The following is a 65,219-nucleotide window of genomic DNA, read 5'->3' as shown; positions in this document are numbered from 1 at the left end:
TAAATATCATACGTGTAACTTAAATGTCTGCACGTCCTCTCTCCCCCTGATCCTCTTCTTATTTCTCTCTCAGGACCTCCATCAGCAGGAAAACCAGTGCATGTGTGGGTGTGTGTGGGTGTGTGTGTGAGTGTGTGCATGCGTGTGTGTGCGTGCGTGCGTGCGTGCGTTTGTGTGTGTGTGTGTGTGTGTGTGGGTGTCCTTGCCTGGACTAATTATTTATATGGAGGACACAGAGGGAGAGCACGTTTTTCAGCCTCTAATGATTCATAAACAATTTTAACAAGATGAACTCCATCAGGACCTTAATTAGTCTGTGACACACACACACACACGCACACACACACACATTTCATAAAAAAAATGTTATATAGCCATATATGTAAATTATATTTCAGTGAGACCGGAGAAACATCAAAGAGGGAGTTCACATCCGACACCAGAGACCACCTTTGAGACGGTGACAGGAAGACTGAGGAAGACTGTGATTGTCTTCCTGTGTTTGTAAATGAGAAGTTGTTCTCAAACAGTTTACCTGGATAAATAAAGGTTTAAAAAATAAAATAAAATAAAACTGTGAGATGTGGTTGAAAGCTGTGTAAGTGTATATTTAGTTACATTTGATAAAAGTCATCAGTTACAGTAACTTGAAACCAGTGCACAATCTGTCAATTTTAAATTCACACAAGAGTTACAACACAAACAACGTTATTATCCATTTAACATCTGTATGGATGTTTGACAACAGCTGAGCAGAATAAAACTTTATTAAGGCAAAATCGGAGCTGACGAGACGCCACTGATGTGTGTGTTAACCCCGAGCTGCTCTCCATAAAGGGAGAGGAAATAAACTCAGCTTTAGTTTTCAGATGACAGCTGTTTTCCCCTTCCTGTCCAGTGAAAACCACGTATCTCCAGATGTGTTGATGTTGAATTTTTGTGATGAACTGAAGGATGAAGTGTTCCTTTATGCGTTGTGAAAATTCTCCTCCTTCTTAAGCTAAATAAAGTATTCAAAAAGCCTCTTGGATCAGCTGGAAAATGCATCATCACAAAGCTGGAAACTGGGCGGTTTTTCTGACACCATTCTGACAGCGACACTACCCACATATAATGATCTTATAGAATATGACAGTGTTTCTCAAATGGGGGTACATGTACCCCCTAGGGGGTACTTTGGAGGACTGCAGGGGGTATATGACATTTTTTGCAAAATGTTTTTCAGTTAAAAGGCTGTAGTTACTTTTACTGTCGTTTTTTTCTCCAAATTTGTCGTTTATTTCTCCAAATTTGTCGTTTTTTTCAAAATTTTTGTCGCTGTTTTTTAAGTTTGTCACCTTTTTTTGTTGCTCATTTTGACCTATTCTTGCCTTTCTTCTTTACTTTTTCTTCAAAGTCACTTTTTTGAAGTTTGTCGCTTATTAAGCAACAACCCAATGGTTAAAAGCTCTTTGTATGCAAACATTTGAATTTGTAAAGTAATTTCTGCTCTCAGTAAAAAGGACAACATTCCCTCTGAAATACAGAAAGTGGCACTTTCCAGTGCCACTTTCCCGTTGTGCATGACATGAATGTTTGACACTGAAATGTTTCTCAAAGACAGTGTGAGTGTTGAAGTGCTAGGCTTAAACAAATCCCCAGGGTGCACTGCTGCTCTCCTTTTTTAGTTACAGGCAGAAAAATCTCTCTGTTGAAATGTCTTCTAATGGCAGAGGCAGTGTTAACAGTATTATGCCATAACTAAATATTGCAACTATTTACTGATCGCAAACTGTTAATATAAAGCATGTAATGTTTAATTGTGTCATTGAAATGTTCAGTACATGATGATGATGATAAAGTATAAATTGCATCTTTGTGCAACAGTTAAACTAAACTGGAAAATAAGTATCTGTAGTATTTGTATTTATTTTTCTTCCTACACTTTGGGAGGCTTTTCCTAACTTTTTGAAATTTAAAGAAAGAAAGGCGACTTGCATGAATGAATCATCGTTGGCTCATCGCTGTGGCCGGAGAACAAAAACCCCCACTTTAAATGTTTTGAGAACTGCAGTTGTAGTGGGTGGGACAAGCCACACAAAAGTAGATTCTGCTTTTCGGAGGTGTTTTAAACAATATATTTTAGTTTTACAAGAGAGAAACATCAGACTGACTGGATGTTGTCCTGGTAATGATTAAAGCTGAATCAACTGACAAACCATTACCAATGCCGAGAATCAACTTTTTAGTGTTCTTTGCATCATAACAAATCAAACTGATGGATAATCTATGCCCTTGAGTTGAAGGCTCTGTTGGCGGCCAATGGCGTCAGCACCATCTGCGGGGAAAACTCTGTCCGGGTGGAGGCCAAGAAAGACCTGCTGGGGATTGGTACACCGGTCCGGTCTGCAGATGTCACGCTGGGAGCATGTCCTGCCACAGGGGAAGACTATCAGGTCCGCTGATTGGCAGAGAAGCTTTCACTCAAAGCTTTCCTGGGTCAAAATGGGCGGGCCCGGACCTAAAATGCCCAATGGCAGCGCCGCGGGTGGTGGCAGGGCGTTCTGAACTCTGTGGGGGACTCACTTGATTCCTCTGCCTGTTCCACCATTAAAAAAAGCGGCGCAGCTTATCCTGGTAATTTCTCTGCGTGAGAAATACAGGGTGTGGCGTGTGAGAGTGTGAACAGGTTGAAATGCGTGTGTCTCACGCCCAATGCGTGAGACTTGTGAGCCTTGCTGAAACAATTGTTAATACCTTGCCAACACAGCTTCAACTAGTGGTAATCCCCCACCCTGAGATATAATTTGAAGACGAAAGAAAGTTTAATAGGCAAAGCCACTTTTCTTCATGCAGGTTTTATATTATTATGTTAGAGGTTCAAAAACCCCAATGAAGAAGCAAGGTAGAGATGGAGTGACCCTGCCCGGAGGAAGCCCGGGGCCCCCGTCTGGAGCCAGGCCCAGACGGCGGGCTCGTCGGCGAGCGCCTGGTGGCCGGGTTTGCCACGGAGCCCGGCCGGGCACAGCCCGAACAAGCTACGTGGCTCCCATCTCTCCAGCCCATGGGCCCACCACCTGTGGGAGGAACCGTTGGGGTCGGGTGCGATGCCACATGGGTGGCAGTGAAGGTCAGGGGCCTCGACGGACCAGACCCGGGCGGCAGACGCTGGCTCTGGGGACGTGGAACGTCACCTCTGTGGGGGAAGGAGCCGGAACTGGTGCGGGAGGTGGAGCGCTACGGTTAGATCTGGTGGGGCTTACCTCACGCACAGTCTCGGTTCTGGAACCATACTCCTGGATAGGGGTTGGACTCTTTTCTTCTCCGGAGTTGCCCAGGGTGTGAGGCGCCGGGCGGGTGTGGGGATACTCACAAGCCCCGGCTGGCGCCCGCTGTGTTGGAGTTTACCCGGTGGACGAGAGGGTCGCCTCCCACGCCTGCGGGTTGTGGGGGAAAACTCTGACTGTTGTTTGTGCATATGCACCAAACAGGAGTTCGGAGTATTCGGCCTTCTTGGAGACCTTGACTGGAGTCCTGCATGGGGCTCCAGTGGGGGACTCCATTGTTATGCTGGGGGACTTCAACGCACACGTGGGCAATGATGGAGACACCTGAGAGGCGTGATTGGGAGGAACGGCCTCCCTGATCTAAACCAGAGTGGTTGTTTGTTGTTGGACTTCTGTGCTAGTCATGGATTGTCTATGAACACCATGTTCGAACATAGGGATGCTCATAAGTGTACCTGGTACCAGAGCACCCTAGGCCGAAGGTCAATGATCGATTTCATAATTGTTTCATCTGATCTGAGGCCGTATGTTTTGGACACTCGGGTGAAGAGAGGGGCAGAGCTGTCAACCGATCACCATCTGGTGGTGAGTTGGGTCAGGGGGGTGGGGAAGACTCTGGACAGACCTGGTAAGCCCAAGCGTGTAGTGCGGGTAAATTGGGAACGTCTGGAGGAGGCCCTGTCCGACAGACTTTCAACTCACACCTCCGGCGGAGAGCTTTTCGTGCATCCCTGTGGAGGCTGGGGGCATTGAACCCGAGTGGACAATGTTCAAAGTTTCCATTGCTGAAGCCGGCGAGGAGCTGTGGTCTTAGGATCTTAGGTGCCTCAAGGGGCGGTAACCCACGAACACCGTGGTGGACACCAGTGGTCAGGAAGCCGTCCGACTGAAGAAGGAGTCCTTCCGGGATATGTTATCTCGGAGGACTCCGGAGGCAGTTGCAGGGTACCGAAAGGGCCGAAGGGCTGCAGCCTCTGCCGTGAAAGAGGCAAAGCAGCGGGTGTGGGAGAAGTTTGGAGAAGACATGGAGAAGGACTTTCGGTCGGCACCAAAGTGTTTCTGGAAAACTGTTCGCCACCTCAGGAGGGGGGGGAACCATCCAAGCTGTGTACAGTAAGGATGGGACACTGTTGACCTCCACTGAGGAGGTAATAGGGCGGTGGAGGGAGCACTTTGAGGAACTCCTGAATCCGACTAATACGCCCTCTATGTTAGAGGCAGAGCTGGAGGATAACGGGGGATTGTCGTCGATTTCCCAGGCGGAAGTCACTGATGTAGTCAAACAACTACACAGTGGCAAAGCCCCGGGGATTGATGAGATCCGTCCAGAAATGCTCAAGGCTCTGGGTGTGGAGGGGTTGTCCTGGTTGACACGCCTCTTCAACATTGCGTGGAAGTCTGGGGACGGTGCCAAAGGAGTGGCAGACTGGGGTGGTGGTTCCTCTTTTAAAAAGGGGGACCAGAGGGTGTGTGCCAATTATAGGGGTATCACACTTCTCAGCCTCCCTGGTAAAGTCTACTCCAAGGTGCTGGAAAGGAGGGTTCGGCCGATAGTCGAACCTCGGGTTGAGGAGGAACAATGCGGATTCCGTCCTGGTCGTGGAACAACGGACCAGCTCTTCACTCGCAAGGATCCTGGAGGGAGCCTGGGAGTATGCCCAACCGGTCTACATGTGTTTTGTGGATTTGGAGAAGGCGTATGACCGGGTCCCCGGGAGATACTGTGGGAGGTGCTGCGGGAGTATGGGGTGAGGGGTCTCTACTCAGGGCCATCCAATCTCTGTATGACCAAAGTGAGAGCTGTGTCCGGGTTCTCGGTAGTAAGTCGGACTCGTTTCAGGTGAGGGTTGGCCTCCGCCAGGGCTGCGCTTTGTCACCAATCCTGTTTGTAATATTTATGGACAGGATATCGAGGCGTGGTCGGGGGGGGGGGGGGGGTTGCAGTTTGGTGGGCTGGGGATCTCATCGCTGCTCTTTGCAGATGATGTGGTCCTGATGGCATCATCGGCCTGGACCTTCAGCACTCACTGGATCGGTTCGCAACCGAGTGTCAAGCGGTTGGGATGAGGATCAGCACCTCTAAATCGGAGGCCATGGTTCTCAGCAGGAAACCGATGGAATGCCTTCTCCAGGTAGGGAATGAGTCCTTACCCCAAGTGAAGGAGTTCAAGTACCTTGGGGTTTTGTTCGCGAGTGAGGGGACAATGGGGCGGGAGATTGGTCGGAGAATCGCGCAGCGGGTGCGGTATTGCATTCAATCTATCGCACCGTTGTGTGAAAAGAGAGCTGAGCCAGAAGGCAAAGCTCTCGATCTACCGGTCAGTTTTCGTTCCTACCCTCACCTATGGTCATGAAGGCTGGGTCATGACCGAAAAGAACGAGATCCAGGGTACAAGCGGCGAAATGGGTTTCCTCAGGAGGGTGGCTGGCGTCTCCCTTAGAGATAGGGTGAGAAGCTCAGTCATCCGTGAGGAGCTCGGAGAGCCGCTGCTCCTTTGCGTCGAAAGGAGCCAGTTGAGGTGGTTCGGGCATCTGGTAAGGATGCCCCTGGGCGCCTCCCTAGGGAGGTGTTCAGGCACGTCCAGCTGGGAGGAGGCCTCGGGAAGACCCAGGACTAGGTGGAGGGATTATATCTCCAACCTGGCCTGGGAACCTCGGGATCCCCAGTCGGAGCTGGTTAATGTTGCTCGGGAAAGGGAAGTTTGGGGTCCCCTGCTGGAGCTGCTCCCCCCGCGACCCGACACCGGATAAGCGGACGAAGATGGATGGATGGATGGTTTTATATTACAAGTAACCGTTATTCCCATTTACTTTCTGCAGTCTGACTTCAGTTCACCACCTCACCATCTGCGTCGCAAATTCCTATTTTGTCTCCAAAATGTGCGTACGCGTGGGTCAGAGTTTGTGTGGAGGACCGCACATTTTCCCGTTTTTTGTTTTTTATAAATCACAACCTTTTGCGTGGGAAGTGGCGTACGCACGTTTTCAGCCCCGTTTTGTGCGTACGCCACGTTTATTAATGAGACCCCTCGTCACTTTTGACATTGGCTGATGGGAAGACAACACAAGGGTTAACTCTAGCATATTCTGCTAAGCAAAGGAGGAATAAGTACTTGGATATTCTACTGATTGAAAGTAGCAACACCATAGTGTAGACATGCTGTTGAGTAAAAGTCCTGCATTCAAAATTAGTGATGTGCGATACCACTTAATTCCTATTCGATCCGATACCAAGTAATACCCGGGCTGGTATTGCCCAAACCGATACCAATACCAATACTTTTTACAATTTTTATTTGTTTGATGTGACAACTAGTTTAAAGTAAAGTAAAAACGTAGGCTGTAGGCTTACCAATTCCAAATTATAGCTGCATAATGACAAGACAATAAACTACTCTCATATTATTTATTTATAAAGAAAATCTCAGAACAAACTGCTTTCTGTTAGCTTGTTGTAAGAATGCTGGGATTCTGGGGAACTCTTGAACATTGAAAAACTAAAGCCTTAACAACGTGAATAACTTTCCCAGTCAGTGATAACGCGACTATCACGCTATCTCCCTGTACCTGGATAACTTCTGCCGCTGCTGCCAAATGACTCACTGATTGAAGTGTCTTGCCCTAGCACCTTGCGTCTTCTCGCCCTGGACTTCCTCCTCAGACTGATACTATATTTATATCATCGTATTCACTCTTATGACTCACCTGTTTAGCGAGGTTTGTAGTGTTACCGCTGTATTTCACTGTCTTTCCACACACTCCTGTGCATTCTGCAGCCTTCTTCGTAGCCGGAAACTAAAGAAGGGCTGCTGCAGCGGCCGGCTCCGTCACAAAGCCGCAGTGCACACTCAACTGACCGGCGGAAGGAGAAGTAGTTCCTTCCCCTAACCGGATATAATTAGACTTTTCTGGTGACAACAAGTTACTTATGATAACATAAAAACTCACTCCAAATTACTGAGTTTAAATATCGATCTTTTTATATGAGAATCGATACTAGAGCAGGAGACGTCGGGATCGTAAATATCGCTACTTTAGTATTGATCCGCACATCACTATTCAAAATGTTACTTGAGTAAAAGTACACGTGTTCATATCAAATTCGACTTAAAGAACCAACAAATTAAAGTAGTACTAATGCAGAGAGTAACACTTCATAATATTTATCATGATGTATTAGTTGATATTTTGTAAGTAACTGCAAGTAACAGATGTTGTCAAATGTATAGTGGAGTAAAACTATTTGCCTCTGAAATACCCAACTATTTGACTTGAGTATTTCCAAATTATACTGCTTTTGTACTTTTTTTGTTTGTAATTGTACATTACTTGAACACATGTACTTTAGTTATATAGCACCTCTGTTTTATTGTTTTAACGCTCATGGCTTTTAGAAAACAGATGTGTTTTTAGATTTTCTTTTTCATAATTTTTATGAAGTCCCGTGAGATTCCCCCCAGACTCGGAGGAAAGTCTCGACTTCTCCATCCCGCTCATGACTGGTGGGTGCTTTGTTCAGTCTTCATAAATGACTTCCTTACAGTGTGTCCTGGTGATTTATATCCACGTCACAGATCTTTCAATCAAACTTTTGTGATCCTGAAGTGCATCGGCATTAGTTTCAAAATCAGCAGTAGATGTATGAAGTATTCAAATGATTTACTTGAGTAAAAGCAATACCACAGTATAAAATATAAGTGTGTAATGGTGTTGGGTCACAGAGTGCGAATTTTGACTGCTTGGAATAGTTTTGGTGATTTTAATTTATAAAATATAATCCATTGTCATAGATTATCACATTTTGTTTGTAAAATCCTAATTTGAAAAGTGTATGTATGTCTTCTAAATTTTAGTGAAGTGTAAAGTACAAAATAAAGTGGAAAGAAATTGTACTTTGGTAGTTTAACTATCAAAGTACAATTTTGAGGTCCATCTCCTTAGCCCTGAACACTGTTTTTTTTTTTTTTTTTTTTTTGCCTCTCAGATGATTGGCAGTCACCTCGTCCATCTGCTCAGTTCCTGCTGGGAGACATGATGAAGTTTGAAGTTTCAGTCAAACAGTTTCATCACATCCCTCTCAGAGTGGCGGTGGACCGCTGCGTGGCCACCGTGTTTCCATCCGTCGACACCGTCCCTCGATACTCCTTCCTGGGAAACAGCGGGTCGGTTTACTGTACTGGTATTTTATTTTTTTTATAATGCGCCTTCACTCAAAAAAACTTACTTTAAATCTATCATCTCTGTCTCTATGTTGCATTAGTCGTCTTGTCTGCCTATCCTCTGTGTTGCATTCAGGTGCCTGTTTGACAGTCAGCTGACGGGCTCCAGCTCTCGGTTCCTGTCTCGGTCTCAGGATGTCAAACTGCAGTTTGAAGTGGAGGCATTCAGGTTCCACCAGGAAGAAAGCGGCATTATCTCACACACACACACACACACACACACACACACACACACACACACACACACACACACACACCTCTTCCGATCTTCTTCTGCTTGATTGGAAGTATTGTTAACTGGTTTCCAGACATCTGTTGGGTTTCTAGGATGACAAACTCGAATTAACTCTTTCTTTGTGTCTCTTCAGATCTATATCCCCTGCACTGTGAAAGCCACAGAGGTGTCAAAAGTATTCACATTCATTACTCAAGTAGAAGTATAGATACTAGGGTTTGAAAAGACTTTTGTAGAAGTTGAAGTATCAACTCAAGCTTTTTACTTAAGTAAAAGTGTAAAAGTACTGGTTTCAAAACTACTTAAAGTATAAAAATAAAAGTAATGTAAGGAAGAGATCTTCAACAGGGGGTCCTCAGAGTCATTGCAGGGGGGCCTCCAAATTATTGTACATTTTTGGGTCTTTAAAAAAAACAAAAATAAAATGCCTTAACATAATTCCAACATATTATTAGCAAATATAAACTCCCACTGATGATAGGCTTACTGGCCTATAGGTAAGGTAGTCACTAAGATATCAGCCCACAGATACAGTTAATCCTAGATTTACTGTGCCACATATGTAACATTAAAATATGATTTATAAAATCATGCTAACAATTAATATTTGAATAGCTTATGAAAAAAGGTATGTAAGAAGGCTTTAGGTTACCCTAACAGTTATTGTAGGCCCAGTTTAATATGCAACTTAATTTCATACAATATGTAGTAGGGGGTCCCTGCTACATCTCACTTTAAGTTAAAGGGTCCTTGGCTTAAAAAACGTTCAAGACCCCTGATGTAAGGGGGGGAAATGCCATTAAGGACAACAGCTTAACTCTAAAACGCGGGGACAAAATCATATGACTATAATAATGTTATATTAAAATCATACCTGCAAACTCAGAAGGGCTGAAAAAGGTGACACGTAGGCTACATCTCTTCTGTGTTTTTCAGACAACGGCAGCTACAGTCTGGTGTCAGACTCCTCTCCAGTGAAATATAGACACACTTTTACACCGTTTAGCTCTCAGCATTTTATCATGTTTACTCCATCTTCTAGCTAACGCTAGGCTAACCTGCTTCCAACTGTAGTGTTGACTAGCGTCCCGTGCGGCGATGTTCAGTTCCCTCTATCGTCCGTTTTCGGAGCATCGCGCAGGCACCTAAGGCACCGAAATCCGTGTTGCTATTCGGTCCGGTAGATAACAGTCGTTAAGGCACCGGTGGCGTATTAGCACCGGGTCTGTGGTGTTATGGATCGCGTACAAACCAATAGGGTGTCGGAATAACTATGTTTATACTTATCATCCAACCACAATCAAATTCACTCTCTCCGGATGGAGCGATTTGGATAGGTTTTTTTGTGTGTGTGTTTTTTTGAACGATGACTGACAAGCTGGAATGAAAACAAGCCGAACTGAAATATGAGTAACGAGGCTATTTTTAAAATGTAGGGAGTAGAAAGTACAGATAATTGCGTGAAAATGTAAGGAGTAGAAGTAAAAAGTATGCTGTAAAATAATTACTCCAGTAAAGTATAGATACCCAAAATTTCTACTTAAGTAAGGTAACGAAGTATTTGTACTTCGTTACTTGACACCTCTGGAAAGCCACAGTGGCTACTGCAGCTGTTGATGCAACCAACAAGGCCTGTTCATTCTCCAAGGGGTAAGACACTGCAACCCCCATCGTCATTTCTGCTGCATACACTACAAATGCCAACAATGTCGGCGTGTTGTGTTTTTAATTCTGAAATACCAATTGCAAAGTGAAAGCAACATTTTTACCTTGATTTTGGGACAGTTTTATATTCCAAGTTAATTTTAGATCATTCATGGTGAATGCAGAACCATTTATTGATATGAAATCTGTGATGGATAGAAATCAGCAAGTTTAGGGAATATCAATCAGTTACACTAACTGAGGGATAAACATTTCCTGATAAAGATTAGATCAATTGCTAGAGGCAGAGCTTTTGATTGACAGTTGGACGGAGGCCAGTGGCAGCGATCAAACCTGTTCCTGCGGTGATACAGACTGTGGGGCAGGAAGCCAGAGTCCCCTGACTGGAACAGGTGAGGGTGTCGGAGACCAAAACCAGCTGGATGAGTTGTTCCACTCCAACTGTGTTTAGCACAAAGACAACACATGCTACACAGCCATCCTGAATCTACTGTTCTTTTTTACAAAATGCTGAATCTACTGTTCTTTTTTACAAAATGCCACAATACTTTAAGAAAAGTTAAAGTCTTTACTAGTGTCTGTGTATAGTTTAGTTATTATATTTTTAATATATTGTGTTGCCTGTTGTACTTGAATAGATATAGAATTTGCACTGACCCTATCTTGCACTATGATACCATTGCACCAATGCTCTTTTAAACATGTTACAACCAAACTTTACTGTAAGGGCACACTATTAATATCTTTTTGTGTTTTTGTAGTAGGTGTGCATGGATGTCATATATCTGTGTGACTATGTGTATGTATGTTGCGTATAAGCTATTGGACACCTTCATTTCCTTTGGGATAAATAAAGTATCTCTATGTATGTACCAAAAGCATTAAATAATAGCCTGAACTCTAACGGCAAATATTAAAGGTTTCATTTAGGTTTACATGTGAGTATACCTGGCACAATTACTTTTTAGTATTTTACGCTCATTCAATTTATCCTTTTAACAACTTAATCAAGTTAATTTTAATGGTGTTTTGAATGAATACTATATCTGACTGTTCACAAGTTAGCCATTAAATTATTATCAATGGCTTCTCTGCCAATTTTGAAAGGAAACTTCAACCGACTTTGTAGCTTTGCGGTATGGGTAAAATGTGCAGATGGAATGATGTTTGGCTGCTGTCCATGTTGCGTGTCATCTGGACTTTTGCCAGCAAATGAGCGGCGAGTGAAAGCGTATAAGTAATATGTAAAGGATGGCTGTATATATTTAGGGAGTTTACCTCTTTAAAACAAACTTTAACCAAATACAAATAATCCATTCAAAATCCCGTAATTTATCATAATCTCTCAGAATGTTTGGCTAAACCCTTAAAACAGTCCTTTTGTTAGGATACAAATGTAAATAGGTGAAGCTGTTGCATATATAAATAAGAGTGATGTGTTTTCTTGTTGCAGCTGCTCAGTGGCATCATTAAACAGCGGTTGGACCAATCGCAGTGAGGGAGAAAACTCTACAGTGAAAAAATTACTTAAATACAATTACTGAGATTAAAATCGTATACTTTCAGACATAGTTTGTGTGGTTTGTTTTTGCGGTTATCAGAAGAAAACAAGTTGAAAGTACAACTTGAGTTTCCAAATTGCTGATGATGGAGGGAGTCCAATGATTTTTATGAAAGCTCTGATGTTTGACTGGCGTTAAAAAATACAGAAATCTCTGAAACTCATGATAACTCTGCAGCGATACAACTGTCTTTTCGCTTTATTTCTATTCCGTATGACCTAAATGTGGCATAACCTGTTAGCAGGCTCAAAAGAGCTCAGGGGCTCCCAGCTTCATGACTTGATTTCACAACATGTCAAATGATCAAGAATGAGAAACGTTCTGATTGGTTTATAGATTTGTATTTTGTAATCAACAGTTCAATCATGAACCTTAACAACATTAAACAAAATATAAAGAACAATCCAAGAAATCCAGTGGAAAGCATTTGCTTTCCACTCTCACTTGATTCATATAATTTCCGTTTATATCGAAATATGAATTCAAATTAAATACTTTAGCCCTCCTTTATTTGTCCTTTTTGATTTAAAATCTTAAGCTAAAACCGTAAAACACCTTATTTTGAATAGCGCTTAAATAAGTGCTGCATAACTTTACCCAGTAATTTGTGCCAGTATGAAACACTACTTGTATACAATGATCTAGACAATTTTAAGTTTTGAATTTGGCACCCAGACATCAAGGAATGTGAAAATACTTATTTCTAAATACATAGTTTTTTGATGATTCAACAGTCTGGAAGGCAGGTAATGGTTGTTCTACTCAGTGTGATTGACAGGAGAGATGATCAGAGGGGCAGAGTTTTTACCACCATAGTTAACACCGGGACCGAAGAATGGGTAGAGTTTCTCAGTAAACAAGCAGCCAGTAAAGGAGTAGATGAGAGATGCAGCATCAACGTCATAAAAGGAGACCAGACCTTCCTCATAATCCACAAACACCCCCACCTTCTCAGGACGAGACTTCAGAGAGAGACAGACTCTAGGGTCGGCAAGGGCTTTGTACTCCTTTCCATTCCTCAACCATATTGTCCAGAGACCATTCAGAGGAGTCGCAGTTATTTGTCCCTTCCGGTTGATCGACTCTCTGACCACTCCTAAATCCCAGGCAGTCTTCCCTTTAACCTGAACCTCGTAATAAAATCTTCCTGAAGAGAAACTCTGCTTTGCTAAGACACTAGCACAACAATCAAATATATCTGGATTGTTTGAAGGACTCTTCCTTACATCACCACGTTTGACTTGCTTTCCAGCATCAGACAGGATGAGTTCAGGATTTGCTGTATTGGGATCGAGTGTCACATCCACTGCAAACTGCTGGACCCTCTTCAGCCCGACCTCAGCGAGCAGCTTCTTCATCTGTTCACTGAGCGTCTGGTCCAGCTGATTGACAGCTCTGACCACAGTCCCCTCATATGAAGGTGGACCGACGCTGACTTGTGTCCAGTCCTTAGTGGGTGGAGCAGCGTTCAGGGACGTGAAGCTCTGGAGGACGTGGAAGTGGTCTTCAGACTGTGAGAGCTGCTCCACCTCAGTGCTTCTCTTCTTCAGCTCAGAGATTTCCTGTTCCAGCTCCTTGATGAAGCCTTCAGCCTGTTTCTCCATCTTTCTCTGCTTCTCTTTGATCGTGTCGATGAGCTCGGCCTGGCTTCTCTCAACAGACTCCTTCAGAGCGGTGAAGACCTGAACACCATCTGCTATCTCTCTGTCTGCATCTTCCTCACTGAGCTCCACTGAGTGTTTGATCTCCTGAATCTTCAGTTGTCTCTTCTGGATCATCTGCTGGATTTCAGCCCTCAGCTCGGCCTTCTTTCGTTCATATCCTTCTTTCAGAACAACATCATGCGTCTTGTTGTCTAAAACAGTGCAGAGCATGCAGACACACGTCTGGTCGGTCTTACAGAACAGCTCCAGCAGTTTATCGTGCTTCGTACACATCCTGCCTTCCAGGTTCTCCACAGGGTCGATCAGCTGATGTCTTTTCAGGCCTGATCTTGTCAGATGAGGCTCCAGGTGAGTCTCACAGTAGGAGTCCAGACACACCAGGCAGGACTTCAGGGCCATCAGTTTGGTTCCAGTGCAGACGTCACAGGGAACTTCTCCTGGTTTGGACACTTGTTGCTCTGAGCTGCTGCTGCTGCTGCTGGCTTTCTGCTGAGCTGACTGTCTGAACTGAGCAGCCATCTCAGAGATGAAAGTATTGACCTGCAGCTCAGGTCTGGTTCTGAAAACCTTATTACAGTTGGGACACTGAAACGGGACATTAATATTCCAGTGTTGAGTGATGCAGGTTTTACAGAAGTTGTGTCCACATGGTATGGTGACTGGATCAGTGAACACATCCAGACAGATGGAGCACAGAAACTGATCTTCAGTCAGCAGACAGCTGGCAGCAGACATATCTAGACACTGAGGACAGAAAATGTGAAAAAAACAAAAGTGTAACTACACATCTTTTGATTATTGGTTTCATAAAATCAAACTTTGATTAGCGAAATATAATTAGAGTCATCCTGATTTTTGTTATATTATATGAATTTGCTGGTAAAGGAGAGCTCAGATGTGCAGTTCAGTTGTCACATTTCTATGATGATTCCCAAGCTTCGCAAAAGGTGATTACATGGAGATCTTCATTACGAAACAATGACTTTGGCTGCGTGCAGAACACGTATGCAAAGAAAGAGGAGATGTAATAAGACAAAACAAAGATTAAAAACATGAGAGAGAAAGGCATAGCTTTTAAAAAAATGTCCTTAAGTACTATGTAGAGGTACTTAATCGAGTATTTCCATTGTCTGCTACTTTATATTTCTACTTAACTAAACATTCAAAGTGACATACTGTACTTTATACTCCACTACATTAATACTGTTAGATAGTAGTTACTTTTCAGATTAATAATACAATATAGAATCAAAAAATTGTGATGTAGGTTATTGGTAAAGATATCAATAATCTTTTTTTTGGGGGGGGGGAGCAGTATATTAAATAATTAAAGGGGGGGTCTGTTATCCCTGGCAGATTCCCTACTGAAGCTTCCTCACAACACAGTCAGCAAACGGAATCACGGATCATACACGTATCAATGAATTGTTCAAACGTAGCTTGTTGATCGTCTGGTCCTTGCTAGTTCAATTTTGACTTTTACTTGTAACCTACAACTTGTAAAGTATTTCTACACTGAGGTATTGCTACTTTTACTACTTGTAAGTTAATGCAACCAAACTCACACTTCAGAATCACAATCCGAAAAAGTTTTATTGCCAAGTACGTTTTTTACACATACAAGGAATTTGTCTTGGTGTTGTTGGTGCATGTCACACGTTCTCTAAATATAAGAAGGATCAGAAGAGTACAAACAATATAAGTATACATATATACACACACAGTATGCAATAACTAAAAAATTTAAATAATAATATAAATAAAACAAGTTAAAAGGAACGGTAGAGCAGAGTAAGTACAGTAGCATGTAGAGCCAGAGGGTTGTTGCAGCCTGAAGTGATTTTAATTGGTAGTCAAGTTCAAGATGAAAACAAAAACAAACTCATCATCCACTAGATACCAAACATTGTGTTCAATTAAAACTTAATTGCTCCGTTTTCCTTTGTGACATTAACATATCAGATTCTGGTTTGAAATAAACTTTGACCAAATATTTAGTGAGTGCATTGTGTCTCTGTGGGGCAGTTGTAATGGGAAAAATTACATTAAAGCATAATTCCTTATATTTTTACGTTTTATTTCTACTTTAATTCCTTCACAAATGCTGAAAGAGTCTATCTCATTTTCCACATGTAGATTTTGATTCTATCTTTGTGAGACATCAAGTCTGGAACATAATAAAAGGAAACTTCCACGACAGTGTACTCACCAGTGTTTGGCAGAGATCCAGCTGTTGATAAAAAGCGGCTGATCAGTTGAATATTTCTTTAGAGAGAAACAGAGAGACTTGTCTCAACTGCAACTATGCTGTATGTACATTCAGTTCAGGAAATGTGACATTGCAGCTCTCATCTTTCAGTGTTGCTCCACCTCTCAGTAGCCCGTCGCCAAGGGGAACAGGTGGAGGAATTATTCAAATAATTAACTGAAGTAGAGATACTAATATCACACTGTGAAAAGACTCTACTACAAGTACAAGTACTGCATTCAAAACCTTACTAAAGCAAAAGTATTTAAGTATTATCAGCAAAACGTATTTAAAGTAAAAGTATTCATTGTGCAGTAAAATGTTCCCTATTAGTGTTTTCCTTTTCTATCGGATGTTTGAGTAAATATTCATGCTGCATTATTGTTCATGCAGATTTTTACTGCTGTTAAAGATTGTGTTCATTTTAGTCTATAGAAATGGTGTTCCACTTCCGGGATTGCTCCAGTGCAGCAGGAAATTCCGCCGGATGCACGTATTTTCCGTTTCCTTCCCCTTTCTTTGTGTTGGAATTTTAAATTCGGTGGATTTGTGACGACTATGGTCGTCACAGCTCCTCAGATCTCTGCAGGGTAAATTGAGACAGCTAGCTAGACTATCTGTCCAATCTGAGTTTTCTCTCGCATGACTATTTTACAGTGGCTCTGTGCGGATCGACGATGGCGGTGACGATTGTGATTGGTTTAAAGAAATACCAATAAACCAGAGCACGTTTTCCTCCCATCCCCGAATGCTGTGTGGACTAGCCAGACCCTCCTCCAGAGCGCTTAGGGGAGGGTCTGGCATGTTCATTTTAACTCCATTATCTATTATCTACAGCAAAGCATCATATTTTATGAGATCATCATATGTTAGCGTCGCTGTCCTGTGGGAACCACATATCTCTAAAAAGTTATAAAAGTTTTCATGGTGTCAGAAAAACAGCCCTGTTTTCAGCTTTATGACGATGCTTTTACCAGCTGATCCAAGAGGCTTTTTGAAGACTTTATTTGGCTTAAGAAGGAAGATAATTTTCTCAACACGTAAAGGAACACTTCATCCTTCAGTTTATCATAAAGATTCAACATCAACACATCTGGAGATACGTGGTTTTCACTGGACAGGAAGGGGGAAAACAGCTGTCATCTGAAAAGTAACTAAAGCGGTCAGACAAATGTAGTGGAATACTTAGCTCTGAGATGTAGGGAAGTTAATGTATAATAGAATGGAGAAACCCATGTAAAGTACAAGTACTTACTTCCACTTCCTTCTCTCACTATGTTGCACCCGCAGCGTAAAGCCCGACGCAAGTGTCTTTTCTAGTTTAAGACCGACGCAATTGTCAGTTTCCCGTCCAGCACCCACGCCGTTTAAATAGCAAATGCACCTGCGCCCATCTTTGCGCCCATGGGGCGTGCTGGTCTTACAGGGAGGTGTGTTCAGGTGCATTCTGGGCGTGCTGGTCTGACAGGGAGGTGTGTTCAGGTGCATTCTGGGTGTGCTGGTCTGACAGGGAGGTGTGTTCAGGTCCATTCTGGGTGTGCTGGTCTGACAGGGAGGTGTGTTCAGGTGCATTCTGGGTGTGCTGGTCTGACAGGGAGGTGTGTTCAGGTTCATTCTGGGCGTATTGCTATCTTGAGGCAGTGGGAAGTGATCGCACCATTGACCAACAAAAACCTGGTCTAAAGTCAATAACGCAGCATTTCATTGTTATTTTAACAGCGCAACAGAAAAATGCGCCTAGGCTCGTGCACAGCGCGAGCACACTATGCTTGTTACACACACAGGGACGCACAGCAGCACACACACATGCAGAAGATTACAAATAAAAATATTACGGTGAAAATCCGCCATCATAACAGCAATGCCACAAACGCGCCTGGCTTTTAAAGGGAATGGGAGATGATCTCTGATTGGTTGATTGCAATGTTACGCCTAAAACACACCTCTGATTAATGAAGACAATAAGTACAACCCTTTTGAACCATGCGCCCGGCGCACGGACCCCTTTTCCCAACTTCAAACTATCAAAAGTGGATTTGGACACGCCCTAGATGCACCTGTGCAGAAAAAAATATTTTCGGACACGTATGCAAAGAAAGAGGAGATGTAATAAGACAAATCAAAGATTAAAAACATGAGAGAGAAAGGCATAGCTTTTAAAAAAATGTCCTTAAGTACTATGTATCCATCCATCTTCGTCCGCTTATCCGGTGTCGGGTCGCGGGGGGAGCAGCTCCAGCAGGGGACCCCAAACTTCCCTTTCCCGAGCAACATTAACCAGCTCCGACTGGGGATCCCGAGGTTCCCAGGCCAGGTTGGAGATATAATCCCTCCACCTAGTCCTGGGTCTTCCCCGAGGCCTCCTCCCAGCTGGACGTGCCTGGAACACCTCCCTAGGGAGGCGCCCAGGGGGCATCCTTACCAGTTGCCCGAACCACCTCAACTGGCTCCTTTCGACGCGAAGGAGCAGCGGCTCTACTCCAAGCTCCTCACGGATGACTGAGCTTCTCACCCTATCTCTGAGGGAGACGCCAGCCACCCTCCTGAGGAAACCCATTTCGGCCGCTTGTACCCTGGATCTCGTTCTTTCGGTCATGACCCAGCCTTCATGACCATAGGTGAGGGTAGGAACGAAAACTGACCGGTAGATCGAGAGCTTCGCCTTCTGGCTCAGCTCTCTTTTCGTCACCATAGATTAGATAGATTGAATGTAATACCGCACCCGCTGCGCCGATTCTCCGACCAATCTCCCGCTCCATTGTCCCCTCACTCGCGAACAAAACCCCAAGGTACTTGAACTCCTTCACTTGGGGTAAGGACTCATTCCCTACCTGCTACTAGGATGTTTCGTGAATTACTCTATATATTCATTTTTTTTAGCTTTGGGATGTTCAGTGAATATGGCCCCTGTACTTCATTAATGTACTGTGACCTTTGACCATCTGTTTGAATGTCTGGTAGGGCTGGGTACTGAACGGCGATACTTTTATGGTATCGGAAAAAAGGCAGACAGCGTTTGCTGCGATATGATATTAATGGCGAGCCGAAAGCGGTCGCGGTGCTGTTGAGGTTACACTTCCTCTTACAAGCAGCCACAACGGTGGTTTCTCTGCCCTGATGACTGACTGACAGGCTGAGCTTGCAAGGCAAGGCACTTTTATTAATGTTACTCTGAGTGAGCAGTTTTACCAGAATTTTTAAATTTTGATAACTGTTTTGATTCACAATTAAGGTGGAAAATAAAAGCTTTGTGTTTAATGTATTTTTGTTGATGCTGAAATGCATTTTAAAACATACGGTATCGAAAAAAGTATCATTAGGTAACCGGCATCGAAACTGAGGTATCGAAATTGGCACCGGATCGAAAGATTCTGAACGATACCCAGCCCTACTGTCTGGTCCTCTCTTCATGCTGGGCTGAGTTTACGTTGCTGGGTCGGTCGGTGCTGTGCTGGGACAGCTGCTCTGCCACTTGGCCCATCGTCCATTTAAGATGACATCACCTGAGTGGACACAGCTGGAGAGGCTGTCATCATGCATCATAGACAGGGCCGAGCAAAGGGCTCATCATTTGTTTTCTATAAATAACCCTGACCTACACCCTCTTCCTCCTTCTCGCCATCGAAACGCCTTGTTCCCTCGCCGCGGCCTGAGCGTCAGAGGCAGCAGCATCCATCACGGGCCGGAGAGGAGCTTCCTGACAAATTCATCCGTCTCTGCTCTCCACCTCTCGAGGGAGGAGAGGACGACTGCTGGCTGTGTGACCTGAAACCGAGAGGTCACAGGGTCAAACTTAAAAAACGGAAAAAAAAAGTCTTGAAAACACAACACAACTCAGGGATGAAACTCTGTGTTTCTGTCACAGGGATGGTTCGACTGTGTCTTTATTCATTCATTTATTACATTAAAACTATTAAATGACATCAGGAACTCATGTCACGAAGGAGCTGAATCCAGAAACAGGTGCAATAGGAAAACTTTTACTGCGCAATGAATGTTTTAACTTACAGTACATTTTGCTGAGAGAACCTACTTTTACTCAAGTGAGATTTTAAATGACTGTCACGTTTTACTAAAACAGACCGGCAAACGGGCTGAATGTCAAGAGTTTTATTTGTCTCATTGAAGAGAGAAAATTACATTTCTAACAATGTAGAGACATACAGAGTCCCCCTGAGAGTCGGATCTTAAATTAATCTCATTCAGAGAAAATCCAGTTTTAATCATCTGCTGCAGACGCCACAACATTATTCATCAACAACAGGTTTAAAATAAAAAAAAAGATCCTCCAGCTGGTTTTGTGCTGCATTTAATGTGTCCCCGGGGCCAGATTTGACAGTAGGCTAAACTGGTTTGCATTACAGAAAAAATTTATTACATGTACAAGTAAGACAAAACTGAAATGAATCCAGCAGACAGAGTGGACTTTGTATAATACCTACAAAGAGGTTTTCAACTGGTGTGCAGGTAAATCTGGAACATGATTCGCTGTTGTTTTTCCAGTTTAAATTCAGCTGAAGGTTAAAACGGTTCAAGTTAAACTCCTATAACAAATGACTGAAATCTGAATCAGAAAACAGCTCTTCGGTGAAACTCTAAACAGAGACCGACAGCGGTGAGTGCAGCAGCAGCGCCCCCTGCTGTCTCTGAATGAAATCCCACCAGAACCCCTGGAACTGTCTTTCCAATAGTGGAAACATCCTGGAAAGTGTAAAAAAATAAAAATAAAACAATAAAAACTAACCTGAAATATCCTTATAACGTTATCACAAAAAAGTTTTAGAAAGGATTGAAATGACAATGATTTTGTTTTAATAAAAAAGGGGAAGGAAAATGAATGGTATTTGTTAGTTAATAGTCCAGAAGTTTTACTAGTTTTTTCATCAGCAAATTGGAACTCTTCACTTGCCATGAACCTACATCATTTATAAATACAAATTAATTTCCATTGCTTCCACCTCCATTACTTGGTGAAAAAAAGTAACTGTGCAGTTTTACTATAAAAAGTATAGGTAGGTATAAGTGTTTTTCACATTTTGACAACTGTGTATGTAACCTCAAACATCTTACCTGGACATATAGTGAATCTGTGAAACTGCCACAGTTTTTGAGTTAAGGGGCCGTGTTCATTTCACAGAACTGTGTGAGACCGGCAGCCTGTAGGCTACTACGAAGCAAGATCAACATGCTGGATTTCTTCAGTTACCCGGCTTCACCTAACCTAACAACCGGGGTCCTGCATAACCTGTGTCACGACGCTGGTTATCAACTAGTGACACAGTGATGGTAACGGTGGATCAGTTGTTACCGGCTACAATCATTGTGGTAACTTATTTAACTCTGAATCTGTGGCAGTTTCACAGATTCGCCGAATATTCTGTGACGGGCCCACGGATGCGATGCATGTAGGTCAATGACATCATCATCAGTGGTCTACGCACAGATTCCCTGATCACAGCACGTTTATTTCTGTACAGAGAAGCTGTATACAGCTTTGCTGTTATTGGTATTTTTAGCCCAATAACCGCTGTTTTAATCAACATTTATTCACCAGATCTTATCATGGTTTAATTGTATTTCTTTTAATGTTATTATATCGGTCTATTCTGGCCATGGAAGCTGCTTTGTTGTTTTGATATTTTTTAAACTATAATACTACAGCATATATGTAGATATTATCATAGTATGCATTTCTTTACTTTAATAATATTATTTTGGTCTTATTACTGGTGAAATATTACAGTAGGCTGTAAGACAGAACACGATATGATCAGAGTTGGGCGCATACAAAGCCGATTTCCCACAATGCAATGCCGGCATTCATTTCAGAGAATCATACAACAATCAGCAGGTCTTTAACGCCAGCATCGCTTCAATATACATATATATAATCAGTGGTTTTGTCATCAGCAACAACACGTTGCTCAGTTTTGTTCCAGTAAGTTATGCACCATAATATTGTTTAAAAAAATCCGCGTGTATATATCTATGGTCCTGGTAGGCTTAAATTGACTTAACAACGCCACCTGCTGTTGTGGAGTGCGAATTACAGGACATTTGTTAGAAAATTTACCTGCATTTGTGTGTGGATCTGAGGGCATTTGTGTGTGGATCAGCAAAGCGGAAAGTTAGTGCCAAAAGTCACGTGAAAGTTTTTTGTACTCGTAGAATTTGTTTTTTACTTGTAGGATTTTTTTTTGTACTTGAAGGATTTTTTTTTTCCCGTACTTGTAGAATTTGTTTTGTACTTGAAGGATTTTTTTTTTTTCTTGAAAGATTTTAGTTTGTACTTGCAGGATATTTTTTGTCATTGAAGAAATACGTTTTTGTATGTGTAAAACATACTGTATTTGTTTGATAGGTAGGTTTCTTATTTGCAGAACAAAATGCATTAGTTTGTGAATGATGTTTTGTATTTGCAAACCACACTGAGTTTGTTTGTGAATCGTTGGGCGTGAGTAAAACACGTTTTGTGTGTGTGTGAGGTTTTGGCATGATTCTAACTCCATAAAAGTAGTGCAACTTAAAACGGTTCAAATTAAACTCCTACAAGAAATGACTGAAATCTGAATCAGAAAACAGCTCTTCAGTGAAACTCTAAACGGAGACAGACAGCGGTGAGTGCAGCAGCAGCGCCCCCTGCTGTCTCTAACTAACCTGAAATATTCCTACAACGTTATCACAAACACGTTTTAGAAAGGATTGAAATGACAAGGATTTTGTTTTATTAAAAAAGTGGAAGGAAAATGAATGGGATTTGTTAAGAAAATGATTTGTTAAGTCAAATTATTAAGCATCATTGAAACCAACCACTTTGCTACGGTTTCCATGGTGAACGAGGTGTTTCCTCAGTCTTCACCAATCGTCCATGAACCTGTCATTCTGGGTCAAAATTGAAACATGCGGTTTTTCAAAACTTTTTCTGACATTTGTGTCGCTTTTTCTATGCCTTTGGCGCTTTTTTTTAAACGTTTTTGTCCCTCTTTTATGCGCTTTTTTTTATTCATGGTAAATAAAACTAATTTAAATGACATTATACCTCATTTTTTAGTTTAAAAAAAAAGCAGATATTATGAATTATTTCGACTAATAGAATAGTTAAGGTCAGAGGATGTTGAGTGAATCGCAGACTGGTGTATGTCAAAGTTTGGTCAGGATGCTGTTTTGAAACAATTTAAACATTGTTTTTCAAAATATATGAAATTAAATAAAATCAACCAAAATTCAGTGGATGTAATCATTAATTTTACCTGCGAAGAACATTATTTTGGGGCAATTAGGTTGTAAGAAACCCATATTTCTGATACAAAACACTTTGAAAACGGGTCAATTTGGACCCAAGGACAACACAAGGGTTAAACGTATGCGTGTGCGTTCAACCTGGGTTCAATGCACACCTGTTCCAGTTTTTTTTTTTTTTTATTTTAAAAAGGGGTTGTTACGTTTTGTCGGGGCGGCCTGAATGTGGCCCTGGTGTCATGTTCCGCTTGCTTCTTAAGTTACCGAACAAACCGACTCTTTTTCACCGTAGTTTTATGTTTTTTTGTATGTAGCCTAAATGCTTTTATTTGGCAGGTTTCCATTTCCTGCGTCTTGGTTATCAGCGTTGGGTAATTATCATGTTTTTTATGGATGACATAATTGCAACAAAGAAAAGCAATAAAGCAAAGAATAGCCTATATAATCATGTTATTTATTAAGGGGACTCAAACAGTTATGAAGCCTCATTTTGGCCTAAGCTTTAGCTGAATGTGACTTTATCCTTTAAAAGTAAAACTAAGTTCTGTAGCCCACTTCTGTACTAGTTTGGTAGATTTTATGGATCTTTACTTGAGCATTACAATGTTTTGCTACTTCATACTTCCCATAGTTTACATTTTAGAGGGTAATATATATAACTTTGTACTGCACCACATTAACCTGACAGCTATTTCTTTTCATGTTAAGATTTTACGGTAACCCTAAACAATTACACGATAAACTTGTCAGAAAGAATCCACTGTTTATTAAATTAAAGCAGTTGTTCTCAAGCTCTTTGGCTTTTAGGTCTTTGTAGCTGTTGCTAGGGGGGAGAGGGGGGGGACGTGGGGACGTTGAGGCATACAGTCAAGGGAGAAGCCCATAGAGTCCATGAAAACATTGGAAAAATATTTATATATATATATATATATATTTCAGCAACGTTTTGATGGATTTGAAATACTTTGGTATGTCTGCAAGATTCGGAATGATTCAGATTTCTCTCGGCACAGCTACCAGACAGGTTGTTCACGTCACATCTACGTCGTCAAGCTCAGTTTGAGGCTGCGCAGTACCAGCCATCATCAGAAAAGTGCTTCTACTTCACTGCATGGATGTATTAAAGGAATACGCCACCGTTTAGTTTTTTTTTTTTTTTTTGGCTCATCTTTTACTCACAACATGCTAATCGGCAACATAGGATTCCATTCACTACGCTAAGCTAACTAGCGGCGGCGCTGCCGGTGTTGCACCCATAGACAGCATATAATGGACCAATGGTCTATTGCTTCCGTTGCTCTGGACGGAGACCAGTGAAGGCTATCAGAAGCACTTTTCCGGTGATCTCTTGCTTTACTGCGCAGCCTCCAACTGAGAGAATGTGACGTGAGCAACGTGTCTGAAAGTTGGAAGTCTTCTGGTAGCTGTGCCAAGAGAAATCTCAATCATTCCCAATCTTACAGAGACGGAGAGTGTAGGTATATGTAAGGAGATAACATAAGCACAGGCTAATTGTTGCTAACTAACATGCTAGTTAACATTAGTAATTAAACCTAAACAGCTAATGTAAGTGGAAACTGCCTGCAAGCTTCTCCTGTTCTATACGGTAATTCCTCTACTATGTGACACAATTGTTAGCCTATTTTTACAAAAACGTCTGCTACGGAGCCATAACGTGAGGTACAAGGTAATGGAGCCTTTTATACATTGTCGTGTTTCTTTAGAAATAAACAATGGACAAATAGAGTCTTTAAACACTTCAGATGTAAAGTCAAAATGAATGGGAGTCAATGGGATGCTAACGGGAGGTGATGGCTTGGTAGCATCAAAATGGCTCCATAGGAGGTTTGAGTTCTGAAGCGAAGCTTACCCCCTTGGTTGCACCGGACTAAAACAATGCATGCACAAAAGAATGCACCATAGAATCCACCTATCTACAGCTAGGGGAGACCGTGATAAGCCCTATTTCAACAGACGATGGCGTATTCCTTTAAGAGAACTTCACTGGTCTCTGTCGAAGTCTTTGGCGTCCATTTCTTCCACTGTCTATGCGCAGAACAGATTTCTGATGCTTTCAAGTCGTATGAAATGTTGGTATTATGACCATTTTACATAGGCTACACACAAACAACCAATCAGCAAGAGGGAAAATAGCAGACCCGTCGCCAGACCTCAGTCTAAGGGGGGCATATGAAATGCATGGGAGGGCACAATTATTATTAGCCTACAGTACATATATTTATAATAATCGTATACTCTATTCGCGCAGCACGTAATCATCACGTTAAACATAACCAACAGCAATACCACCAGGTAGCCTATTAATAGCCTACACCACATTACATAGAAGCAATGTTATGAATATCCATAAAACACTTGACTATACAACATATATTAGATGTAACACCAGAAGCATCTCTCAAATATTGCATTTTAAAGCAGTCAACAGTGGGATATGCGTTGTCATATCACACACACACACACACACGCACACACACACACACACACACACACACGCACACACACACACACACACACGCACACACACACACACACACACACACACACCCGGTACTTTGAGTGGAGGCAGCGCTGTCCAATCTCCAGTCCCTCCTGCCAGTTGAAGCTGCATGCTTATTTAAGCCCTTGCCTGTTTCAATTGCATTGAGGAAAATGATTTTGTTTTTAACCAGACATTTTGACTGGATATTTATATATAAGTTTGTCCGTGCAGAGGTCACTCACACCCACTGATTCAACAGGCAGTTGTGGCCCAAATGCTGCCCCAGTCGCGGTTGCACTTGACCTGCAGGTCCTGCCAGGCCCAGGCTCGGGCTCCACGGAGCTACCACCATCAGGCTCAGACTGTCGTCCGGGGGGCTCCTTCTCCAGCTACAACATCAGGGGGCGTCGGGGTCCTGTCCAGTTTGGCAGAGGAGACGGTTGGTGGGCTTTTCAACCACTTACGGATACACATGACGAACTGAAGCGAGCCGGCGAAAACGAAAACTCATCAAGCTTTCAAAAATGCGCGGTAACTGTTGAGCGGCTACACTGACGTCGGCTACGTCATGTACGTAGCCTAACGTTCTTTTTAGTTAGGCCGTGATAGGCTGTTGCAGTGTACATTCCCATCAATCAAACTAATTCACACCATTGTTTCTTTATATTTTTTATGTTTTAATGATAAATAATGCAACATTAATGCAACACAAAATTAGCAACTATGATAATATAAAGTTAAAATTCAAGTAATTTTTTTTTAAGAGATCTGTGCCTCCAGCATTTTTGGACTTAAGGCCCGCCCATAGCGACGGGTGTGGAAGAGAGTAATGATTCAGATGTTTTTTTACTTTATAGAAGTGTATAAGGTTTCCAACCAGAAAGTTCTGTGCCATTATGACACCCCAAAATGTTATTTCAAACACTCTTGGCATCCTTTGTCTTCAATTCCCAAAAAACAAATTGTTGTATGTAATGTATTGATACTTTTTTTATTTTTATTTATCCTTTATTTTACCAGGTGATGTCCCATTGAGATAGTCAAATCTCTTTTACAAGGGAGCCCTGGAGCAACAGTACACAAGTTACACAGAATCACAAAAACTGACACAGCAAACAAAATCATTTACAGTACATGTAAAACAATTTAAAATAACATAAAAAGGCTTATTGAAAACATGTGCATTGTTCAAATTGTGTTTGTTTAAGTAATTGTTTAAAATGTTTAAGTGGGATGAGAACAGAAATCTTCAAAACATTTTGGAGTAAATTCCAACACCAAGGAGCAGCATAACTAAAAGCAGTCTTGCCAAATTCTGTTGTTACACGTGGGATATTCAGAGCCAAAATGTTAGCGGAGCGGAGATTGTAAAGGTGATGATTCCTGGTCAACAGACTAGTAAGATAACTAGGTAAAGTACCATTAATTGCTTTAAAAATAAAAAAGTGCCTTGATCTTTATTCAGATCAAACCACTTTTTAGGGAAACCAATTTTGTTTTCAATATTATCAATAATCATGTCATGTTTGAGACTTTGAATTTTTGGAAGTTTTATTTACAAAATGAAATTGACAACAGGTTGTACATGTTTGTTAATAACATTTGTTTTGTTTGTTAGTTAGTAATTAATTTAATTGTTTTTTTATTTTTTTAATACCTTAGAAAATATAAACGACCGTTTCCCCGCAAAAATCTCATCAAATAAAATAAAAAATAATATGACAAAAAAATCCCAAATAAGGATTATATGTTCAATTTAAGTTGGTATCAGTTGATAACTTTATTATTGCCACCGGTAATTGTGAAATTTCGAATGTTCTGTTTTCTGGAAGGACCAAAACGCAACATCAAGCCCCTCCTACTTCCGGCAAGAAACCGCTATCTGTCAGAAAAAATTCTCGAGCTGAAATCCGCTACACGGTCACACTTTTACTGCTTCTCTTTTTCTGCCTTTAGAGTAGTTATTTCGGGGTTTAGAGCCTCTGCGGACACACAAAGAGAACATGCCCGGACAGAGATAACCGTCCCCGGGCTGCTGCTGCCCCCTCAGCCGGCTGAAGGACAGGAGCAGGACGGACAGACGCAGATGGAGAGGCCGGGCAGGATGCTGTTGCTGTCCGAGCTTCGCGTCAGAAACGCGGCGTACGACGTGAGCCTGAGTCGGTCCGTGCTCACCTGGAAGAGACGGACCTCCAGCACGGTGTATCACCCGTTCAGGCCCAGTAAGACCCCAACAATATGTCTGCCTTTTGTATCTTTACCTCTCTGTCTGCGTGTCTGTCTGTCGGCCTTTAACATACCGCGACACCCTGTGTGATAAACAAAGGACATAATGGACAAACAAAGGACGTGGTGGACACACTATCTGTGTTTTTGACCTGGCGATTACACGAGTTAACGTAGCTACGGTACACACAAAGTAGTCCTAACTGTACACACTGTACAGTGAGTGAGACTTGATATATCCGGTTACATAACCCACAACATCCAGTGTGACACACAATATGTGGAGGTCAAAGTCAGGCTGCAGGCAGGGGAGATACAATACACACCAAACCTCATACCATTTTTACAGTATTTTATATTTAAGGTAATCTGGAGAAATAAAGGAGATAAAATGTATTCGGAAGACTAAACAACATCATTTCATAGTTCTCGCAGCAGGGTTGAAAGGTATAATAGGTAGATTAGGTTACATTCAACTTGATTATCATGGCACAGAGTGGTACTGAGACAACGAAAATGCAGTTCAGCATCTAACCAAGAGTTCAAAAAGCAGCAAAGGGCAGAGTAGTGTACAGAAAAAAACGTAATAAATCTAGAATAGATATAGAATGTAGAATAAACAGATATGAATTTGCTAGATATATGGCTAGAGTATGAACAGTAGAACATGTGCAGTGGTTACAGGAGGTGTATAAGAAAAAAAATACTTTGTGCAGGAAATGCTGATAAGAAATGATATACAGAATAAACAGCTGGAGGTATGATCTAAATACAGCGTACATTATAGCTTAGATATACAGTATATGTCTGGTTCAGTGTGGCTTTGTTCGTATAACTGCTGTGACATGATGAGAATTTCCTCCTCCGGGGTTCAGTAATAACAATAATCTTTTATAAGTAGAGCACTTTTAAAAACGCACAAAGTTACAAAGGGCTTCATACAAGTGTAAAGGTCTCATCTTCATCAGTAGAGCCTCCATGTTCATCCGGGTACAGTATGTCCTCCTCAGTCAGACAGGTGAGCTGCGTTCAGGAAACTGTTTGAATATTCAAAGCAGCTGATTAGGCTACGCCCGGCTGACTTACTGGCCTCACCTCAACTGACCGATTTTTGAATCAACCATCAATCGGAACGAGCTTTCGATTACTATTCCCATTATATTTTTTTCTCTCTCTCTTGCAACTGTCAGAAAAACATGCCGATCGACATCGATAAAAGGAATTGATAAGCTCAGCTCAGAGGTATGCGATTCTGATCTGACCGGTTCTCGATTCCTATCGCTATTCATTCACACTGCTGAATGTTTCTGCAGGTAAAGATTTGTAGAAATGCATCCTGGGAGATGTAGTCGACTTCTCTCCCTCCGTTTTTATGTCCGCAGGCCTGTAGCTTTTGACTTGTACTTTCACAAGGAACCAGGCATTTTGCTGACTCAGTTGTTTGTGTCGGAGCTCCTTTCTGTCTCCGCTGACTCAGTGTCTCGGATGATCACGGTCCTGCTGTTTCTGTTGCCATGGTGAGAACAGAAACAGCCCCTGGGTGTGTAAACCTGAGAAAGACGGCAGTGTGTGTTGATGTTGCGATTGTGTTTCAGTAGTGAATATTTCATGTCTGACCTGCTTTCTGTCCGCTGCTGTTTTCATAAACCGTTGTTTAAAAGTACATGTTAAGAAGACAAATATTATGTTGTCTATTGCACTGTAAACATGAATATGTATAGCATAATAGCAGTATTTCGAAATGTACTTTCATGTATCTTACACATGAATAGAGTAAATAATTGAGTCTAGACTTCTTCTGAAGTGGTATTTTTTTTTAACTTCTCCTGCAGGGTTTTGTGTTCCATCGTTCCCTCGTCGTCGACCGGACCCAGGTAGGAGATCTTACTCCCACAATGCAGTGGGCCAACTCCACCTGCCGACTGCAGGTTTAGTTCAGGTTGTGGTGCTGCTGTTTAAAACCTCTGTTCTCAAACTGAAGCTGCAGTTATGTTCCAAAGTGACGCAAATTCATTCTTAAAAATCCACTTTTACCTTTCATTAATTCAGGGAAGGTTCACTGAGAGGAAGCAGGAACACTCTGATCACATTCACACAGTTAGGGCACCTGCACACTGGCTGCGTTTCAGTTGCGTGCCGGTTGCGTGGCGTTTTCTACGTCTTTACACACCAGAAACGTGTCTGACACGGAGCTGCTGCTGCTGCTGCTAGCCTTGTCTGTACACCTGTATGGTTCCCATTGATAAAATGAAATTATAGTGTGTTCTTCAACTTTATTTTGTCAATATTTTTGTGTTTGTACATTTGTTTGCACATATTTCGATATCTATATATTTTTATATTACAATTCCCTTTCCTGAGATAATGAAGTCCATGTTATTGTTTTGTCAGAATCCAATTGAAATACAATTGGAAAAGAAATTTATATCTGCATTCATGTCAAAAACCCAGAGACTTTTCCAACATCAAAATGTCATTTATTCTTATGTATTTGTGTCAGAATGACATATAAACATATTTGCGTATTCTATTTTTTCCAACACGCTCGCGTGACAAATAGGAGTCGGTCCTACTTCGAGCATGCACGTTTTCGGGGCGGCTCGAGCCGTGCCTGAGACGTGCGCGTCACGCAGGCAGCGTGCACGCTCTAACCTGTTACCATGGGAGCCGAAATAAAAACGGACACGCCACGCAGCTGACACGCTCACGCAGGCAGCGTGCAGGAGACCTTACACATTCATACCACACACAGTTACACATTCATACCACACACAGTTACACATTCATACCACACACAGTTACACATTCATACCTCACACAGTTACACATTCATACCTCACACAGTTACACATTCATACCTCACACAGTTACATTCATACCTCACACAGTTACACATTCATACCTCACACAGTTACATTCATACCTCACACAGTTACACATTCATACCTCACACAGTTACACATTCATACCTCACACAGTTACATTCATACCTCACACAGTTACATTCATACCTCACACAGTTACATTCATACCTCACACAGTTACACATTCATACCACACACAGTTACACATTCATACCACACACAGTTACACATTCATACCACACACAGTTACACATTCATACCACACACAGTTACACATTCATACCACACACAGTTACACATTCATACCACACACAGTTACATTCATACCACACACAGTTACACATTCATACCACACACAGTTACACATTCATACCACACACAGTTACACATTCATACCACACACAGTTACACATTCATACCACACACAGTTACACATTCATACCTCACACAGTTACATTTATACCTCACACAGTTACACATTCATACCACACACAGTTACACATTCATACTTCACACAGTTACATATTCATACCACACACAGTTACATATTCATACCACACACAGTTACATATTCATACCACACACAGTTACACATTCATACCACACACAGTTACACATTCATACTTCACACAGTTACACGTTACATATTCATACCACACACAGTTACATATTCATACCACACACAGTTACATATTCATACCACACACAGTTACACATTCATACCACACACAGTTACACATTCATACTTCACACAGTTACACATTCATACTTCACACAGTTACACATTCATACCACACACAGTTACACATTCATACCACACACAGTTACACATTCATACTTCACACAGTTACACATTCATACCTCACACAGTTACATTCATACCTCACACAGTTACATTCATACCTCACACAGTTACATTCATACCTCACACAGTTACATTCATACCTCACAGTTACACATTCATACCTCACACAGTTACATTCATACCTCACACAGTTACATTCATACTTCACACAGTTACATTCATACCTCACACAGTTACATTCATACTTCACACAGTTACATTCATACCTCACACAGTTACATTCATACCTCACACAGTTACATTCATACTTCACAGTTACATTCATATCTCACACAGTTACATTCATACCTCATACAGTTACATTCATACTTCACACAGTTACATTCATACCTCACACAGTTACATTCATACCTCACACAGTTACATTCATACTTCACACAGTTACACATTCATACCTCACACAGTTACATTCATACCTCACACAGTTACATTCATACTTCACACAGTTACACATTCATACCTCACACAGTTACATTCATACCTCACACAGTTACATTCATACTTCACACAGTTACATTCATACTTCACACAGTTACATTCATATCTCACACAGTTACATTCATATCTCACACAGTTACATTCATACTTCACACAGTTACATTAATACTTCACACAGTTACATTCATATCTCACAGTTACATTCATACCTCACACAGTTACATTCATACCTCACACAGTTACACATTCTACCTCACACAGTTACACATTCATACCTCACACAGTTACACATTCATACCTCACACAGTTACATTCATACCTCACACAGTTACATTCATACCTCACACAGTTACACATTCATACCTCACACAGTTACATTCATACCTCACACAGTTACATTCATACCTCACACAGTTACACATTCATACCTCACACAGTTACATTCATACCTCACACAGTTACATTCATACCTCACACAGTTACATTCATATCTCACACAGTTACATTCATATCTCACACAGTTACATTCATACCTCACACAGTTACATTCATACTTCACACAGTTACATTCATACCACACACAGTTACACATTCATACCACACACAGTTACACATTCATACCTCACACAGTTACACATTCATACCGTTCACCTCACTTGGGTGAGAGAGGTAAAGATGTGACGGTAGAGAGTGGAAGCCGCTTTTTCCTTAGTGCTCGTTTATACAGCATTTTGGTCAGCTCAAACTGTGTTTAAATGTGCTCTAGAAATAAACTTTACTTACTTACTTTACAAGAGACAGGGTTTAGAGAGTAATTCTCAACATAGTAAAAGGAAGTACATAACCCTTGTGTTGTCCTTCGGGTCACTGGGAACCGAAGGACAACACAAGGGTTAAGGTGTGCGCCCCTACATTTTCAGTTAGGAGCTGCAGTGCTCCTCAGTGTTTCCTCTATGTTGATTTTATAGTGGCGGCCCGCCGTGGCAAAATTTCTGCCACCACGGTATCAGAAATAGAGCTGTACAAAAACTGTATTTACAGTTGCCTTTTTAAATGATCCTGCCGACATAATGCACCCCCCCCGTGTTGGCTGCCGCTCACATTGCAATTTAACAACAAGTAGAACTATTCAGAGGTAATTCGGCCCGTCCAGTTTAACTCCACATACTGTTTGTGTGATGTAGTTTATTGTCAAAATGTTTGCTTTCTTCCAAGTCGACTATTAAATGAACATCTCCACCAAAAACGCCACCGCGGTGGGTCCATTCTAAGTGTAGACCTCTTGTAGCTGTCAAGTGCCCTACAGTTCCTCAAAAAATACAGTTCAATCACAACTGAAAATATGCCTCATTGTGTGTGAATAGAGGTGAATAATAGTTTGTGTTGAAGCGAATTGTTGTTCAGACAGACCTGCCCCCACTGCCAAAAAATAACATCCTAAAGGAAACTCTGGCTCCTAGTAAAACAAGTTAGTCTGGAGCCCTGAAAACCAAAAGCAACCATTACTCAATCCACTCTTTTCTTCTTGTGTTGTCCTTGTTTGGTTCGAGTTCAGGTTTCAGTTCATTTCTTTAAATATCACGTGGAACTTGAAACTGGTGGTGAGTTCAGGTGCTTGCAAAGAGGCTCCGAAAATATACCTGATGTTCAAATCTGTGTAGGTGTGGGTCACACTGTGTCAGTGTCGGAGATCCTCTCTGTCAGAGAGGAAGAGGAGAACAGCAGCAGACGAAGAGACGATGGCAGCTGGAAAAAAATCAAAGAGAGAGAAGGAAAGGACTGTGGGCCGGCCTTCACTGGTAAACACATCTGGAAACCCGTCCATACACGCACCTACAAACACATTTTAAACACAGTAAACACCCCTGAAAATGCTGAGATAACATCTGGAAACACATCTGTACACGCACATGGAAACATGCAGTGAACACACCTGGAGACCTATGTGAAAACACAATAAACAGATGTGGAAACGCAGTTAAAACCCATTAAATACATCTGGAAACGGGAAATACATTAAACGCACTTGGATGTAAAAACACCACGGCATGTAACAAACACACCTGGAAGCACAACAAACAATCCAGGAAACGCATCTGTAAGTAGGGCTAGGTTCAAAATATGGATTCTTCAATTGAAAACGATTCCTTGTTTGAGTGATGCTTAAAAACCAGCAAGCAATCTTTTAATTCATGCCTTTTCACCGTGGATGTATAACACACCACAAACTTTTGCTAACATAATTTTGAACTTATTTTTGGATTTATCATAGACCGTCAGCACAGACATACAGTATATTACATGGTAAGATAATGAAGTATCTGACCGGACCCAGAAACATAAAAACATAACTAAGTAAAATAAATAACAATTAAAAAAAAAAGGAAGGGGAGGGGGAGGCTCTCTTCTTTTAAAACCTGTTTGATAAGACAGGGGTCCATCTTCTCAGAAGTTTATCCCTCTGGAGCCTCAAGTTGTGGGTTATGTCCCCCATTCTATAGAGCTCCCACACCCGCTCCTTCCACCACTGACATGTTGGAACCGTGGGCTTCAGCCAGTTTACAGCGGTACCCTTAATGGATTTGCAGAAGGTATATATCATCCCTTTGTTCAAAACTATCAGGGATGACTCCCAACCGCTAACCTAATTGATATTTGAGGTGGTGGGTTCAATTCCCACTGCGATACATCAACCAATGTGTCCCTGAGCAAGACACTTAACCCCCTAGTTGCTCCGGAGGCGTACCACCTCTGACATACAGTATATAGCAATTGTAAGTTGCTTTGGATAAAAAGCGTCGGCTAAATGAAATGTAATGTCGAATCAGAAATGTAATCGAATCGGGACCTTGTGAATATGAATCAATTTGGGAAACCGTTGGCGATACCCAGCCCTATCTTGTGAGTACAGTGAACACACACATCTGGAAAAACACTGACAAACTCAGGAAACACAGCCGTTCAATTATAATAAAAAAAAAAAGGAAAAGATCACGAAGATTTGACTTTGCGTGTGTCTGTTGTGTGTCAGTGTCGTACGTGGAGAGGAGTCCGCACCACCGCTGGCGGTGTGCTGAGGTCACCTTCGCGTGTCCGGAGGAGGCGCTGTGTCAACACTGGGTCAGCAGCATCAGAGAGCAGCTCGCAACCATCGGTACGACTTTACCCCGACACACGCGCACACACACACTGACTAACACACACGTGATTGTTGACAGAAACTATCAGTCAGTAACATGGTTGTTGTTGTTGTTGTTGTCTGCAGTCAGCAGACCCAAACGCCTGCTGGTCTACATCAACCCATACAGCGGGAAGCGTCAGGGAAAACGCATCTACGAGCGAAAAGTCGCCCCGCTGTTCTCCCAGGCGGGTGTCTCCACGCACGTCATCGGTACGTCCCGCATTACTCACTTCCTGTTCTCGGGCTTCCTGTCTCAGAGGGATTACAATCTTTTTTAATATTAAAGTTTATTTATAGACAGATACAAAAAACAGTGTTTTTAGCTGAAGCTAATTCACAACACTTGTCCCTAGTAGGGCTTTTGGTTAAAAATTTAAATACAGATTAACATTTCTAAAGAGAGAGAGAGGAAATAAAATGAAATGAAAAAGGAAGGAAAGTATACGGAGGGAGCACAGTGTAAAAACTAAATATGAGAGCAATATTGTTTCTGAATTGGCCACAATTTGGTATTTTTAACTTTAGCTTAACACACATAGTGTCTGTGTTTGCTGTCATAGTGACGGAGCGCGCTAATTATGCAAGGGACCACCTGAAGACGGGGGCGGAGCTGCAGAAGTTTGACGGGTGAGAGTTTTTAGTTATTACATCACGGAGATCCTGCGACCCGCCAAAATAAAAGCACCACCGGCTGCTGTGTTTTTTACTGCAGACTTTTTTTTTTACACTTTGAGGGAACATGGTGATCAAGCGGAGTAATTTATGAAAAGCCAGCGCACCCTGTAACGTCTCTCTTTGCCCCCGGCTCAGGGTGGTGTGTGTCGGAGGGGACGGCATGTTCAGTGAGATCATCCACGGGCTGATCTGGAGGACGCAGATCGACGGCGGCGTAGATCCAAACTGTCCGGAAGAAGCACTGATCCCCTGCACGCTTCGCATCGGAATCATTCCTGCAGGTCAGAAACACTGATGGGCCAATCAAAAATACTGCTTTTATGTTTGGATTTTTAGTTAATGTGGTGGTTATGGCTAGAAAGGATCCGTCTTCTGTACAGCTCTCGGTACTATTAATAAAACCTACTCTGTGTGTTTACTGATGAACAGATGGACCCCAGACGCTAGCTTCGATTTAGAACAGACGTTTAACTGTTGATGTGAACTAGAGGTAAACACTGATGTGATTTTTAATAGACGGCTGACAGCCAATCAGATAGCAAGATTCTCTGTTTCCGGGGTATAAATGTAGGTACTGACTGACCGTGGCCGTTTGTTTGTGGTTTCTGTTCTGCTTAAGTGCTCTATAAACACACACACACACACTCGCTCTCTCTCTCTCTCTCTCTCTCTCTCTCTCTCTCTCTCTCTCTCTCTCTCTCTCTCTCTCTCTCTCTCTCTCTCTCTCTCTTTCTCAGGGAGACATTAATTCTCTCTGCTGCAGTGGTGTGCAGTGAAAAAGCGGCTCACCCAGTTAATTAATGGCTGCTGATGCTCAGTGCAGCAGTGTTGTTGTTGTGAAATGTGCAATTTCCAAATTTCAGGCAACTTTGAGTTAAAATAAATAAATAATAATAATCTGAATATTTGAAGTTGTGCGTTTCATCAGTCCCCCTATCTCACCCTCAGTCTGGCTACATCTACACTACTACGTTTACATTGTTAAGCGCAGTTTGGAGAGAAAAGAGAAGAGAGCTTTAGCTCTAGCAGAACTAATCTCAGTTAAGACGTCTGACAACGCATATCACATGACCATTCACACACACTGGGCATGTGCGTGCCAGTGTAAAAGCAGATTGTCTGATGTTACTCTGCAGAAGAAAATCATGAATGAAGTTGAAAATGCAGAAAACACTTCGCAGAAAGAAAAGCAACTGTGAAAAGTAAGAGCAGAGGCCTGTACTACGAAGCAGGATCAACATGCCCTGGATCTCTTTCCGTTACCCGGCTTCACTAACCCTAACAACCGCGGTCCTGGATAACCGGTGTCACAACGCTGGTTATCAACTAGTTCAATCAACTATCAGGGTTTCCCAATCCAGCCACGCGCGCCTTCACATAAAAGAGGCGGTGTTTGCGCACCACGACCAATCGCAAACATCTACCAGAGCCGCATATTTTACATAAGAAGAGCAAACTATAATTCTACATAAATATGAAGAACACAGACTCGGTTTTACAGGCAAAATACAGTCGCGGCTTCCTAAAACCGGAAGGAAAGCTGGCAAAAAAAAATAGCCAATGCTATAGATGTGTAAATTACACGACTTTCACTTCTCCATCAGTCAGGCACAAGATCTGACTATTATTACACTTGTGTTTTCCAAGTCGTTGCTTTAGCCTATATTTTCAGTTACAACCCTGGAGGTGGGTAGTGATTGTTGGAGCAAACGTATGAAAATAGAATTCAAACCGATGTTGGCAACGCACGGCTGAAGAAGCCGACATATAGCCTATAGGCCTAGGTAATTCCCTCTGCTGAAAAATGTTTTAACTTTTATGAGCGCCTCTCTCTCTCTCTGTCTGTCTCTCTCTCTCTGTCTGTCTGTCGTTCTGTCTGTCTCTCTCTCTCTCTCTCTCTCCAAAACACCGAGCTACTGATCTTCTAGAACGCCGTTATCAGTGAAGTATTGATTGGTCAGTAGGTGGGGCTTTAACACCGGTTGATCTCTGATCTCCAACTTAACCTGCTCCCGAGCAGGTTAGGCGTTCAGCATGAGTTACCACGGCGATTGAACCCGGTAACAAGTGATCCACCGTCGTGGTACACAAAACCCCGGGTTGAACCTGAAGTTACCTCGTTAACGCCAAATCTTGCTTCGTAGTACAGGCCTCTGATGTCCTAACAAAATTATGCATATGTACATACACTTGTTTGTTTGTTTGTATGTATGTATGTATGTATGTATGTATGTATTAGAGCCCGACCGATATATACATCAATATACATATGCAGATAATAGATGAAACTAAATCTAAAATGGTCAGTCCATGGGATATCATCAACCACCCCTGCCAGGAACACTCTAATTATTCCTCCACCTTTTTATTTTTTCTTTCCTCTCTCCCTTTCAGTCTTTCTTTCCTTATCTTTTAAGCCTCTTCCACCGTTTGCTTCTCTACACTCGCATGCACACTCACAAAGACACAACTGCTAATACCCACAAACCATAGGATGTATCATTTCCTCCTTTTGTCTTTGTATGTTTTGTGTTGCCCCGTCGTGTTAACCGCGTCATGTCACCCAAAGTATTATGTCCTGTTTGCTTTAGTCTCGCCTTTCATGTCTCGTTTCACTTGATATAAAAGAAACCTCAGTCCTGCTCTTCAGCTCACTGGAACATTTTACAATCTGTGTTTCAGGTTCAACCGACTGTATCTGCTTCGCCACTGTGGGCACCAACGACCCCGTAACGTCTGCACTGCACATCATCGTGGGTCAGTCCCATTGTCTCACTACACCTCAACTATAAGTAGGGCTGGGTACCGAATTCATTGCTTTTTAGACACCTACCGAATTACCTCTAAAGTATCAAGTATCGAAAATGCCTCGTCATTCAATACCCAAGTTCAATACCTAAGGAGTAAATTGCATCAGCGTTAGTGAGCCAATAAGCATGCAGCATGCTTCTACCAAGATCTAACAATGTCTGTAGAGATGCACGGGGAAAAACTCTAAGATTTGTGCCGTAATGTTGTAATTTCTTTTGGTTTTATAAAATTGGTATCCAAAAAAATGACCGGTATCAAAGTCACGGTATTGGTATCAGTTTCAAAAATGTTTGAACAATACCCAACCCTTACTGTAACAGGAATCATTTCAGCACCAGACAGGTTGTTGTTAAAGGTCCCATGACATGCTGCTTTTTGGATGCTTTTATATAGACCTTAGTGGTCCCCTAATACTGTATCTGAAGTCTCTTTTATATAGACCTTAGTGGTCCCCTAATACTGTATCTGAAGTCTCTTTTATATAGGCCTTAGTGGTCCCCTAATACTGTATCTGAAGTCTCTTTTATATAGGCCTTAGTGGTCCCCTAATACTGTATCTGAAGTCTCTTTTATATAGGCCTTAGTGGTCCCCTAATACTGTATCTGAAGTCTCTTTTATATAGGCCTTAGTGGTCCCCTAATACTGTATCTGAAGTCTCTTTTATATAGGCCTTAGTGGTCCCCTAATACTGTATCTGAAGTCTCTTTTATATAGGCCTTAGTGGTCCCCTAATACTGTATCTGAAGTCTCTTTTTATATAGGCCTTAGTGGTCCCCTAATACTGTATCTGAAGTCTCTTTTATATAGACCTTAGTTGTCCCCTAATACTGTATCTGAAGTCTCTTTTATATAGGCCTTAGTGGTCCCCTAATACTGTATCTGAAGTCTCTTTTATATAGACCTTAGTGGTCCCCTAATACTGTATCTGAAGTCTCTTTTATATAGACCTTCGTGGTCCCCTAATACTGTATCTGAAGTCTCTTTTATATAGACCTTAGTGGTCCCCTAATACTGTATCTGAAGTCTCTTTTATATAGACCTTCGTGGTCCCCTAATACTGTATCTGAAGTCTCTTTTATATAGACCTTAGTGGTCCCCTAATACTGTATCTGAAGTCTCTTTTATATAGACCTTAGTGGTCCCCTAATACTGTATCTTAAGTCTCTTTTATATAGACCTTAGTGGTCCCCTAATACTGTATCTGAAGTCTCTTTTATATAGACCTTAGTGGTCCCCTAATACTGTATCTGAAGTCTCTTTTATATAGACCTTAGTGGTCCCCTAATACTGTATCTGAAGTCTCTTTTATATAGACCTTAGTGGTCCCCTAATACTGTATCTGAAGTTTCTTTCCCGAAATTCAGCCTTTGTGCAGAATTACAGCCACTAGAGCCAGTCCCACAATGAGCTTTCCTTAGGATGTGCCATTTCTGTGTCTGTAGCTATTGAAGAGGAGAGTGGGGGGGCAAGGTGGAGGGTGGGGGTGTGGCCATGATCAACTGCCATGCTTCGCTCATTTGCAAGCCATGATGTCTCTCTCTCTCTCATGGGTGGGCCAAATTCTCTGGGCGGGCAAAGCAGAGAAAGGGGAGGTAACCTTGCTCCTTATGACCTCATAAGGAGAAGATTCCAGATCGGCCCATCTGAGCTTTTATTTTCTCAAAGGCAGAGCAGGATACCCAGGGCTCGGTTTACAGCATAACCATTTCTAGCCACTGGGGGACCACAGTGGACAGTCTTAAAATAGCAAAGACACTTGCGTCGGGCTTTGCATCGCGCTGTGCCGGGTGCATCTAGTTTATCCTCTGACATAGTCCCACCACATGTAATGAAAATCCAGTGATAGCACATTACTTTGCTTTCCATGGTCTCATGCTGCCATCTAGTGTTTTTTTTTTTTTTCTTCAGATAAAAATAGGCTCGGAGTCTGAACACGTTATGCCAAATGTCCAAATAAAAGTAGTGTTGTTATAATGAACTTTTTAAAACAAAGTTAAAAGATATTTACATGCTAGAACCAGGATTAAAACATTTTAGGACTGCAATAGGCAAATAAAATCCATTGTGAATTAAAATAATACAGCATAAAATGGAATATAAATACAATAATAATAATTGTATTGTAACAATAATACAATAATATAAAATTTAAAAAAACAACATAAGAATAAAAAGCAGTGTGCAAGAAATAATTCAAAGGTTTTTTTAAAAGATACATTTTAAAGTATGTTATCACAAGTTGGAGTCTTATTCAGCAATGCTCTCTCACTGTCAAAGCTTCCCTGTCATCTGGTTTACCTGGTTGCAGGTCTACTTTTCTATTTTTTTACTTTCTTAAAACAAAGATTTGAGTCTAGCATAAAATTATTCCAGGTTAGTATGTTGATTGTGTGTGTTTACACGTGTGTGTGTGTGTGTGTGTGTGTGTGTGTGTGTGTGTGTGTGTGTGTGTGTGTGTGTGTGTGTGTGTGTGTGTGTGTGTGTGTGTGTGTGTGTGTGTGTGTGTGTGTGTGTGTGTGTGTGTTCAGGAGACTCTCAGCCGATGGACGTGTGCTCGGTACACCACAACAACGCTTTCCTGCAATACTCCGTCTCTCTGCTGGGATACGGTTTCTACGGCGACGTGCTAACTGACAGCGAGAAGAAGCGATGGATGGGACCGGCCAGATACGACCTCTCAGGTACAAATACAACATGTGTTCAGATGTTTGACTTTCATTGACTTTTTCTATTTCATACAACTTTATACTTCACTACATTTCATAGAGAATACTGAACTTAAGTGAACAAGTACTACATGAAAGAGTATTGGAGAAGCTAGAACTGGCATATTGATGAGAACAGACTCCTACTGTACTGATGACGATGACGCTCTGAATCCTGCAGGTGTGAAGATGTTCCTGACTCATCATTACTATGAAGGAACGGTGTCTTACCTGCCGGCCAAAGGCATCATGGGAACGCCGCGGGACGCCGCCAGGTGTCGATCTGGGTGAGATAAATGCAATTATAGTAAAAGAAAAAGTGAAAATGCAGATGTTAGTCTGAAACTGGGACTAAGTTAGGTTCAAGTTACCCAACAATTCAATTTAGTATTCAGCTCTGTTTAGTTCAATTCAGGTAAGTTACAAATTGCGTAAAAGTCAGCTAAACCTGGTTGGTTCAAGTAAGGCAATGTTTTCAGTTTAAAGCTATAGTTGTTAACTTTCACAAAAAAATAATTGCTCAAACTGTCACTATATGCTGACATTACTACATGAAATCAGATGATCTGTGAAAACAGTCGCGTTCCTCAGCCTCCCCCTGGTGCTCTTAATAGCTTAAACCTATAGTGCGTAGTTTTCTGAGTCCACATGATACAAGCCTTCCGTGATCGCGCACGTGCCCCTACCCCTCCCCCACACACTTGCTAGTAGCCAAAGAGGGCACGGAGGATTAAAAAAAAAAACATGATGGACCCTTCAGAAGAGGTTATTATCTTCACTCGAGTTTCTGCGTGGGAAAGTCGCCGGACGCCACAATCTTCTGAACGTAGTCATACTGAGAGATACAGAAAGAGTTGTGTGGAGCTTTGTAGCAACTCATTGGGCAACGGCTTGAATGTAACGGACGTCCATTAATATAAAAAGAGTTACGCACTAAATCAGAGCCGAGGAGTCTCTAAAACCGTGTCGATGACTGCTTGTGAACTGCTGTCAATCTAGGCAGCGCTGCCCAAATATGAATTGTGATTCTGTTAAAGCATTGCCTGTTTCTCATCAAATATTTATAGAAATGTTTAAGTGTACAGTAATGGTTGTCTAAGGATTTTCTTCAGGTGATTAAAAGTGCTCATATTATGCCCATTTTCAGGTTCATAATTGTATTTAGAGGTTATATCAGAGTAGGTTTACATGGTTTAATTTTCAAAAAACACCATATATTGGTCATGCTGCACATTGCTGCAGCTCCTCTTTTCACCCTGTGTGTTGAGCTTTCTGTTTTAGCTACAGAGGGAGGCATCGCACTTCTGTTCCATCTTTGTTGGGAGTCGCACATGTGCAGTAGCTATGTAAGGACTACTAGCCAGTCAGAAGCAGAGTATGAGTGCGTGCCCTGACAGTAGCTAGGTAAGGACTACTAGCCAGTCAGAAGCAGAGTATGAGGGCGTGCCCTGACAGTAGCTAGGTAAGGACTACTAGCCAGTCAGAAGCAGAGTATGAGGGCGTGCCATGCTAGCAGCTAGGTGAGCATTATAACGTGTGTTACAAAGTGACCACGTTTGTCTCTGAAGTAAAGGCTGGACTACAATAGAGCTGTTTGGAGCAGTTGGTGAACAGTGGTTTCTGTTGGAGATGGTAAGTCACTTTGGGGGGGGACTTTGGGCTTTATTACTTTGTAAACCTATAACGTGCAGAAAAAAGATATATAACACAATAAAGGAAAGGGAAAAAGGCAAAAAGCATAATATGAGCAGTTTAACAGTTACTGTAAGTTTCGAAACAGTTCTGTTATGGTCAAATGATCTGATTGTTGATTTAGGGCTTTCTTAAAATAATCGGCGTGTCTTTTGATATTCCTTCCAGCTGTGTGGTTTGTCAGCACAACAGGCAGCTACTTCCAGAGAAAGCTGAGATGTACGAGGTGGATGAAGCATCAGGCAGCGGTGAGTGCAACAAATCCTCATCGGGAGCTTCTAAAACACAATTAATACGATTAGTACTGAACTGTCTTTGGACTCGATATCCTGTCAAACCATCTGATTTTACACAAAAGTCACAAAGACTAAAAGCAGGGGGAAACTGCTAGCTTGGCTTCATCAAATACAATAAAATGCACCTTCCAACACACCCATAGAGAGAGAGAGAGAGAGAGATAGAGAGATGGATGGATGCTACAGCTATTTATGGTTGAACTCCTGAAATGTTTTCTTCAATAAAAGTCAAACTTGCACAAAACCTGGAGTGATGTATGTTTGGCCGCAGCAAGAAAGGTGAAATCTGTCTTTTTTTTGGGGTGTGTTGGTTTTAGAGAGTGACAGCGAGTGGAGGACGCTCCGAGGGAAGTTCCTGGCTATAAACGCTGCCAGTATGAGCTGCGCTTGTCCACGCAGCCCCAAAGGCCTCTCACCTGCCGCTCACCTGGCCGACGGCACCACCGACCTCATCCTGGTCCGAAAATGTTCCCGCTTCGACTTCCTCCGACACCTCCTGCGACACACCAGCAAGGACGACCAGGTAATAAATCAGTATTCTGGTTTATGGTCTCTAGAAATACTTAATCCTGGATCACATGTATCGTGATTTTGTTTGCGCTGATTTTTTTAAATCGATTCTTTTCCCTAGAATCAGTTTTTCTTTTTACCAAATTTTTTTTACCTAAAATATTTTCTGTATATACAGTAGGGGTAGGAATCACCAGAGGCCCCAAGATACCATCACGTTACTTATGTCACGATACGATATTGTTTAGATTTTAAACATATTACGTTATTACCTTTTTTTCCCAACTTCAAATTTTTTACCAAACATCTGTTTTATCTAAAAGGATAAATGTCTGTTTGTTCATTTCACTTCAATTTTACTGCTGCAGAATGGGATTGTCAATCAGACAAACTGACCAACACAAATATAATAATAATAATAATAATAATACGATCGATACTTGCCGTTTGTGTATCGATACAGTATTGCCAAGGAAAATATTGCGATACTATGCTGTGTTGATTTTTTTCCCCCCATCCCTAATCAGGGCTGGACGATATGGAGAAAATCAAATCTCACGATATTCTTGACCAAATACCTAGATGTCGATATTGCGACGATATTGTATGGTTGACTATTGGTGCTTTAACAGAATGTTATTTACACAATGAAATTTTTGATAAATAATCTCCTGAGATGATTTAATGACTTAGTGGGTAAAGGTAAATAATAGAACAGCTAGAACAGTCTGGTAACTTCAGAAAATTACATCACTGTAGCCTGTAAAACCAGGAAAAGCACTTTTACAATATCACAATATCCAAAATCTAAGACGATATCTAGTCTCATATCACGATCTCGATATAATATTCATATATTGCCCAGCCCAACCGCTAATACACCGTACCACTGACTGCGACTACATCATATCCATTTTTAGCAAAACAGACCGAAAGCTGAAAATCTATGTTGTGTACTTCTTTACAAAATGGAAACAAATGTCAGACTGACTGACGTGATGTACATTCTCTTTAGAAATCAATTAGCTTTTAGAAATGTCCCCATGATATATTGTCTCTACAAGTTTATTATACCCATGTATCCTGAAAGAATCAAAAAGGGACAAAAGCATACCGTCCCAGCCAGACCAAACGCCAGGTACAGTTAAAGGAACACGCCGACTTATTGGGAATTTAGCTTATTCACCTTATCCCCCAGAGTTAGACAAGTCCATACATACCCTTCTCATCTCTGTGCGTGCTGTAATGCTGTCTGACGGCTCCAGCGGCATCAGGCCAGCACAGAACATGCAGGTGAATGGTTCCAGTAATCCTACTGCTCCCAATAAGTGACAAAATAACGCCAACATGTTCCTATTTACATGTTGTGATTTGTAGAGTCTGGCGTGTACAAAAACAACGTAACATGAGACACAGCCGTCTTCTAACTGTAAACAAACCGGGAACTATATTCTCAGGCGGAAGAATATAGTACTTGGGCGGAGTGATATGCTCGCAGCAAGCCTGTCTGAGAATATAGTTCCCGGTTTGTTTACTGTTAGAAAATGGCTGAGTCTCATGTTACGTTGTTTTTTGTACACGCTGTGACTCTACAAATCACAACATGTAAATAGGAACATGTTGGCGTTATTTTTTCACTTTTGTCACAATTGGGAGCAGTAGGCTAGTTGGAACCAGTTACCTGCAGGATCTGTGCTAGGCTAAGCTAATGCTGGAGCCGTCAGACAGCGTTACAGCACGCACTGAGATGAGAAGGGTATGTATCGACTTGTCTTACTCTGGGGGTTACGGTGAATAAGCTAAATTCCCAATAAGTCGGCGTGTTCCTTTAACACCTGCTGTCCTCGCTAACTGCCTTGTTCCGTCTTGACCAGTTTGACCTGGCGTTTGTTGAGGTCCACCGGGTGCGGCGTTTCCGCTTCACGCCGCGTCACTGCCAGAGCGACTCGGACCTGGACCTGCGGGAGAACGGCAAGCACCAGATCTTCAGCCAGATCTGCCGAGACCACCCGGCGTGCGGCTGCGCCCCCGCCTACAGCAGCTGGAACTGCGACGGCGAGATCCTGAACCACACAGCCATCGACGTCCGGTAAGGAGTCTCTCGCCTTGCTGTGTCCAAATATTTGGTACCACTTTACTTGAAGGTGTCTACATAAGAGTGACATAACACTGTCATGAACACATGACACTGTCATGACACATGGACCCTAACCATTAGGGCTGCCACCTCTTAGTCGATTAGTCGACTAATCGGTCGTTTTTGACTTAGTCGACTAAGATTTCTTTAGTCAATTAGGCATTTTTTTATGCTTACTCATGCTTAATTACTTATTTCCAAGAAACTTCTGAGCACATTTATGGTAAACACAAGATTTAAAGTGGTGCTTTTGCAGGATTAATTGTGGAGAAACTCAGTTTTACAGATGGTTAATTAACTACATTTATATTGTGCTTTTCTAGTCTTAACCACCTCTCAAAGCGCACAGCTCTGTCAATTAAATCAACTAATCGATTAGTCGACATAATCGTTTAAGTGTTGGTCGACTAAGAATTTCTTTAGTCAAGGACAGCCCTATTAACCATAACCATAACTTGTCATGACAAAAACCGAATGACGCTTACTAAAACAAGCGTTACGTCATAAACGTTTTATGACTTGTTTATAACACATTTATGACAGTGTCCTGTCACTCTTATGTAGATACCTTCAAGTAAAGTGTAACCACATATTATAACCCAGGTGAAATTTCTCTTTAAAAACACCTTCTCCTTCTTTTACTCCCAGAGTGCACTGCCAGTTCATCCAGCTGTTTGCGCGAGGGATTGAAGAACCTAAGGTGTTCGAGGAGCTCCCCAACCCCTGTGCAATATAGGCCCGCACCCCACGTTGTTCCCCGTCAGACACTGGAGCCATCGCTCTGTTTTCCAGGCTCGGCCTACGTCCACTGTCACCGCGACAATCGCCACATCCTTTCACCAGGAGGCTCGGCAGGATTTACCCAGTCGGCAACGAGTCGTGCTGTTGCTCAACAAAGATTAGCAGTAGGGAAGGAGACGTAGCGTCAGGTTCTGGATTTGAAAATCCATGATTTTCCTCACAGACCGGAAGTGAGGTGTAGTTTCCTTCAATTGTCCGAACCAGCTTTAAATCTATATTTTCTGGAAACTAGAAGCTGTTTGTTACAGAAATGATCAGGAAATTAACCTGGAGAGAGAAGCTTCACCCTCATATTTTTGTTTGTGTTCTGGGTGACGCTGTTGGCTCTGAATGGCTGCCGGGCGTCTGGCACCTGATTTTATTTTCATGTAGAGTATTAGACTTTGTAACAGAAATGTTAGCTTATTTGCACTTTTTGAATAAGTTTTAGTTATTTTTAATGCTCCGAAATGATCCTGGATTTGGAATGATCTGTTACATGTTTTAGGGATGCCAGTATATTCCAGCAGTCATGTAATCATTAGGGGTCAGGGGTTAATTCACACCCATGAGAAGTAGAAAGTAAATCCCCTTCACATACTTCCCTACTTATAGGGAAAAATAGTGCTGACAGATTTATTTACTTATACTTTCCTTTTCCTTTCTTTTTACTTTCTGCTTCTCAAACAGGCGCATTAGATTAGTCTCCAATCCTCGCATGTTTCCGTCGTTTCTATTAAAATTCTATTTTTACATATTTTAATTACCAGCCATTTAGAAAAAAAATTAACTGTGACAAATCTCAAATCTTAATTTTAGTCCAGGAGATTTTGCGTCAGTCAAACTGGCCGTGGCTGAGTGAGCTGAACAGCGCACGCGTGAATGTTTTCAACCTTTCGTTTCTGCTCGATATGCAAATGAACTGAGCTAAACGCAGGACTCAAAGTAAATCATCTGAAAAAGTACTGCGTTAACACCGATGTTTCACTCAAACGGTGCAGATATTCTGTTTCAACACGATGTAGCCATATACTCTACATATACTCTCGGTGCATCACAATTGTCTGTTGGGTTTATTTTGTTATATAAAAGCTCAAGTTAATGACCTGAACCTTCCACAAATCCAATAAGATTCACCTAAAACAAAAGCCCAAAAAGAATTCTAAAGCAGTGTTTCCCAACCTGCTTTCATCCTAGTGGCGTGGCATAGTCGACCACTTTGGTCCAGACTGAAATGTCTCAACAACTATTGGATGGATTACAACCCAAGTTGGTACAGACGCCCATGTTCCCCTCAGGATGAATTGTAATAACTTTGGCGATCCCTTTTCTTATGTAGCGCCAGTAATGGGTCAAAGTTTTAAAATAATAGCTGCAAAACTAATGACGTACCCAATCAGCCTCAGCTGTAGCATGCTAACGCACTAAACTATGATGGCGAACATCTTGGGGGGGGGGGCTAAAGATTAGCATGCTAGCATTGTCATTATAGGTTTGAGCTCAAAGCACCACAGAGTTGTGGATACAGCTTATTTCACAAAGAAGTCCGAACAGGAATTTTATTGTTTTAGTGGAAGGTTCGTTATTATTGAAGTATTTGAAGTTTTGTGAATTCTGGTTTTGTTAAAGGAAGTAGCACTGAAAAGTTCAATGTTGATATTCAACCATCTCCTCACAAACAAATCATGTTCGGTCTTGTTTTGGATCATCGTACGTTTCACAGGTCTGAGCATGTCGTAGCCTGATGCTAACTGTCCACATGGGTTACAGTCTACATGGGGCAGCATCTCATTCTTTACTTATATTATTCATGGTGAAGTTGCATTTTCTTCACTAAGCCTCAGGATGGTGGTGTCAGTTTGTCCCCATGGATGTTTTCAGATCATCTTAAATGTCCAGATCACATTACTTCTTTCAGGAGATTGAACCATTCAGATTTGAATGACCCTGTAACTTTTCCTCTAGCACCACACTCCACTATAAGCTCTAAAACGTCAGGGCAGTGTTTGCAAACATTGCAGCTGCAAGGGGGCATGCATTTGAATTAATAGGATTCTTTTCCAAAACACTGACTGAATGGAAACCGTTTCAACTTTGACCCAGAGATTAACCAGACAGGAAGTAGAGTGTCAGCACTGGACTGTCAGACTGTAGAACCTGTTTCTTCGTGTGTTGTTTAACAGCAATCCTGTTTCCTCTCTGCTGGCGTCGAGCTGGACTCAAACTGACAGAGGAGGGAACCAGTAGCAGCTCGCGGTGCTCCAAAACGCCAACCGATCCACTTTCTCTTGATCCTAATCTGACCAAATACCAGCCAGGGTTAACTGATGTAGCTGTCTGTTTGTCTGTGACAGGTGTAGCTCAGCCTAGAGGTCTTCACGGGTCCAAAATCTTCGACCCAATCAAATAAGTATCTGTACAAAAACCTACTGACACACTACATGCATGCATTACATTTCAAGGAAAAACACACCGGATCCAAAAGGAATGACCAACAATGGCAGCCGCATGATAATATAGAACGGGAATACAATAGGGCTGGGTATCCCCACTGATTTCCTGAATCGGTTAAATTCTGATTCACAATGTCCATATTTGATTTGATTCTATATCAATTCAATGAGAGAAATTTCAGTTCCCAATACAATTTTGCATGGATCTGAAAGAGATTCTCAGAGAATTAATGCTGTGAATTGTACAAGAACCCCTCTAACATGGTGCATTATTAAAAATTTTGAGAATGGTACCCAAAGCCGTTACATCGAGGTAGAATAGTGCTTTCTTTAGTGCAGAGACTGTGTACCTAAAGCCATACATCTGTGAAAATGTCCACGCCAGTGTTTCCTTCGCCAAAATTAGGCCTTACTTTGGAGCATTATTTAGTATGACATGGATTCCTTAGATTGTCTAGATTCATATGATACCAAACTCTCCACTCCAGCTTTAAAACGGAGCCTATTAAAAGATCGTTCTCTGGGTTTTATGAATCGATGAAGTTATGAATCAGCTCATTCAAATGGAGATAGATTTGAACATATTTTAGGTGTCTTAAAATATGAATGTGAATGCCAATGTGGCCTCATTGTTAGACTGACTATAATGTTAGTAGGAACAGAGTGGACCTGTGAAGACCTTTAGCTCAGCCGTCTGTCTCATGTTGATTTATTAACGTATTGATGTACAATCAGAATCTGAATTTTTGCTGTAAAACCTCCAAACAACAACAAACCAAATGTGTTAATCATGCGCACACAGAGGTCGACTGATGACTGAGGTGGATGATGAATTGGGAGAGGATAATAATATTTACATTTAGTGGACTGCAATTATGAATTAAATGTGTTTGTGCTTTATAGATTTAGTGCCAGGTCAAACCAGAAACTGGCAAATTCATTTACACGTTTTCATGAATCAGTCTGTGGTTTGGTGACGTGGTAACGACTTGGGGAGCTACTGTAGCTTGTGAGCTAACCGCTAACATGCAATTTAGCCAAGAACATGCCCGAGCCAGCTATACTAGCCCACAGAGATAGCTAAGTTGCTAACAGGCAGTAGCTATCCTGTCTAGCCATAATAGCTCACTGCCAAGCTAGCTGGCTTGCTACTAGCTAATGTTGCATTCACAAACGTTCATGTAGAGACTGAAAAAGGCCCGGTCATAACAAAAAGTGGCGTAGAGAAATTAATCTGCACATTTTAACGAAAAAGGCGGTGCCTGAAGCTTGGTGACGTAATATCGGCTAACAAACTAGCAAGCCGGAACATGCTAGCTCTAGTCAAACCAGATAGCTCCTAGGGCTGTGCAATTAATCTAAATTTAATCGTGATTATGATTTCGGCTCCCAATGATCACAAAAACAGAATAATTGAGAAAAACAATTATTAGTTATAAGTAAACTCTTATTTTCTCTTGTGTGTTCTGAATGAAAAAATAAAGTTTAAATAGGTATAAGTATTAAGGTAAATTTCACAGTTTTTTTTGTTTTGTTTTTACAGTTCATTTATGTAACTTTTTCCGCTGTTTTTTTAAGTTCAATAATTGCAACATCTTTCCAGAAGTCAACGAGTAATCGTGTTAAATTATCTTGATTTCAATATTGACCAAAATAATCGTGATTATATTTTTTTCCATAATCGAGCAGCCCTAATAGCTCCTTTCTACTTGCTCTGTACTGGGCTGTTTACTCTTTTAATTTCATTTAGAGTAAATGAAGAAAGGGGGGAAAAGGTTCTGTCAGTTAGCAAGCTCGTTAGCTTGTTCGCTAACAGGACAATACATTCATACCGTTTATTTGATGATGTCTCTGTTGTGTTGTGGTTTATACTTTATACAGACGGGGTTGAGTAAAAGGCTAACAAGCTATGCTAAGTCAGCACTTATATGGCTTGCTATTGGTCAACGGCATGTATTTGCATGTCAAAGTTCACCAAAGATGAATTGGATTCATCACTGCAACTCAACTGGAATGAATTGCTGCAAAATTTCAGTTTTAAAAGTGGCCGGGCCTTGTTTCCCAAACGCTAGGTGGGGAAAAAACAAAAACGTTCATGTCAGCCACTTAGTGAAAAGAAGAAGTATCCAAAAAACACAAGGCAGAAACGTGAAGTTTTCTTGTCTTCACTATCTGTAGACATGCTTTCTACTGTTTAGCAGTTAGCATGCTACCTAGACAATAACACAGTCAATGCAGCATTACATTACATTACATGTCATTTAGCTGACGCTTATCCAAAGCGACTTACAATTAAGTGCTTTCAACTTTGAAGGTAAAAACAGCATCTCTTCGTGGAGAGCAGTTCAATAAAAAAAAAAAACTAAGGTGACACACAGTTAACATGATAGCCTCCCCAATTTTCCAGCTCTCCGTTTGCTCAAAGGTCAACGCTGTCAAGACTGTTTGAATGTGATTAGCAGTGTAGATTTGCATTGCAAAGTTTTAAGTCTTACACATTCAGTTATCACTGAATCCACAGATTGCAGATGAAATATTATAATGAACTGATTTTGTTATTAAATGTTGCTGATGTATGAGGCTCTGACCTTTTTAAAGACGTTGAAGCATTGAAATATGTAAAAAACTAGAGGTAGAGTTTAAGATGTAACCAAATCATTAGAACATCTCTAGTGTTGTCAGGTACCGTGTGTAGAATTAAGGATTAGCACAACAAACAAGGATTATCTTTAGTGAATTGTCTTTCTTTTAAATGTCAAAATAAACTCAAATGTCCATTTTTAGCACAATCCAATGTGAATACTCTTGAAATTCAAACACTTAGCTCAGTGAAACACTATTCCTCCCAATCTGAACCTATCCAACTAACAAGTAACAAGTAGTATATACTATATATTATATATTTTTTTAACACTGTAGTTTAATCTGACGCTGAAAACTAGTTTCATCTAGTGAATGAGTCGACCTCTAGCTGCAATCTGAGCTGTAACTGATCTTTACCTTCTGCTGTAGCTGTTTCAATTATCAGGAATTAAAAACATATTCAACTCTTAAAGTGTCCACAGTTTGTATTCTTCACACAAGATCACTGAAAGAATTATTAAATGATGGTTTTGTTTAAATATGTGTTGTCATGGAGGAAAGCCTCTGTGGCTAATAGCACAATGACGCTAGCTGCCTTTCTTTTGGAACTTGCAGACAAACTAGCTTCTGTTGCTAACGAGCTTAAAGGTCCCATATCATGCTTATTTTAATTTCATACTTTCTAACATGTTTACATGCTTTAATGTTCAAAAACCACTTTATTTTCATAGTGTCTGTCTATTATACCAAAGAGACCTATACTAAAGATAGCGCATTTCAAGCATCAGCAATGGTATTAAATGGTCCACACTTCCTGTCTCTTAAACGAGGCCACACCCCTGTGGCCTCGTTTGAATGTGTAGTGAACGTCGTGTTGATGGATGAAAAGTTATATTTAAATTATTTATGTTATTTATGTTGTTTTGCCAACATTTTGCCAACAATATTTACACAGCTAAAAGACATATTTAGCATCACAGAGATTAGTTTTGTTAGGGCGTTCACAAATGTTAGCTGACGTTAGCTTCTCTGTGTTGCCAGATCTTGTGAGAGTTTGGTCCTGAGACAGAAACAGGTCTCAAACAAAGTAAATTTTCTCCTGATGTGTCCGTCTAAAAAGTGCCATTTTAGTGTCAGAATGTTCTGTAGGCTACATATGTGGCTTGTGAAAAATGGGTCCTCTAGTGGAAAATCTCTTTTGGCTGTTCGGTGGAGTAGCAGAAATTAAAGATCTCTGTTATTTTATTTTTCTCTTGCAAGTAGAAGGAGACCGTTCAACAGAGTGCACTTGCAGTCTGTGAATGTGTTTGAAGAATATAGGATTACACAGAAGTTTTATGGGTGAGCACGAGCATGCAAGGGGTGGGTGTTGTCCTTGATGGAACAGCTGTTTGTTATCATCTAGCAACGGTGAGCATGTATACGGGGGTGGGGGGGCTGTGTCCTAGCCCACACAGCTACTTGTCAACTAGCAACAGGGAAACTCAACAGACAAACTATGTATGTTGTCATACTAACAGCTTCTAGTTGTTCTTTTCATCAATCTACACCAGAGACACGAGCGATAGCGTATTCGGTATTAAAAGGTTTGTATAGTTGTTCTGTCTGAAGCATACATGCAGTTACACGTAACATTTCCAATACAGTCCAATATATACTTTGGTGACTATGGGGTGAAAAAGTTGCTCATAATCAAGAATCAATCAGAATCAATACGCTTTAGGCTCCTAAAGAAGCGTGGCCGTGGCGGTGACACTGATACAGGAAACTACTCTGAGTTGGGCCGTCTCGGTTCTAAACAAGGGGGTATTTTTGAAACGATTGTGTCAAAACCACGAGACTTACTGTCACATAATAGAGGAATTACCATATAGTCAGGAGAAGCTCGCAGGCAGTTTCGACTCACATGAGCTGTTTAGGTTTAATTACTAATGTTAACTAGCATGTTAGTTAGCAATAATTAGCTTGTGCCCATGTTATCTCCTTACATATACCTACACTCTCCGTCTCTGTAAGACTGGGACTGATTGAGATTTCTCTTGGCACAGCTACCAGGAGACTTCCAACTTTCAGACACGTTGCTCACGTCACATCTACGTTGTCTCTGTCAGTTGGAGGCTGCGCAGTAAAGCAAGAGATCACCGGAAAAGAGCTTCTAATATCCTTCACTGGTCTCCGTCCAGAGCAACGGGGTCTGTTGGTCCATTATATATATATATATGTCAATGGTTCTAAACCGTCTCTGATTATACCAATATTCGCCCTCCGTCTGAAACGCTCAGGTTTAGCGCCTGTCTCGTTAAGCCCCCCCTTAAAAAATGCCCAGTCTGCTCTGATTGGTCCTGACGGCTCGTTTTAAAGGCAGGGGCCGTGTGCATTGTCCTGTGGATTGATTATTTTGATACATTCCCAGTATTTAAATAGCACCTAAACCTGTTTTATGATTCCGAAAACACATGGAAATCTTATTTTTTACAACATTGGGACCTTTTTAAATTGAGCTGAAATTTTTATTCTGTTAACTATGTGTGTTAATGACGTTTAAACTCATGCCACACATACAGTTATTTAGAAGATTTTTAAGATATAAAACCTTTTTTGGACATATCTGTGGAAACTTTGGACTTTTTCCCTTTTTGAAACGAGCCCAACTAGCTTTCCCATTAGGGATGAAAGAGTTTAGATATGTTCTCATTTTCTTCACGGCTGCAGCTAACGGTTGTTATTTCATTGTTGATTAATCTGTTTCTCGATTGATCAATTATTTCTAGGGTCCAGAAGACGTTCGAGGGTAGTGTAGTTTTGTTTGACCCACAGTGTGGAGCTCAAAAAATGATTTTGACAGTGGTGGAAGATCAGATCCTTCACGTCAAAGTACCAATACAACGATGTAAAAATACTTTAAAACTCAAAGTCCTGCATTCAAAATCCTAAGTAAAAGCACAAAAAAAGTGATATCAGCAACATGTACTTAAACTATCAAAGTAGAACATTATTGAAAGTTGGCCCCTGTGACTCATATGTGACATTGATCAATTGTGCCGGTCACCTTTAAACAACCTTTTAACAAACAGAAGCACAAATCAGAGTAATAAAAAAAGATAGTAACATGTGTTTGTGGATCAATACCCTTGTGTTTACGGTCTGTGAGGATGATTTCATTTGAGCAAACAGCAGGCAGCTCTCACGGCTGATTAGAGCTCATTAGGGAAGTCGGAGCCAATAATTTCATTAACATTTCAGGAAGCGAACAAACAGGAAAATCTGGTTCCTTCACTTAATGTTTTGACACGGTAAATAGTCAGACCAATAAAATCAGAGGGAAGTCCGTTGGAGGGTCGATACCTGAGGGGTTACAAAAGCAGGCGGCTCGGACCCGACAGCCAGTCTGCAGGTCTGATCTGGTCTCCGAGCAGGATCTGTCCAGGTGAGTCTCTCCGCACAGCGACTGGAGACATTTCAGAGTTTTACCAGAAACTCTCAGAAACAAAACTCTGCCTTTTTTTAAAATGTTTAAAACTGGATGGATGTAAAGGTTTCTGATATGCTTTGTTGTGTTTTTCATTTGCAGTTTGTATTTACCCTTTTCTTGTGCATTTTGTAGATTTTGTTAACTTTCAGGTTGATTATCAAAACTGTTCAAGATCGTTGTTAGAAATGTTCTCATTGTGTTGGTGAGGTTTTAAAAATATGAGGTTGACTTTCTTTTTCTAAATTTATAATTGCACTTTTGCCCCGTAAGTATTTGGACAGCTAAACATTGCAGCGGTGGATGCTAGATTGGACCTGGATACCTTATTCTGCCTCTGATTGGCTTACCCTGTTAATCTTACCCTAACCCTAACCAATCCCCATTCCTCATGCATCGACACGTTTAGCAGATCTGATCTAGCATTTACCCATGCTGTCTGTGATCGATGAACACCAGAAAACCAGTGGCATCATTCTGCTGCTATAACAGGCTCCAGTCTTTTGGGAAGGCTTTACACCACATTTTTCAGTTATATTATATTATATTATAGTTATTCAGTATATATATATATATATATATATATATATATATATATATATATATACATATATTGGGTCTCTGTAAATTATAGAGTGTGGTCTAGACCTACTCTATCTGTAAAGTGTCCTGAGATAACTCCTGTTGTGATTTAAGCTACAGGGCGAAAAAAGCTTCATGGTCGTGTGTGTATTGATTAATTGAGCTACTGTAAATAGCTAATGTGAGCTAATGCTAATGTAATTCCTGAATGGCCCTGGTGCTGTCATGTTGAAAGTGGAAAGAGAAAAACGCAAACTAGTGTGTAATTATTCTTTTCCCCAAGACAAACAGACCCAAAACAAATGGACAGTGAAAGATAAGTTTGTCTTGTTTAGAGGTTTAAAAAAAAAAAATTGTCTCCCCAGGAAATCATCATCCTCATCTTCATCATCGTCATGATGCCGTCCATTAGTGTGACTCAGGTGTTCCTGCTGTTGGCCCTCCTCCACCTCACCACATCACTTCCTGTCAGGTACCGACACCTGAACAATTCTTACAGACGCGGCCAAACAAAGTCAAACAGCGTTATTCATATTTCCTGATATTGTTCTCTGTATTTATTTAAATGGTGTGTCTTCCGGCCATGCAACCTCAGGGATGAAGATGAGGTGGAGACTTTCCTGACTCAGATCAGACAACAAAACGCACCGTGGTCCCTGTCGGAGATGAGCTCTGCAGACGCTCTGCTCGAGGCCAGACTCAGGTGGGTTCACACCAAAAGAAAAAGAAATGTATGGCGGTAAAAAAATACATAAATAAAAACACACACTGCACTTCCCTGTGAGGCTCGGAGCTTTTATAGGTGCAAATGCTACAGAGTCAATATTTTAAATTGTCTCTTAAAGCAGTGTTTTCTAGGGGTTGGGAATCACCAGAGGCCCCACGATACGATATTATCACGACACTTATGTCATAATATTATTGCGATTTTAAACATATTGCGATATTCTGCGATATATTGCAATTTATTACCTTTTTACCAACTTAAAATATGTCCCAAAAAGCAAAACTTTGTCCACGTCTGTTTTGTCATAAAAAAGAATAAAAAAAAATGTCTGGTTTGTTTATAAATAAATAACAATGTTCCATTGTATTCTGAATCATGCTGTTGTAGCTCTTCTTTTGAACCTCTACAACATAGGGGTAGATTTCAGAGGGGTATATTTGTCCCCTCTCCAAAAATATGAAAGACAACCCACTCCCTAAAAAAGGTAAAAATCAAACGTTCAGGGGGCTTAAAACATCTATACATCCTTCTTACCTGTAAATATGTTTCCTCAATGATTTCAGACACCCCTACAGGTGATATATTGATATAAAGATGTGATATTCTGTGATTTTCTGGTCTTTTATGTAGATTTAAACTTTATAGAACTAAAAAAACCCAGATCCTGCTGTTATAATGTTTCCTGCTGTAGAGTAATCTACGCCCTTGCTCTACAATGTAATTCATTCAGTGCATGGTTAGTGTAAGTCCAGTAGATGCTGAATTATTGTCTTGTATATTGTAGTAGTAGTGTATTGATTAAAAAAAAAAGCATTATAATAAAAAATAACAAAACATAAAAGCAAAAACTAATAAATCCATCTAAATGTTATGTGTTTTCAGGCAGCTGCTTTCTATGGGACTGGAGCGCAGGAGGCAGCTGGGAGACATCGAGTTCTCCAACAGATACGCAGAGTTCCTACGATCTAAAGCCAAACACAACTCCATCTGCGCCTTCCTGCGCCGCATGCAAGGCGTCAGGAGGAGGTGAGACACGCCAGACACACCCCAACAGCAGGCCGCCTTGTAGCTGCCCAGACCGCTGACAATAGTCAGTAGGGCTGGCTTAAAATAACCCATCCTCCAGTTAAAATCCATCTTTGTTTGAGCGATATCAATTAATAACATCCCAAATATTTGAATTCACACTTTTCATTCACTTTTCAGCCATGGGTGTTGTAGTGTATTTGGTAGCGATGCTGTAATGCTATGTGGAGAGGAATCCGCTGACACTGTTTCTTGATTATAAAGGTTTATTCACATCCAAGAAATCAGCATCATTTACAAGCTCTGAAGAGCTCGGAGAGGACCTGTTTTCCCCAATTTTCCAGTGGTCCTCCGACTTTCTTTGTTTTAACATGGTATATATTCTATAATGTGTGTAACATAGATGGGGGAGGAAACAATACTTTGACCAATGGCTATCATCCTTTTGGAACCAAGCCAACAAGGCCATCCCTAATTCTTTCCAGATGTTTCCAGAGAAGTGTCCAGCGAATGTAGGCTAAAGTTCATCACTTCTAGCTACATATAGATAGTTCAGATATGGCCTAAATACAAGTTATAGAATGATCAGATAAAATAGGATGACAATTACACCTCAGTGTATAACCCACCACAAATACATTAACCTGGTGCATTATAAGTAACGAAGTAAAGTACAGATGTGTGAAAATTCTACTTAAGTACAATAGCGAAGTATTACAACACTGCCTGTTTCCCCTTGTGTAAAAACTTAAACGGTTTCCACGCAAATGTCTAGTAAAGTCACCATATTTGCGATAACGTGTGTATAATGTGTGGTTCTCTCTGCAGGTTGGGTTAATGAAAGCCACGGACACTGTTTGAGAATTGACGTTTTCCTCCCCAGCAGTGTTTAACCTTTCCTGTGTTTTTGTCCACAGCGGCGTGGGAGGAGACGTGGAGGGGGTGAACCTGCTGCTGAAACAGTACATGTGTCCCTCCGTCCACAACAGCTGGACAACCGACCTGTAGAAGACCCGAAAAAAATAAAAAATAAAAAAAAGGGATTAAAGCTCATGTTAGAGGGACAAACAATGTTGCTGATGTTCTGAAATAAAGCTTGTTATATGTGGATGTAATCATATTTAATATGTAATATGTAAACACAGATATCTTTGTTATTAAAATAAGTTTTATCAAGTACATTATGTGTGTTTCGGTAACTGTGTGGAGAATTTCACATTGACGTCTGGCTACACCACACATACATTCTGGAAGAGGAGGTGTGAAAGAAGCTGAGGGTTGTTTGCATTTCTTTAAAGGTCCGGTGTGTAACGTGTTAAGTTGTCCCTGGGGAGCAGGAATGGGATCAGGACATTTGTGGAAAATCTCTAAACAGCTGACAGTTTGGTAAACAAATGTCACACTGTAGTGTGAGGTCCTGTTTTACCAGCACACACAAAGTATTTCCACTGTTAAAAAAATGTAAGTTCCGCTGAATTTCTTTCAAAATAAAACAGGTTACTACTGCAAAGCATAAAAAGCCGGTCACACGTGCTATTCTTTTCCTTTGTCCTGCTTCTTCTTCTTCTTCTTCTTCTTCTTCTTCTTCTTCTTCTTATTCTTCTTCTTCTTTAGGGTTTTACAGCAGTTGGCATCCCATATGTTGCATTTGTGAACAGGTCATGAGAGGCAGCTTAGTGTTTACATGTTTTTAACTGTTTTGCAGTGCTCTTATTTTTACTAGTCTTGTTATGTGATTATCCTTTAGCATGTAATGGTTTGTTTTATTGCGTTTCCTTGGGCTTTTGCATGCTTTTATTTTGCAGTGTTTGATTTGTGTACAGTGATGACAACTTGACCTTGCCCCACCCCCGGTGCCAATGGACCTTTTTCACAGCAGACATTTTGACTTGTCATAGTAGGAAAAGCACAGCTGACAATGATAACCTTAATGATGGCTCAGTTCCATCAAGTGTCCCAGTAAGATATTTCAGTGAGTCAGCATGACCATTACCAGGACCTCTCCTAAGTGGAATGCAGCCATCATTAATGGCTTTGAATACACCTGTGCTTTTCCTACTATGACATGTCAACATGTCTGCCGTGAAAAAGGTCTATTAGTACCGATATTCGTGCAAAGCATAAAAAGTACTTAAAAGCCAGAGTCTCCTCCAGCCAGTCTCTCTCTCTCACACACACACACACACACACACAATTCTCTTAGTTTGTCCTGCTTCTCCTCCACACCTGTCTCACATCAACCTTTAATGAGCACAGCAAACTATCCTGTGACCAATCCTGCACTGTAAAGGGGGTGTGGTCCAGCCAATCACAGGTGCTTGTCATCACCATGATTCCCAGTCCAACATCCAATATACAAAACACAGCAAATCCACAAAACCATGCAAATGATAAAACATATCAAACTGGATAATTAACCAAAACAATGCAATGTTTGGATCAAAATCAAAAGCTGCCTAAAGTCACATTCTCATACAAACATCACCATTCTCAGACGTTGCGGGCAACGGGACTTGCTTAAAGGAACACGCCGACTTAGTGGGACTTGGAGTTAACCGGCTCCATCTAGCCTACTGCTCCCAATAAGTGACAAAATAACGCCAACATTTTCCTATTTACATGTTTTACATGGCCTGTATCAAACTCAGAATATTGTCAAATTTGGAATATAGTGGAATGTTAGTGTGCATGTAAACATACTCCTTGACACGATTGGAGAATTAGCGCCACCTCCTGCTCATCTTGATGAACCCACTCCTAATATTCGCATAGCAGTAGTGGATGGCAACGCGCATGCATTTGCAGATTCTTTTCTGAAATTTGGTTTAAATTTGCACTACATTTGGTTGAAACCTGGCTGTTAAAACCATTCGATCTTTATCTGGATACATTAATTGGATTAGGAAAAGTGCATGTTGATGCAGGAGTAAATGCACGCAGCATGCAGCATTTAGTGTTTTCTTTCCTGTTTGAACTGTTACTGTGTAACCACACATACTAGTTTAAATGAAACACACATTTTGTTCACATTTTGGATATTTTAATTCAGTACTAGTAGCACTACAGTGGTAGTAGTTTCTATATCTGCATTTTGGACGTAGAAATAGAAATCTAAACTTCAACGTTATATATAAACAATATATTTCTGAAGTCTGTGGTTTCTATTCTCTATCCATGTGTTGTGTTTGAGTCCCATCATTGTTGTCAACCACTAATGCAAATTAGGACATGTGAACTCTGGATGTAGGAGAGTGAAGAAAAAGGATAACGCTAATATGAAGACATTATTTGTTGGAAAACTTAATTCAGGCTATCATTTTTAATTATTTCCACTTGTGTAGGCCTACATGTAAACCATGATATGCTCAAGTTGAGCCAATCAAATCAAAGACAATTTGTCACAAAAAAAAGATCTTATATGACTTACCAGCACAAACAGATGCGTGTTATGTTTTTATGACGGGGAAAAGTCCACTGCAGCCATAAAGCCGAGCAGATAAGCCGAGATATTAGACAGACGAGGATCAGTTCTCACAGGAGGGACGGAGACATGGACGGGATTCATCCACACTTCACCGTGAGGACTTCCTTCAGCTTTCTTCTTCTGATTCTGCTTCAAACGTCCACTGATGCCCAGAACAGTGAGTACTGAAACCTGCTGCTTCACCTGACGCTTGCTTGTTTTATCTATGACCGGCGGGGTCACCTTACAGAAACTAGTAACAGTCTGCTAACATTTTACATACATACAGACAGACCTGTTCTAACTACTCACAATGTGTACATAAATCATGTACAAATGGAATAAAGCCAGAGGAAAAGCTCAGGGGACAGACGATTGACATTATGACAGTGACGTGGAAAGTTTGTGTGGAGGCCAAAGAGGCGAGGGGTGGAGACATTTACAATAAGCGCTGACATTCAATTTAAGATTTTATACTATGATGATTTATCAATTTATCTATGAGTACATTTGGGCCTTTATTAAACCTTGTTTTGTCCTCCCGTTGACCATGCACTTGTTGTCCTCTTTTACGCCGTATAGTATAAATGATCACCCATTTATGTGTTATATCTTCTTCGCAAACTTCACTCCAACTTACTACGACTAGTTGTGCAACAGATTCTCATGTCGTAAAATACGGACGCTTGGTCAGGTGCCTTTGTCGTTGTTTTTGACGCAAAAAGTCTCCTTTAGCGTCATATAACGCGCTTTATCTAAACGCGCAGGGTTGGGACTATTGATGCAGTTATGTTTAGGAAAAGGTCGTGGGTGGACTTATGTTTCCGTGACACGCGGGAAGAACAGGGCGGTTGGGTTTAGGAAAAGAAGAAAGCGATTTTAGGAAACGTGACACAAACCCCGGTCTTCTGGGTGAAAGTCCTGTGTTGTTTGAGCCATCCACCACCCGACCAACCTCCCTACGCCGAATTGAGGCCTACTCGCTACCGTAGTTGCTCTTAGTGTTACGTCATCTTCGTACCTTGTGTAGCTGCTGCGCTCACCGGTGCGTTCTACACACACGCTGAAGGGCGCTTTTTTTTATAAAATAAAAAAAATTATACCTAATTTTTGATTTAAAAAAAAACCAACAGAAATAATTATTTATTTTTACTAATAGTTGATATCAGAGGAACCTATATAATAGATAATCACAGAGTGGTATATGTCAAAGTTTAGTCAGGATACTGTTTTTAAACCATTACATTTTTTATTTTTTTTTAAATTGCAGCACATAATCACACCTGTTGTTCTCCCGGGTCAATGTTGACCCGATTTGGTTTGCCAGTTTATTAAGCAAAACATCATAACATTCATTTTATATGAAGCAAAAAAGGAAATGTTTTAAAACAAGTTCTCAAAATCTTTAAAATAGTTTCTGGAACAACCTGACCTGTTGATAAAAGACTTGCGACATGGCCCACAGGCTGATAAAAAAATATGCTCCGATCTGGCAGTGCAAGCAGAAAGCTGGGAGTGGACGACAGGCTGAGCTACGAAACGCTGCAAATAAATCCATAAAAATGCAGAGACACCTTCAGATTGCGGAGGCAGAAGCTCCCTCCATGTTTTTGGGGGGATTATTTAACTTGTGTTTCCTCCTGCTCAGGACAACACATTGGTTACAAAATCATTTGTATTTATCCACAGCTGTCACAGCACGAACACCTTCTTTGAGACTGATAACCGTTGTGTGTTGAACTGTTCTAAATGGTTCACAGTTCACGCTGTGTTTATAATAGTCGTCAACTAGAAAACATATTTTTTTTAACGTTTTTTTAAACATTTAGAGTTAAAGTGCTCATATTATGCTTTTTCCCTTTCCTTTATTGTGCTATATATCTTTTTTGTGCATGTTATATGTTTACAAAGTGAAAAAGCCCAAAGTCCCCCCCCAAAGGGACTTACCATCTCCAACAGAAACCACTGTTCACCAACTGCTCCAAACAGCTCTACTGTAGTCCAGCCTTTACTTCAGAGACAAACGTGGTCACTTTGGAACACACGTTATAATGCTCGCCTAGCTGCTAGCGTGGCACGCCCTCATACTCTGCTTCTGACTGGCTAGTAGTCCTTACTTAGCTGCTGTCAGGGCACCCCCTCATACTCTGCTTCTGACTGGCTAGTAGTCCTTACCTAGATACTGTCAGGGCACGCCCTCATACTCTGCTTCTGACTGGCTAGTAGTCCTTACCTAGGTACTGTCAGGGCACGCCCTCATACTCTGCTTCTGACTGGCTAGTAGTCCTTACCTAGGTACTGTCAGGGCACGCCCTCATACTCTGCTTCTGACTGGCTAGTAGTCCTTACCTAGCTACTGTCAGGGCACGCCCTCATACTCTGCTTCTGACTGGCTAGTAGTCCTTAACTAGGTACTGTCAGGACACACCCTCATACTCTGCTTCTGACTGGCTAGTAGTCCTTACCTAGGTACTGTCAGGACACACCCTCATACTCTGCTTCTGACTGGCTAGTAGTCCTTACCTAGGTACTGTCAGGGCCCGCCCTCATACTCTGCTTCTGACTGGCTAGTAGTCCTTACCTAGGTACTGCGCATGTGCGACTCCCAACAAAGATGTAACAGAAGTGTGATGTCTCACTCTGTAGCTAAAACAGAGAGCTCAACACACAGGGTGAAAAGAGGAGTTGCAGCAATGTGCAGTACAACAAAAATATGGTGTTTTTTGAAAATTAAACCACGTAAACCTATTCTGGTGCAACCTCTAAATACAATTATGAACCTGAGAATGAGCATAACATGAGCACTGTAATGTACGTAAGATTTTCATCTAGTTAACTGTCTAGAAAGTATCTGTCAAAAAGTCATTTAAAACAATGGTGATTGAGCACATGACCCACCGATGAAAGCACTGGTATTTGCTGCTTTGTCAAGTACTACAATCTGAGTGTCTGTGGCGACTTTCCAGCCCTAAAATCAAATTCAGTGGACAGTTGACGCTTTTTACGTCAATCAGCAGCGGTTGGTCTCTCCCCGTCAGCCCAGATGGAGCTTGGCAGTGCCGGTTATGCTTCATTTTATTGTACTCAGGAAATTGCAAACTTCCACGAGGAAAGACGCAAAGAAACGGACATTTCATCACTGCTAACTCACAATGGCGGACCAACAGACAGAGAATGAAGACGGTTCAACTTTGAGTCCAAATAAAAATAAAAAAATTAATTGTTGTACAGGACACACAGAGCTCACACTGATCATCCATTTTCTAATCCATTTCTTGTTCTCTCCCACCAGTCTGTGATGCTCCTTCACAGGTGAACTTTCCAGAAAACAACGCGGTGGGTGATGTCGTGGTGACGATCACTAGCCAAGAAGGGGTGACCCTGGAGTTTAAACCTCCCCCTGCAAACCCCAACAACCCTTTCTCTCTCGAGGGAAACAATCTGATAGCTGCAAGCATGTTGGATTATGAGGTACTGTAGGACTAATGGTGTCAACCAGATCCAAACCTACGTCTCAGTTCAGGATCTGAAGTCTGTAGTCTGAAAAAAAATACCTGACTGTTGAGCATGAAGTTTGTTTTGTTTACAGATTGCCAAAACTCATTCTGTCAGTATCAGCTGCACGGAAACAGCCACAGCTTTAAAGGTAAAACGTTTTTCATACGCTAAACATGTTAAACTATAATGCATTATACTGCACTAATTTTACCCTTTCTATTTTTTACTTCGTGGTGCATTTAAACCAGGGGCGATTTTAGGATCAGACCTTTAGGGGGGCTCAGCCCCTAATGAGAATGTGACACGGATACAGTGCCTTGCAAAAGTGTACAGGGGTCTGTTCCAGAAAGCAGGTTTAGTGAAAACTCTGAGTTTGTTAACCCTGAGATGAGGGAAACTCTGGGTTTTCCGTTTCAGAAAGAGAGGTAACTTAACCCCAGAGTCAGTTACTATGGTAACTGAGCCTGTGAACCTAACCTGGTCGGGAGCAGGTTTTCTTCAAGAAAAGATAACAGTGTAGCGGATTATACTGTAATAGTAAAGCCACTGTATGCAGAGCCGTCAGAAAAGTGTGACTCACTCTGAAACATTTTTTAAACGTTTTTGTAGTGTTCCCTGGACAAATTTATAAAATTG

General features: G+C 41.3%; 2 protein-coding genes across 4 annotated transcripts; one reads left to right on the top strand and one right to left on the bottom strand.

Annotated features, from left to right (window-relative positions):
- Positions 1-12,383: 12,383 nt before the first annotated feature.
- On the bottom strand, positions 12,384-25,926 carry LOC114560387 (E3 ubiquitin-protein ligase TRIM21-like). Of its 3 annotated transcripts, XM_028585726.1 has the most exons (4): positions 25,844-25,926; positions 25,667-25,748; positions 19,455-19,624; positions 12,384-14,355 (listed from the first exon to the last, which is right to left on the bottom strand). In XM_028585726.1, the coding sequence occupies exon 4, from the start codon at positions 14,344-14,346 to the stop codon at positions 12,706-12,708; it is 1,641 nt and encodes a 546-aa protein (XP_028441527.1). In that variant the 5' UTR covers positions 14,347-14,355; positions 19,455-19,624; positions 25,667-25,748; positions 25,844-25,926; the 3' UTR covers positions 12,384-12,705. The 3 variants fall into 3 exon arrangements, with proteins under 3 accessions (XP_028441527.1, XP_028441524.1, XP_028441528.1); XM_028585723.1 differs by lacking the exons at positions 19,455-19,624; positions 25,667-25,748; positions 25,844-25,926 and adding an exon at positions 15,821-16,975; XM_028585727.1 differs by lacking the exons at positions 19,455-19,624; positions 25,667-25,748; positions 25,844-25,926 and adding an exon at positions 15,821-15,831 and having other exon boundaries at positions 12,384-14,348.
- A 1,556-nt stretch (positions 25,927-27,482) lies between these two features.
- LOC114560396 (ceramide kinase) lies at positions 27,483-46,899 on the top strand. Its single transcript, XM_028585740.1, has 14 exons — positions 27,483-27,823; positions 29,660-29,701; positions 33,656-33,793; positions 35,026-35,148; positions 35,260-35,385; positions 35,736-35,802; positions 35,986-36,131; positions 38,533-38,607; positions 41,191-41,343; positions 41,549-41,654; positions 43,228-43,307; positions 43,673-43,878; positions 45,740-45,954; positions 46,651-46,899. The coding sequence occupies exons 1-14, from the start codon at positions 27,688-27,690 to the stop codon at positions 46,736-46,738; spliced, it is 1,701 nt and encodes a 566-aa protein (XP_028441541.1). The 5' UTR covers positions 27,483-27,687; the 3' UTR covers positions 46,739-46,899.
- The last annotated feature ends 18,320 nt before the right edge of the window (positions 46,900-65,219 follow it).

This window comes from Perca flavescens, chromosome 8 (genome assembly GCF_004354835.1).
Source record: "Perca flavescens isolate YP-PL-M2 chromosome 8, PFLA_1.0, whole genome shotgun sequence".
Classification (NCBI taxonomy): domain Eukaryota; kingdom Metazoa; phylum Chordata; class Actinopteri; order Perciformes; family Percidae; genus Perca; species Perca flavescens.
Note: the sequence above shows the minus strand (reverse complement) of the source record. Positions and strands in the feature narration are given on the sequence as shown.

What these genes read in the sequence shown, in the direction of transcription:
- LOC114560387 (XM_028585726.1), bottom strand. Translation starts at nt 14,346, where the DNA reads ATGTCTGCTGCCAGCTGTCTGCTGACTGAAGATCAGTTTCTGTGCTCC.
- LOC114560396 (XM_028585740.1), top strand. Translation starts at nt 27,688, where the DNA reads ATGGAGAGGCCGGGCAGGATGCTGTTGCTGTCCGAGCTTCGCGTCAGA. An exon ending in ACACCAGCAAGGACGACCAG is followed by an intron (nt 43,879 to 45,739) that starts GTAATAAATCAG and finishes CGTCTTGACCAG; the next exon opens with TTTGACCTGGCGTTTGTTGA. An exon ending in CACACAGCCATCGACGTCCG is followed by an intron (nt 45,955 to 46,650) that starts GTAAGGAGTCTC and finishes TTTTACTCCCAG; the next exon opens with AGTGCACTGCCAGTTCATCC.